Source organism: Chlorocebus sabaeus, chromosome 20, assembly GCF_047675955.1.
Source record: "Chlorocebus sabaeus isolate Y175 chromosome 20, mChlSab1.0.hap1, whole genome shotgun sequence".
Lineage (NCBI taxonomy): Eukaryota > Metazoa > Chordata > Mammalia > Primates > Cercopithecidae > Chlorocebus > Chlorocebus sabaeus.
This window is the reverse complement of record NC_132923.1, coordinates 29,867,345-29,939,433: the sequence shown is the minus strand read 5'-3', so window position 1 is coordinate 29,939,433 and position 72,089 is coordinate 29,867,345. Positions and strand designations below refer to the sequence as shown.

At 35.6% G+C, this 72,089-nt stretch overlaps 1 long non-coding RNA gene and 1 pseudogene across 1 annotated transcript; one reads left to right on the top strand and one right to left on the bottom strand.

The window, feature by feature from the left end:
- Nucleotides 1-15,872: 15,872 nt before the first annotated feature.
- Nucleotides 15,873-16,548, bottom strand: LOC119624230 (ATP synthase subunit a-like; annotated as a pseudogene).
- Nucleotides 16,549-30,989: 14,441 nt separating this feature from the next.
- On the top strand, nt 30,990-51,237 carry LOC119624231 (uncharacterized). Its single transcript, XR_005240242.2, has 3 exons — nt 30,990-31,110; nt 32,963-33,515; nt 51,164-51,237. It is a non-coding gene; the product is annotated as an uncharacterized lncRNA (long non-coding RNA).
- The last annotated feature ends 20,852 nt before the right edge of the window (nt 51,238-72,089 follow it).

Sequence of the window (72,089 nt, the reverse complement as noted above, 5' to 3'; positions counted from 1 at the left end):
TGGTTGGTCCTTTAAAATAATGTGTTTTATAAATATTAGCTTGCACAACACTAAGCTGAGAATTGATAGATCAAGCTATATTTACCGCAAACCTGAAACCTTATAGAATTTCCATGTTTTAATTAAAAAATATATTTTACAATAATCTTACCATGGTCTGCACTCAGATCACAACCTGTAATAGTCCCTGATTTTTATGGCTGGTTTTGTGTGGCATACCTAATGTACAATGAAGTCTTAAATGCTTGCTTAATAAGGAATTTTAAATACAGATTATGTGATTCTTCCTTTGCAACACTTTCTGCCTAATGCCCTTGTTCTGCAGGGAATTTCATTAGCATGTGCCCTGATCTTGTCCTCCAAGCCTTCATTGCTTCAGACAAGCATGAGTTTAATTGAGAGAAAACCAAGCTGTGACTGTGACTCAGGTTTAAAGGCTGTTTCTCTGAGCAAATTAAATCCTGTAGAATGACTGAGTGTTCTGTTCCATACCCTTCTGATTTAATGCTGCATATTAATTGTTGTTCTCCTATCTTCTACTCTTTGATTGTTTTCCCCAGGATCCTATGGAGGGTGATTGATGTTCAGACAAATTTGTCGGTTTCATATAGAGAAAGAAAGATTAACATGTGCTGGTAAGAACACTGGATTACAAGATTTTAGATTAACCTAAATATTAACACAATATTAGCACACGCTTTGGCAGATTTAAAAAGGAAGAGCATGGTAAATAAAATACAAAGCTGATAATCAAGAAAAAGAATCCTGTTTTCTTAAGGACAGTTTCTAATACCTCCCTTTATAACAGATAAGCAGTTGTGTCTTTTGGTTTATCAGTTAACCCTTGATCATGTTCATAGACACTTGCAAAGAACTGAGGAGAAAAACAGATTTTTAAGTGTTTGTTCCCACTACCGCCTCACCTTCATATAGAACTGTAAGGTTCTGCAGGGCAGGAGTAAGAGCCATACCTTGCATTGGTTACAGGCTCCAAATGTTTCTCAAACTTGAATTTTACTGTAACATCCAAGTTTACTCAGAACAAGTGCAAAGGTATCAATTATGAAACCACTCCTCATTTTCCTTTTTCCTCAATTTCTTTTTGTTTTCTTCTTATTATTGTTGTTGTTATTATTATTATCCTTATTGATCACTTACTTCTATAAATAACCTCAAAACTTTCTGGAATATGACAGAACATAAAAACAGTGGAAAATGATGAAAGAAAATTAATTTGACATTTTCACAGAGGGAGAAAAGAAAATTGGTAAACTTATTTTTGTAGTTACATTTCTAGTTTACCATTATTATCAGAGTTCCATTTAACTGAAGACTTCTGCCTTGTGCAGCTAATGGTTTCTGTTAAATGTATTTGCCAAACTGGACTCCATAGAATGAAGCAAGTTCACTTGTGAAATCCAACTACATCTTTACCAACTAAAAGTCATTATGAATACTAAATTTTTTGCTGAAAAAAAGTCATCTTGGGTATGATGCTAATGTACAAAGCTTACTTCATGAATTTGCTTATTTTTTTCTTTTCCCTTCAGACATTAGCCAGCTAAAGTTGTTACACATACATTAATTACACCAATTACTCCCAACTGTATATGTACATGCATTCAAGACTTGATTATCTGAGCTAAAAGAAGTGGTTATGCATGGCACAAATAATAAAAATAAGCAAAAAGTTCAAAATCCATGTACATGGAATTAATGAATGCATTATATATTTGTGACACAGTTAAGTTACCTTATTATGTTTTGCTTAATTTAATAATTCAATTACCTTGCATTTCCTTATTCCACCCAGGTAATGACAGGGAAAGCAGGTCCAGATTTATAACAAGCACTGGAAAAATCCAGCCTACAATTTAGGGATTTGGTGATAGTCTTCTATTTCTTCTCTATTTTCAAATTTGTCTTTTGTATTTTTGTAGCTAGACGTTTCCCATAATGTTGCTTTAATATTCTACAATGTCCAACACATATGAGAAAATTATCTTCACAGGTATCACAGTAAAGACTCATTCATTCATCTCCTGTGATTAACAGAAGCTGGAAGAAAGCCAACTCCTACCTAAGAGTAATTCCAAATTTAATTTCTTTGGAGTTTAGGGAGGTACTCAGTTCTTTGAGTTAATCTTTACAAAAGTTTCCTAGTTTAGATCAGCCTTTGTAAGGCAGCATGGTGTAATGCAGTGGTTCTCAAAATGTAGTGTGCAAAACAGAGTAACTTAGACGGTTTGTTGAAAGACAGATTGCAGGGCTTCCGCCCCCAAGTTTCTGATTCAGTAGGTCTAGGATGGGGTCCAATAATTTGCATTACTAACAAGTTCTCAGGGAATGCTGATACCGCTAGTTTAAGATCTCATTTTGAGAGTCACTAAAGTAAAGGTTAAGTTTAAACTCAAATTCAGCAGTACAAGCTATGTGACCTAGGGCAATATATTTAACCTCCCACGGCAGTTTTCTTATTTGAAACCTAGGGATAAAAATAGCAGCCTACATCATAGAGTTTTTTGATGATTAAATGAATTATATATTTAAAATGTTTATAAAAATGCCAGACACCTACTAAGTACTGAATTAGTGTTATTGTTGTTCTTGTTCTTTTTACTTACAAGCATAGGTTATCCAGCATAATCATAAATGAATTAACATCAGAGAAACAAACAAAAAAATTCTTTCTCTGAAACATTTGGCTGAGTGCTGGACACTGGGAGAAAAATAATGTGATAGGCTTATTCTCCAGAGTGATCTGGAAAGGAAGATTCCAGAGAAGAATGTGAGTCTTGAATAGATTATGATAGATCATCACAAGGCAAGAAAAGAATGCATGAAAGAGACAGAGGAAAGGGCACTAAGGTGAAAGCCTTTTATTTATCTTTGATATGCCAATGCTAGGCTCATATTAAGGGTTCAGTGAATATGTTTTACATGTCTAATATTTGTTTATTAAATCTCGAGCTAAAATTGAGCACACAAATGTGAGCCAAAACAGGCTGTTCTCTGTTCTCCTAGAGCTAAAAATTAAGTTTAAAAGTTATATAAGACCATGTAGAAGAGCCAATGTGGCAAATGCCAAAGAGGAATTTACTGTTTTTAAGAAATCAGGAGACACTTCTCTGAAAAAAAAACTAAGGATTGAGCTGAGGTATGGACAGTGTAGGCAGGAGTACAGTTGCAGCCTTAAACATGGTAAGGTAAATAAATAAAAATTTCTTAGTTTTTGAGGTAGACAGATAGATAGAAGATAGATAAATGGTAATCCCTCAATGCCCATTGAATGAATGCATTACTAATTAGCAATTATAAGTAATATAAAAATAAATAATTCAAATTCAGATATGATTACTATAAATAACTACATCTAAAAGAATGCTTTCATGGCAAGTTATAGAAAATTCACATTTTTAAATAAACAGGAATTAATTTTCCTCACACAGAAGAAATCTGGAAATAGGTGGCTTCTGGGGTTGTTGGTTCAGTGGCTCATCACCTGGAGACCTGTGGTTCTGTAATTCTCTGCTCTTTCCATCCTGATTGCCATCTCATGGTCATAAGATGGCTGCTATATGCAAGGAAGGAGAGGAATGCATTTAACGCATTTTTCACTTGCATTCCTGATAGTCTCCTAACTGTCCCCAAAACAGATTTCTCTTTAAGTATCATAGGCCATAATTAATTCACCAGATAACCCAAAGGGCAAGGTAGTCTATGTAGGTTGGAAATGTAACTGTAATGACTTCCTTAGGCTAACCGCGACCCCCTTCCCAAAGAAGAGTCTGGGTACAAAGTCAGGATCTTGTTAACTAGGAAGAAGGAGCATGGGTATTGAGTAGGCAATTGACAGTTCATGCCACAATAACATACATAGTTTTGGTTCACGGGTGCATTTATACTTCTGGATTGCAAATCATGAAGTTTGGTGAAGAGGACGATGAAAGCTGATACTCGCCTTCGGTAGTCTTTTATCCTAGGTCGGTGGAATTCTCAAAATCCACAGAGGCATGGCGCGGTGGCTCTCAACAGTAATCCCAGCACTTTGGGAGGCCAAGGCGGGCAGACCACGAAGTCAAGAGATGGAGACCATCCTGGCCAACTTGGTGAAACCCCGTCTCCACTAAAAATACAAAAATTAGCCGGGTGTGGTGGTGCGCGCCTGTAGTCCCAGCTACTCCGGAGGCTGAGGCAGGAGAATCTCTTGAACTCGGGAGGCGGAGGTTGCAGTGAGCCGAGATTGCGCCACTGCATTCTAGCCTGGCGACAGAGGAAGACTGCTGGGAAAAAAAAAAAAAAAAAAAAAAAGCCATGAAAATGTTTGTTAAGGCTTTATTTTAGAGTGGTGATTTTTTTTTTTTTTTAATATGAAATGGAATTTTCTTTGGTTCCTTAGAAGACAGGATGGAAATTAAGCATTTATTGATAACAAATTATGATTTTTATTTTGGAAAAATTTTTAAAAATTGTGAATTTATTATTCACTTGATTCATATGATTGTGGAAAATTTGGCCATTTCAAAGAATTGTTTTGAAGTGAAAAATCAACATTTTCAAGTGCCAGGTAATATAATGAGTTTTCCGTTTGTTTGTTTTATGTCTAATTCTCACAATCTCCTATTCCTGTTGAAAAAAAAAAAAAAGCAGAAGTTCAGATATGTCAAATAACTTACCTGAACACATATAAAGAGTCAGAAATTCAAACCCATGGTTGCCTGACATCATCTAGAATTTCTCTTTTTTCTACTTTTCTGTTACATAATTTAATTAAAGAATTTTTCCTGGAGGTAATGTTTTTATATCTCTTGGGGAAAAAAACACTTAAAAGGCAATTATTACTGACCATATCAGTAATGTTTTTATTTGAAAACTAATTGGAGGTATTGATGCTTAAATACACGTTTACTTTTCATTTTAAACATGGCAATGACTGCTTTAAGCAGATGGATATTTCGGTAAACTTTTCCTTTTGTATAAACAGTAGGTATTCAATGTATGTTCATATTTTAAAAGGTGTTCATTGTATTGATTTTTTACTATCCTTATTTCTCCTATTTATTTCTTCTTAAAAAAAAAAATCAAGCCCAAATTTCCCATTGCATAGAAGGTGATATTTCCAACATAAACCTGCAGCCTGGGGTCCTTCACCTCATATACCCAGAGTCCACGAGCAATTATGTAATCACTCCATTTTTCCACTTCCTTTTCTACATCTTCTTTGTCACAGGGATTCACATACTATGTTGGAATCACAAACTTTCTTCTTTTGTTCATTTTCAAACAGTAATTGTGTCAGACTTGTGACATGCCAGGCCATATATGCTGTCTTTCCCTACGTGAGCTCATTGAGGTCAAGGTCTGTTTCTCATTTATCTCCTGTAACCCTGTTCCCAGCACATATGGAGGAGGGGGTGTTGGTCAAGAAAGAGTTCGGCAAATAAAGCTGTAGAAGTCGGAGTCAGCTGAATGTAAAAAGTCAACTGGAAATGGGATAGATGATGATATTATCTGATGATAAAAACAAACTGCTAAAAGGATGTCCATTGCTGCTCTGTCTTTATGACCTGTGCAATCAAACCCAGAATAAAAAAATGTAGTGTATTCACTAGGGAATCATTAAATGCATCTATAGCAATACCAAAAAAGAAAGCCTCTAGACAGTGGATCTTTCAAAAGGGCAAATATGTAAACGGATCTCTGTGTCTATCAGTGGAAAGTAACTTGCTATTTTAATTAGGGGTAGAAAGTATTATGAGGTAGGAAAGACGAAAAAGGAAGAAATCTAGTTTAATAATTATAAGAAAAGAGGATGAGAAAATGCAATGAGAGAGAAAGATATTCATGGTTAGAATCCCCAGTGTGCACAGAATTGTGTATAGAAAGAAATTCCCTGTAAAGAAAACAATATTGTGAAATAACTCAAATGGCCACCAGTTCCAGAATAATTAAATAAATTATGGTATATCCATAAAAAGTAAGACCACTCAGTTACTAGAAATATGTGTGTGTGTATATATGTATATATAATATGTATACATAGAAATATATGTGTATATATATTTTTATATAAATATAAAAACTGCCTGAGGTTGCATCCCAGTTCTTCCACTTACTAGCTATGTAATGTAACCTTGAACAAGTTATTGCACGTTTCTGTGGCTTTGTGGAATCACCTATAATATAGGGATGATGATAGTAAATTACCCATAAGGTGGTTATGAGAATTAAAATCATATGAAGTCTGACACGAGGCACATGAATGTGTGTGTATGTGTATATATATATGCATACACATATACATATATACACACACAACTACATATATATGTATACATATACATGCATCGTATACATATATTTATATGTATACATATGTATATATACATATATGTGTGTATGTATTTATATGTATATATGCACGTATACACATATATGTATATGTGTTTATATATACACACAAACACAAACACATTCATGTTCCTCGTGTCAAATTTCACATGATTTTAATTCTCATAACCATCTTATGGGTAATTTACTATCATCATCCCCATTTAATAGGTGATTCAACAAAGCCACAGAAACATGCAATAACTTGTTCAAGGTTATATTACATAGCTCGTAAGTGGAAGAATTGGGATTTAAATCCAGGCAGTTGTATACTTATGCACTGAGCTACAGTAAGAGTGAGATGGCCAGAACTCACCATTATGTGAAATTGACAGGTCATTGAACAATATTTATGCTAATTGTCTTATTTTTGCAAAGGTAATGTAAAGCTACAACGAAAGAGTGAGTAGAACAAAATCAAGAGTTAAGAAAGAAAATGAGGCAATCTAAAACTCTCTGGCACATCCCCAACTAATTACAGAAATCATTAAATTGTGTTTGGAAGATGCAACATTCTGAAAGTTCACTAAAGCACTTGGCTCTCTCTGAAATGTCCCTTCAGCTGGTAAGAGAAGATCATTTCATATCCCCTCTACTGATCCGCTTGATTGCATGCCAGCTCTATTAAGAAGTTGCTTCTCACTAATCCAAGCTGACTTTTTATTAGCCACTTAGACCTCAAGCACCAAACACATGACAATTTTAAGGTTTAAAAGCTGCCCTCACTTAGATCTAAACAGAAGTTAGATCTTGGCTATGACCGAAATACATCATTAGAATCTGAAGTTTAACTTAACAGAGTGCACTATTGTTTCAGATTCTTTGCTTTTTACTACTGGATTTTAATTCTGTAAGGAGAAAACTATGGAGAATGAGACAAATCAAGTGACCACAAGCAAGTGAAGGGGAAATAAGAGACCAACACTTTGCAATATAAGATTTCTCTCCTTTGTGTGGGATGTTGGCATGAACTAAAAGATAAAAGTGCCAAGGTTAGTCAGCAGCTCCAGGGGTTCTTTCCCAGGTTGGCCAGCCTAGGATAATTACCCTTACACAGGAAAATTACCTATTTTGTCCCTCGGGCACAGAGACAAAATAAATCAAAGCAGTTGCAAGGCTTGGGTTTGTCATGCTGCCACTTTTTTTTTTTTTTTTTTTTTTTCAGTGTTTGATACTCTCTGAGTGATTTATTTATCTGTGTAAATTCTGAAAGTAATTCATTAATATTAGGGAAAGACTGGGACTTGATCTTTAGTGGGAGAGGGCTTTGGAATACAGAGGACTGCTCATTAATGTATTCAGTATTTCCTCTCCACCCTCCCAAAAGCTTCATTATATTCTGACCCGAATTTCTCAGATCTGGGGCGGTGGCGGGGGGTGTCACTGACATGTTATGAAATTTAATCTCCAATCCTCAGTGAAATTTGAGAGCTATGTATATGAGAAATTCTTATACAGGATATTAGACTTAATTTTTCATAAGTTATTTTGTATCTTGAGAAACTTCAAAGAACATAAAAATGAAGGCAGAGAAACTATCAGAAGAGGCTAGAGGGCTAAGGAACTGACTGGAAATACAATGTCCAGGTTTCCATCTCTGACCCTGACATGCAATTTACTCCAAGTCAAATTGTTTAATCCTTATTGTTCCAGATTTCTTTTTCTATATACTGAAAACAAAGTAAAACATTATTGAAATACAGAATTTTGGAACTAAAACAAAGGATGCAGTTAATCCCACAAGGTCATCATCTTATGAAAGAAACACTAGACACCCTGGGCTTTTGTAAAGTCATGTGACTAATTTTTGAATGATGGAGTGCAAGAGTCCAGGTATCTGGCATTCCTATGTGAGATGCTTTTCTATTACCTTGTATTGACCATCAGCCAAACAGCCCATGAGGAATTTATGATGACAAAAAATAAATGTAGGCCGGGCGCGGTGGCTCATGCCTATAATCCCAGCACTTTAGGAGGCTGAGGTGGGTGGATCACGAGGTCAAGAGATAGAGACCATCCTGGCCAACATGGTGAAGTCCTGTCTTTACTAAAAATACAAAAAATTAGCTGGGCATGGTGACACACGCCTGTAGTCCTAGCTACTCAGGAGACTGAGGCAGGAGAATTACTTGAACCTGGGAGGTGGAGATTGCAGTGAGCCAAGTTCACGCCACTGAACTCCAGCCTGGAGACAGAGTGAGAGTCCGTCTCTAAAAATAAAAATAAATAAATAAATGTAGCTTTTTATGAAAAATTGGGGGCTCTTTTCTTCATATTTCAGAGCTTCTATTTCTCTAACTAGAAAATCAGGAGGCTAGATTAGCAGTAATGATATAAAAACTAACACTTATATTAGTTTATAATATAAACTGTATATTAAGTTTATAATGTAAACTTAATATAAACTTTGACTCTGACTGTATATTAAGCCTATTGTTTTTGCCTTTTACATCTATTATCATATATTATTATTATGAGAAATCCAGTGACAGGCACACTCATTGCTCTCATTGGATAGATGAAGAACTGAAGCATAGAAATGTTGGATAATCTTCATTGACCTTTCTCAATTCCCAAGCTCCATAAGCACCCTCATTGGTGAAGCCCAGGCAATTCTGCTTGCTATGGATGAGCTCATTAAAATTGACAATGACTCAGCAGGATAAGTACTTTGTCATCCACATTCTACAGAAAGAAAACATACATGGCACCTATTGTGTGGCAGAAACTGCTCTCAGCACTGTCCACATATACTTAACCTTCTCTGCCACCCTATGAGGGGGAGTCCACTTTGCTATGCTTAATTTGTAGATTAAAAAAAAAAAACTGAGGCACAAAGAGGTTTTATAACTTGTCCAATGTCACATAGCCAGGGGGTGGTGGGGTTTGAACCCATGCAGTCTGGCTGCAGAGTCAGTGTTTTTTGCCACTCTACTATATTGCCTCTCTAATAGAAAGAGACAATTATGCTATGAATTCTTTATACAAATATTTTTCAAATCCAGTGACCATTCAGAAAAACCAGCAATGCAACAACAACAAAATATATGTGACAGCTGAGTGGGAAGCCCAGTTGGAAAGTCCAATGATTTAACTAAGGACACCCAGCAAATTATTAAAGAAAAGTTCATCTTCTCTAAAGGAAGCAACATACAGAGTTCAGGACCTAAAGCTGGGTTTTCTAAAATTAGTGCTTGTCTTATGAAATATTCTGTAAAAATGAAGGCTCCATAATTAAATATCTAAGGCTGGACACACAGCATAGTATATATAGCACTTTATAGAGGTTGCATGCATGATAGCTGAATACTTTAAAGGCCATAAGAAATCCAAGTAAAGAAGCCTGTTTATCCATGCTTAATACAGCATTTATTGAGCAGAAATAACCTCAAAATTCTTTTTATTCGTGAACTATTAATATGTTGTATAATGGTTCCTCATAACAAATGTTGGGAAACCCTGGCCAAAAGCCTAACCACAGAAGATCCAACATTGCCCATAGCCTCAGCCCTTTGCTCAGTTCAAGGTATCTCCTCAGCCCTAGACCGTACTTCACAACCAGTCTTCTTCAGGTCTCTGTCACTTCTTGCCTTAGGGTTTCAGGGTTGAGGGTTGTGTCCTGAACTCTTTTCCTCTTTGTGAGTTGGGGTAAAACTTAGAGCCAGACAGAAAGAGATGGGAGCACTCTTGGTACCAAGGGACAAAGGAGCTGTAGGTAACCAATTGTCCAGTCTGCACAATGAAAGGGGGCTGGATTAACAATTACACCAGTACAAAAGTTATAAACCAGAAGCATCCTCAGGCGAGACAGTATCTGTGACCGCCTTATGAGGAAGAGTTTCTTATTGCTCCAGTGGTGACTTTGAGACTGCCACAAGCCCACTGGTCACCACAGGGCACTTTAAACACCAACTACCTCATCACTTCAATAGGCTTCTCCTTTTCTTTGAGACAGAGTCTCACTCTGTCACCCAGGCTGGAGTGCATTGGTGCGATCTCGGCTCACTGCAACCTCTGCCTCCTGGGTTCAAGCTGTTCTCATGCATCATTCTCATGCCTCAGCCTCGCCAAGTAGCTGGGACTACAAGTGTGCTCCACCATGCTCGGCTATTATTTTAATTTATTTTATTTTTGGTAGAGATGGAGTTTCCCTATGTTGACCAGGCTGGTCGCAAACTCCTGACCTCAGGTGATCTGCCTGCCTTGGCCTCCCAAAGTGCTGGGATTACAGGCATGAGCCACCAGGCTCCCAGCTGCTTCTCTCTTTCTTTCTCCTGATATAAAGCTATCAGTGTTTCTAGTGAGAATTCATTGCTTCTTTTTCGAAGTTTCCTCAGATCTTTGTTTATATGTGTTTTATGTATATAAGTATCTATCTATCTATCTATCCCTGTTTTATAGCAGTAATTTGCTTATCTTCCTTTCCAGTGAGACTGAAAACTGCTGTAAGATAGTGTTTCTACCTTATTCATCACTGTTTCATCCTTAGAATTCTGCACATAGTAGGAGCTCACCAAGTGTTTATTGAATGAACAGATGAATAATAAATGAAAGAACGACTAAAGCACAGCTTCTAGATTAACCAGCAATTGTGACTCTCTGAATTTTTGGTTTTCACCATTTAGGTTTCAGGGCTATAAATTTGGCAACAATTATTTAATCTCCCCTTGCAGATCCTGTTTCTAACCTTCACTCTTCAAACCGCTTTATTCTAATCCACATCCAAACCTTTTCTTTGAGCTCTGTGATCCCTTGGTGCTCAAGAAAACCCTGAGATATCACTTTGAAATTTTTGAAAAATAGAATACTTGCACAAAAGGAAAGAAAAGTGCTTTAGTTCCAAGCACTTCAGTAACAGAAGTGATGAGAATTCACAGGAAAACTGACCCACAAATGATATACACAGCTGAGTTGTGTCGATCAGGAGGAGGAAAGAGACTCATCTCCCCTTCTGTGGACAAACACGCCTACCTCTTTAACATCAAGGACAAACAAGGTGGAGGAGAGCAAAAAGCAAAGGCCAAGATGGTTAAGTGACAAGATTAATGACATTCATAAAATTGATGGAGGCCTGTGGGCTTGAAGTGATTGTAATAGCTCACATGAAGCCCAAGGACGTAAATATTTAACAAATAATTACTTCTTGGTCTCATATCCACCACAGGGCCAGAAAGTGAAAGTAGAGATTATTTTCTCTTTGAGGACTCAGTTATTTAACAATGAGAGGAAGGGGGAAGAAAAGCCAAAAAGATTTTCACTTGACCTTATTTCTCTCCAAAACTACACTCGGTCCATTCAAGGTTTGGGAAATAAAGATTCTCATTACTTTGCTTTTCTGTATGCCATAGGCTTTAGGATATTTCTGGTAACTAGTTCCTCCTGTTTAAATTAGACTCTATACAATCTTCCCTCCCTTGATTGAGACACTTTGGTAAATTGGCTTGCAACCTCAGGCTCGCATCTCTCATTGGATTTAATTGCTCTTGTTAAAGCGATTTGGTTTTTCTTCCTGTTTTGGGACAAGTTTCAGTAAGGAGGGCATTTCCTCAGTGTCAACCTGGGTAATCTTCACAGATCTCACCCATCCATTGTCAATACTGCACTCTTGGCCAATTTGGTCAACTTTCCTTCATCCTCATTCTAGTCGCTCCACTTGTAATCACTTGACAATTTCTTTCTGTCCACTCCACAGACAAAACCAATTCACTGAGATCATGGTATTGCAGTAAAGATAGAGTTCAATTAACACAGAACTACCCAGGCGGTAGGACTGCAGTTATTACGCAAATCAGCCACCCTAAGAACTCAAAGGCTAGGCTTTTATGGATAATTTGGTGGGCAGGGTGCCAGGGAATGGTGCTGTTGAATGGTTGGGGATGAAATCATAGGGGTGTGGAAAACGATCCTCATGCACTGAGTTTACCTCTAGGTGGAGACTCCAATACTGGTTGAGTGAGTCATAAGTCCCGGGTCTGGAAGGAGTCAATTGGTTGCCAGACTGCAAAAGTCTGAAAAACATCTCAAAAGACCAATCTTAGTTTCTACAACAACGATGTTATCTGTAGGCCCAATTAGGGAAGTCACAAGTCTTGTAACCTCTGGCCACGTGACTTCCAAACCAGCAAGGGATTATAGAAAGGCAAGCCAGGGACAATGGCTGGTTTTGTTTACTCCTACATTTTAGCAGAATTTACACCTCTCCCATAATCCTAAGCTTGCGGCCTTTCATTAGTCTTACAAAGGCAGTTTTGGTCTCTGAGCAAGGAGGGGCTTCATTTTAGGGAGGAACTATTATCATTGTTGCTTCAAAGTTAAACTATACACTAAATACCTCCCATGGTTAGCTTGGCCTGTGCCTAGGAATGAGCGAGGACAGCCAGCCTGTGAGACTAAAGGCAAGACACAGTCAGCCATGTTAGACTTATTTTGCTGTTGTAATCTTTCAAAGGCTGTTCCACACTTAGGCCAAAGCAACAGTGGCACTGTTAGAAATATTGTTAAGTTTATTCCTGCCAGGAAGAAGAGAGAGTGACATTGCTCACTTTGGAGAGGTAAATCAACTTCACAAAATGTACCGTCAGTTTAATAAGAGTCTATATTTATTGAACACTAATTATGGGCCAGGCACTGCATTGAGTGATTTACAAACATTATTTCATTAAACTATCACTACAGCTTTATGAAGTAGGTACTTTTATTATTCCCCAGCTTACAAGTGGTGTAACTAAGATTTAGAGAGATTATGTAACTTGTTCAAGGTCACAAAGCTAGGAAGTGGATGACCAAAGATTATATTTCATATCTGTCTAGCTTCCAGAGTTTGTCCTTTAATTAATATATTACAATGCCTCACATATTAGTGCATGAAAAGAGACAAAGCACTAAATAAATGACAGTTAATGTTTAAAAGATAAACAAGGTACTTGCAAAACTGCATGATGATTGAATGTTTAAAAGAACTCTGAAATCTCTAGAGGAGAAACGTATTATTATAATAGTAATCTTGTTTTTGTGAGTTTTTCTTAAGGATCCCACTGTGTGGACATCTTCATGGGAATATGGAATGGGATCATAGCCAAAGTCAATAAAAGTCAGTTGAAGCAACTAACATTCAGGTTGGTTTTGAAGGGGCACTCTCCTACAGGATAGCTAATGCACTCAATATTTGTCCCTGTCTATATTTGCCTGGCTTCTCTGTTCCCATCTACCAAGTCTTTAATAAGATCTGAGCATGCAGGAACCCTCTCCCTCCAGTCTTTTTAGCACCGTATAGCATTCATTCCCTCTGCTGACTCTTCTGGCATCTAGGGTCTCTCAGGAATTCTCTATACTGTATCTCTTTTCCTTAATATCTCTTAACTCGGTGTCTCTTAACTCAGTGTCTCTTTTCTTCTGAACGTAAGCCCTTCCTCTCTTATATTCCTCCTCTAGACCCCATTTAAATATCTCTGCTTCTGTTAGAACTTGTTATTAAATGTGAGTCTCCAAATTTCATTGAAACAAGAAACTGTTTTATGAAAGATGTGTTAAAAACAAAATTAAATGTAATTTTCTGGATCAAAAGTCAATATTCAATACTTTAAAAATTCCACCCTAGGTACTTAATTATGATAGTAACTCTTAAATTAAATATCATTTATTCAGTTAATGAATAATTATTATCAATTAGGTAAATATTAACACATGCTGAGAGACACGATATCACGATGTTTAAGAATGTAGGCTCTCGAGACAGACTGGATCCAATGGCTGTCTCTGCCACTTGTAGCCATGTGAACTTGAGAAAACTGCTTCATTGTGTTATGTCTCAGTTTTCTTATCTGTAAAATGTGAATAATTATGTCAACTAATTCATAGGATTGTTGTGAATAGAAAATATATTGATGTATGAAAAACATTTAAAGAATAGTTGGTATATGGTAAACACTCAAAGATGTAATAATTATTACTATATATCTTCACAATATCGATAGAACTGCTCTAATAAGCCCCCCAAAAATGACTGATAGATTTGCTTAGGCTGATCCAGCAAACTTATGCCAAGAGCCATAAATAAATATCTGCCTGGATTTATACCCAGTCTATGCAGTATGTCTGGCCTTATCTAGGGAAAAAAAAAAAAAAAGGAAACATAGAAGCATATTTGCAAATACTTGCCCAAGAATAGAAGAGAAAAAAGAGAACCTATGTATTTTAAGATTTTTTTGTGGTAGGAGGAGCATGGGATTTGACATCAGAAGAATTATTTTCCACCCCTAAGGTTCTCATTTAAGAGTTGCAAGAACTTCTGAGCCTCTATATTTCTGATTTCAAAAATAATACTGCTAACCATAGTGACTTCCCAAAGTTGTTATGACAATAAATGAAATAAAATTATGAATATACTATTTTTATATTCTATTGGTTATATTTAGTCACGGGATCACAACTGCGGCAAGATGAGGTAGAAAGTGTAATGGCTAGATGATCACTCACCCTCAGGAACATTTCCACACTATAGTAGGCAGGGAAGCAAATATTAACCTTAGTTACCAGAGTATGCTACATATCGTAAGTGATAGGGATTTGTAATTCCCTAAAAAATACCTCTGGAGCCAACTGGGTTTTAGTATTCAAAAATTTTAGATTGTAGGAAGATAATATAGTCCCTGCACCATGTTACATATAACACCCACATTAAAGTCTAGAAAAGATCCCTATAATCAAAATTAGCGATATTTCTGCAGTGAAACAAATTAATTTTCACAATAATGTGACACATAAATAATTAATATATATAATAAATAAAAATATCATTAATCTCACATCAATTGAAGCTACAAAAGGGGCTTTCCAAAACCATACAGTGATGAACAAACTTTTAGGTTTAAACTGCTAATAAGAAATTGTGAACCTACATCAGGACACAAACGTGTTTCAACAAAATCATAAGAGAAGGACTTGGATGCTGCTAACAGCATGTGGAAGAGCTCTCGCTCAAGTGAAAGGAGGTCAAATGTGCCTGGTCAGTTACTATGTGCTTTAACTCCTTAACAACTTAAATGTTTTGATCTTTTTGTATTTCTAAATGCAAAGGTTTATTAGGCCAAGTGATACAATAAGTACTTAACCATTTGTTACTCACATAAGAACAGCTGTTTCATAGCATTTTCTATCCATTTACAAAACTAAATAGATGAACTGACACTTTGAAAATAATCATCAAAATGTCCTTCCCACTAAGCTTTAGTCATTGCCAACAGGCACTTTTAAATGAGCCGTAAACCTTTCAGCCCGGAAGCACAGCAGCTTAGCCTAGCTTTCTGATATAGCCATTCCATTTTTGTCTCTTTTTCACATTCAAAATAAGATAGAGTTAAAGGTGATAGAGTTAAATTGAAATCATATGACCAGGTCAGATGTTATTAGGATTGCTGAGAGAGCTCTTGTCAGTGGTCAGGGGGTGGGTTTAACTATATGATAGGCATGTGTTTGGTGGGTCATTACGTGTTGTCATATAGGTAAAGGCTTACTAGTAGTGTAAAGACATAGGCCTGAATAAGGGCTATGGCGAATTTGAGGATGGTCAGTAGGGTTAGAATAATGAGAGCAATTGAAGCTGTGGGAAAACTGTTAGTTGATAGTATTCGTGTAGCTCCTCCAATTAAATGCATTAGTAGGTGTCTGGCTGTAATGGTGACTGTTAATTGTACAGCTAATGCCATTGGTTGAGTGAATAGGCTGATAGTTTCAATGATCACTAGTATAGGGATAAGTGGCATAGGTATGCCTTGTGGTAAAAAATGAGCTAAGGAGGTTTTTGTCTCAAAGTGGAAGTGTATAATTACTGCTTCTGCTCATAAGGGGATTACTATACCTAGGTTTATTGACAATTGGGTAGTTGGTGTAAATGAATGGGGTAGAAGCCCAAGGAGATTGGTTGAGGCAATGAAGAAAATTAGGGAGATCAGTATAAGGGATCAAGTTCATCCTTTAATGTTATTGTTAACTATTGTTTTACTACAAGTTGAATTAGTCACTGTTGAATGGAAATCAGTCGGTTACTGATTAGATGACTGGAGGTTGGAAATAGTATCGTGGGAAATAAAATGACTAATACTACTGCAGGTAGAACTAGAATTGTTGGGGTATTAAAGAGGTAAATGGATTTTCATTCATTTTAATTCTCGGGGGTTTTATGATTTTGCGTTTTGATTATTTTTGGTGTAGGGGTATATAATAAATGAAATTTGATAATTTTAACTGGATGATGGAGAATAAAGTTATGATTATTAACAGAATGACAATGGATCATGCAGAAGTATCTAGTCGAGGCATTCACTGCAGAGAGATGCAGATCCCCTCAGTCTTTAACTTAAAAGGTTAATGCTGGATGACTTTGCAGTAATAATATAGATCAGACATGGATCAAATTATGAAGCATTTTAAAAGGATTAATTCTAGGACAATAGGTATAAAACTGTGGTTAGACCCACAAATGTCTGAGCATTATCAACAGTAAATGCCTGGTTGTGTAGCGGTTAAGGTAGTTTAAGTGTCCGGGGATTGCATCTGTTTTGAGGCCCAGTGAGGGGATAGTTCATGAGTTCAGGACATCTTCGGATAAGATTAATATATGGAGAATTGTTCGGTTATCAACTTTAAGAAATCAAAGTTCTCCTGCCTTTAAGTTTGAATCGAAGCCTAATTCTTCATAGTCTGTATATTTGTGGCTTCAATATCATTGGTGGCCAGTTGTTCTGACGGTAACAGGAGGGTTGTTAAGCTCATATGTTATTTACAGAATACGTAGGGATGGGAGGCAATTAAAATTAAGATAATGGCAGGTAAGATAGTTCAGACAGTCTTGATTTCTTGAGCATCTATGGTGCTAGTATGAGTTAATTTTGTTGTATTAGGGAAATAATGTATAGGACCAGGGAACTAATTAGGAAAGTAATTATAAGAGCATGGTCATGGAAAGTGAGTAGTCCTTCTTTAATAGGGATGTAGTGTGTTGAAGGCCTAATTGAACTAGATCAGCCATTAAGACATATAGTGTTTAACTTATAAATTTACTTTGACAAAGTTATGTAATAATTTTACTAATATCTTATCAAGAGAGAGTCATATAGGTTGTGGGATTGACTTGAAACTAGTTTCTGGAGATTCAATTCCTTCCTTTGTCATTTAGGTTTTTACGTAGGTTGGCTCTTTGAACGTGTGGTAAGGTGGTAGACAGCCATAAAGCCACTCTAAATTAATAGATGATTGTTCAATTGTTAGTGGTTTTCATTTTGAAGCAAAGGCTTCTCAGATTATAAAGACTGTTAGTATAACTGCTGTTAGTGAGATAAATGAACCTACAGATGAAATAACATTTCATCCGGCATACACATCAGGATAATCAGAGTAACACCAGGGCATACCGGATAGAACGAGGAAGTGTTGTGGAAAAAAATGCTAAATTAACACCTATGAATATCATGGTGAAGTGAATTTTAGCATAGGTCTGATTAAGTGTGTAACCTGAAAATAGGGGGAATGAGTGGACAAAGCCTCCTATAATGACAAATACTGCTCCTATTGATAGGATGTAGCAGTAATGGGCTACAACATAATATGTCGTGTAAGACAATGTCTAGTGATGAGTTAGCTAGTATGATGCCATTTAAACTTCCTACTTTGAAAAGGAAAAGGAATTCTAGGGCTCAGAATATTGTGAGAGGTCATTTGATATTACTACCATGCAGTGTAGCTAATTAGCTGAAGACCTTGACACCAGTAGGAATAGCAATAATTATGGTAGTGGAGGTGACGTATGCTCTTGTGTTTACACTTATTCCTACTGTAAATATATGGTGGGCTCATACTATAAATCCTAAGAAGCCTATTGATATTATGGTTCCTACTATACCCATGTACCCAAATGGTTTTTTTTTTTTTTTTTCCAGAATAGTACGATGTGATATGGGAGATTATCCCAAACCCTGGTAGGATAAGGATATAGACTTAATATCTATGAATTAGAATAAATGTTAGTACAAGATTGGTACAAGACAGGGTCACCCCCACCAGCAGTGTCAAAAAAAGGAGTGTTGAGGTTACTGTCAGCTAATAGTATAGTGATGCCGGTGGCTAGGACTGAGGGGAAAAGGAGTAGAAGGACTGCGGCAATGGAGATTTATCAGACAAAAAGGGATGCTTGATACTGGGATATGGCTGGGGGTTTTATCTTAATAATTGTGGCAATAAAATTAATGGCCCCTAAAATAGAAGAAGCACCTGCTAAGTGGAGCAAGAAGATGATCAGATCCACAGAGGCTCCTGCATGTGCTAGGTTTCCTGCTAAAGGGGGATAAACTGTTTAGCTGGTTCAAGCACCAGCTTCTACTATTGAGGATGCAAGTAGTAGTAGAAAAGATGGGGGAGAAGTCAGAAGCTCATATTATTTATCGGGGGATATGCCGTATCAGGTGCACCAATTATCAGAGGGACTAGCCAGTTGCCAAAACCCCCAATCATGATTGGTATTACTATAAAGAAGATTATAATGAATGCGTAGGCAGTAACAATAACATTGTAGATCTGATCATCTTCTAGCAGAGTCCCTGTTTGGCCCAATTCTGCTCGAATTAGAAGGCTTAAGGTGATGCCTACTATCCCTGCTCATGTGCCAAATATAGTGTTCTGATATCTTTGTGGTTAGTTGAAAACAATCAACAACTGATGAACCTAAGTGGGGAAAAAGGTTAAATGGCTGAGTAAGCATTAGACTGTAAATCTGTGTGTTTATGTGCTTTGCTTATTCTTTTTTTAAACTGCCTTTAAAGCTAAGCAATCCCAAACACTCTCTGTGACCCAGGACATTTCCAAAGCCAAATTTTTTTAGCCAGGTGCTAAATGAAGATGACCACACAGATACATTATATTGTGTCAAAATTATGAATTTTAATTTTAATCTTTAGTGACTGAAGTCTGATAATGGCTAAATCTGGTGACATGACCTTGATGTTAATATTTTTAAATTATATATATCTTTTCAAATATATGAGAGTTAACTGCCTCATGATTTAAGCTATGTTTTCCAACCTCCTGGGTTCTAACAAAGACACTAACCTCAGGCAATTTAGAAAAAGATTTGTTCCATGATAATGAGAATTGAACAGCACATACAAAAAACTGATACTGTTTAAATAGCCTCATGAATTTAAAAACCTGATAGACTGTAATATTTATCTCATGACAACAGACTACTTGAAAATGCTGTAAAATCTAAAAATAATGCATTTTAATTTTCCTAACAGTTTGAAGCAAAATTGGATGTTTTAAATTAAAGACATATAGGGCATTGACTGGTAAGTCTTAATTCAAATAATGAGGCCTTATGTGATGTAGTATTTCATATTAAATCCAATTCATAAGCCCAAATATTTTATGGAATTAAAAATGGATTATGACAGTTTATGTAGTCCTCCCTCAATGGTTACCAAACTCTTTGCCAGAGTAGTGATAATATCTTATATAGATGAGATGCATCTTTTTTGACTGGTAGCTGAAGATTCTTGACTGCATCTGCAAAAGATGTAAAACACAAGACTGCCCAAAATGGTCTGAGATGACTCTTGGAAGATAGGCCTTATAATACCAATGCTGACCATATCGGTGACTTTGGGCAAATTAACTCTTTTCTCACTGGTAACCCATAGGGATTGAAGTTACTGATATCAAGTACCCATTTCAAATCTAACATTCTCTAGTTTCAACGTATTTTACTAGAAGGGATATAAACAGAATTTTCTAGCTTCCAACTTAAGTCATGCACATGCTGTGAACCCTTTCTTTCTGAGTGTCTTCATCACGCTTGTCATGTCCTGGTTTTTCTGATTCCACCATACCTGTGGCATATGGACTAAAGTAAAATTGCACCAGATGGGTTAAACATTGAAGAATATTTTACTTAAGGCTATTGCAATAGATGAGAGAGATTAACCTCACTCTGCTAAAACAAAGAACGGAAGGATTTTTAATTACTGGGGTTAATGGAAAAGTACTAAAGGATGTTAGGAAGAAGTTTATCAAAGTGATTAGGCCATATGCATTTGCTAAGTGTAACTTATCAAAGTTAGGATTTTGCCCTTCCACAGAGACTGAAAGATGGGAACCCTATCTTTCTCGATGACTGTATTTCAAAGAGATGGCTCTAGGTCCTTAAGAAAGACATTCCTGAGTTATAGAAGATTCATGTCTCAAATAGGTAGAGAAAGAATTACAATTGCAAGTTTTCTAAAGCAAGTGCTTTAAGAAAGGTGAGGTCAGGAGACTATAGTCCTAAAGAAACCTGTTGAAAATTTAGTTAAGCTGAGGAAAATGTTAAGGCCATCTTGATGATTGTGTCTTTGTAAACCAAACATTTTGGTTTAGAGGAGGCCAAACAGTATCCTGAGAGGAAAATAAGAACTGAAATTGAAGTTTAACAATGTCCAAATGCTCACAGATACTATGGAGCACTTGACTTAAGCACCTTACAAGTAGATTATTTACCACCATTTCTCTAGTGCCCAGCAGGTGCCAGTCACATAGTCATAGTTCCATAAAAGCAGTATTTAACATGGAAAAACTGTTCCTTCGTCGTCTGGCCTTAACCAACAGATAATTCCTTACTGTACACAAATATGTCAGGCTGCCACAATGACATTCATCTCCAAACCACAATTGTCTCAAAAGCAACAATTTATTACCTTTTTCTCCAGAATCTATGGCTAAGATCATGAGCTATAGAGTCAGAGAGCTTAGTACAAGTTTTAGCTCTGTTGTACAGTGCCTGGTTGATCTTGAGTAAGTTTCATAACCTTCAGGAAGCTCAGCTTTCAAATCGTCACAAAAGAAATAATACCAGTACTTATCTCATGGGATTGAAAGAAAGAAAACACTTAGCAAAGTACCTCACACAGAGTAAGCCTCTAATAATTACTGATTTGCTTTACATTGTTAGTGTTTTCCATATAAGAAGCTTGCTAATAGTATGTTGAATTAATAAGTGAAAAAATGAATAGTTACCAAAACAGTTAGGTGATATTTTAGCTATATTATTTCTTCTATCCTGAATATTTAAACTATAGACAGAAAATTAAAAATTTCTGCTATATTAGTCTGATCTCCCACTGCTATGAAGAAATACCCAAGACTGCATCATTTATCAAGGAAAGAGGTTTAACTGACTCACATTTCCGAATGGTTGTGGAGGCCTCAGAAAACTTACAATCATGGCAGAAGACACCTCTTCATGGGGTGGCAAGAGAGAGAATGAAGGCCAAGCAAAGGGGAAAGCCCCTTATAAGACCACCAGATCATGTGAGAATTCATTCACTATCATAAGGGCAGAAACATGGGGGTAACTGCTCCCAAGATTCAGTTATCTCCACCTCATCTCACCCTTGACATGTGGGAATTATTACAATTCAAGGTGATATTTGGGTGGGGACACAGAGTTAAACCATATCATTCCACCCTAGCCCCTCTCAAATCTCATGTCGTCACATTTCAAAACACAATCATGCCCTTCTGACAGTCCCCCAAAGTCTTAACTCATTCCAGCATTAACCCAGAAGTACAAGTCCAAAGTCTCATCAGAGACAAGGCAAGTCTCTTTTGCCTATGAAACTGTAAAATCAAAAGAAAGTTAGTTACTTCCTAGATAAATTGGAGGTACAGATATTGGGTAAATACACCCATTCCAAATGGGAAAAATTGGCCAAAATAAAGGGGCTACAGGCCCCATGAAAGTCCAAAATTCAGTGGGGCAGTCATTAAACATTAAAATTCCAAAATGATCTCCTTTGACTCCATGTCTAACAACCAGGTCACACTGATGCAAGAGGTGGCTCCCATAGCCTTGGAAAGCTCCATCCCTGTAGCTTTGCAAGGTACAGCCCCCTTCCAAGCTTCCTTCATGGGCTAATATTGAGTGTCTGTGGCTTTTCCAGGGGCATGGTGCAAGCTGTCAGTGGATCTACCATTCTGGGGTCTGGAGGATAGTGACCCTCTTCTCACAACTCCACTAGGCAGTGCCCCAGTGGGGACCCTGGGGGTTCCAACCCCACATTTTCCTTCTGCACTACTCTAGCAGCAGCTCTCCATGAGGGCCCAGCCCCTGCAGCAAACTTCCACCTGGACATCCAGACATTTCCATACATCATCTGAAATCTAGGCAGAAGTTCTCAAACTTCAGTTCTTGACTTATGTGCACCTGTAGGCTCAACACCATGTGGAAGCTGCCAAGGCTTGGGGTTTGCATCCTCTGAAGCCATGGCCCCAACTGTACCTTGGCCCCTTTTAGCCATGGCTGGGACACAGGGGACCAAGTCCTGAGACTGCACAAAGCAGGAAAGTCCTGGGCCCAGTCCATGGAATCATTTTGCCCTCCTAGGCCTCCAAGCCTGTGATGGAAGGGGCTGCCATGAAGATCTCTGATATGCCCTGCAGACATTTTCCCCATTTTCTTGGCAATTATCATTTGGCTCCTGATATGGTTTGGCTCTGTGTCCCCACCCAAATCTCATCTTATAGCTCCCATAATTCCCATATGTTGTGGGAAGAACTGGGTGGAAGATGATTGAATCATGGGGGTGGTCTTTCCCATGCTGTCCTCATGATAGTAAATGGGTCTCAAAATATCTGATGGTTTTAAAATGGGAGTTTCTCTGCACAAGCTCTCTTTTTGCCTGCTGCCATCCACATGTGACTTGCTCTTCCTTGCCTTCCACCACAATTTTGAGGCCTCCCAGCCATGTGGAACTGTAAGTCCAACTAAACCTCTTTTTTTCTATAAATTGCCTAGTCCCAGGTATGTCTTTATCAGCAGCATGTAAACAGACTAATACAGCTCCTCGTTACTTATGCAAATTTCTGCATCAGGCTTGAATTTCTCCTCAGAAAATGGGTTTTTCTTTTCTAGCATATTGTCGAGCTGCAAATTTTCTAAACTTTTATGCTCTACTTCCTGTTAAATGCTTTGCCACTTATAAATATCTCCCACCAGAAACACTAAATTATCTCTCTCCAGTTTTAAAGCTCCACAGATCTCTACAGCAGGGGCAATACGCTGCCAGTCTCTTTGCTAAAGCAAAACAAGAGTCATCTTTTCTCCAGTTTCCAACAAGTTCCTCATCTTCATCTGAAACCACCTCAGCCTGGACTTCATTGTCCATATCACTATCAGCATTTTGGTCAAAGTCATTTGACAAGTCTCTAGGAAGTCCCAACTTTCCCACACCTTCCTGTCTTCTGAGTCCTTTAAGTCACCAGGAAGTTTCAAATTTTGGCACATCCTCCTGTTTTCTTCTGGGCCCTCCAAACTGTTCCAATCTCTGCCTGTTATCCAGTTCCAAAGTTGCTTTCACATTTTCATATATCCTTCCTTATAGCAGCACCCTATTCCTTTGGCACCAATTTGCTGTATTATTTCATTCTCATGCTAATATGAAAAAATACCCAAGACTGGGTAATTTATAAAGGAAAGAGGTTGAATTGACTAACAGTTCCACATGGTTTTGGAGGCCTTGGGAAACTTACAATCATGGCAGAAGGAACCTCTTCATAGGGTGGCAGGAGAGAGAATGAGTGTCAAGTGAAGGAGGAAGAACCCCTTATAAAACCATCAGCTCTCATGACAACTCACTCACTACCATGAGAACAGCGTGGCAGAAACCACCCCCATGATTCACTTATCTCCACTTGGTCTGCCTCTTGACATGTGGGGATTACTACAATTCAAGGTGAGATTTGGGTGGGAACACAGAGCCAAACCACATCATCTGCCTTCACTAAACAGACACAATATAGCCAAATATGTCAATGAGTTCATCTCTAATTAATTAATTGTTTCAATTAAAAACAAAGTACATGGAATAAATATTTATTTTCAAAGGAGAAACAAAAAAAGAAACAATAAATAATATTTCTCACAACTTTATGAAATAATTAAATGAACATAAAACAATGCTATTTAATTGAGAAATGTCTCACTTTTTTTTGCTTAGTTGTTTGAAATATTACTAAAATTTACATTACTTTTCTGTTTCCATCTACCAAATAAGAATCATGAAACTTGATAAGGTACATTGACACCCCCCTCAGCAGAAAGGCATTTGTTAGTAATAAACTAACAAATAAAAAGTCCAATGACCTTGTAAAGATGAGGTACCAGATCCTTTCCATCATCCAACGAGTCTTTGGCAAGATCTCCAAAAACACAACCATTCACTTAGATAACAATTTTGGGGTGGGGATATTACAGTAATTTATGGTAATTGCGCCATTCAAAAAAAGAATTTTAATGAAAAAATAGAAGGCATCTCTATTTGGGAGGCATTCTACCTCAACAATCCTATAAGCCTAACTAGGGATGTTAATGAATCAGAAAAGGAAAAAGAACAGTAATTGTTTGGGCAAGCATGACAACTGTACTTCTGTCTATATTTTATTCACAGAAACTGAATGTCCCACACCTTATGTTCAAAGTTTTTCTTACTTAATGATGTATGGCTTCTCAATAAGTTATAAATTATTCCCAAGAATAAGTTAGAAAAGATATATATTCTGATTAAGACTACAATTGACTAAAAAATGACATGATGGTTCGGAAGATCTATCCAAAAATAAGCAATCATGTCAACCTTGTGAGTAGGCAACATGTTCAAGTTTGTCTTAGATTGGAATCACTTGCATTTGCATCTTTCTCGATCTAAAGAATACTGGATTTCCTTCTGAAAAAAACATTTTCGTTTCTTCCTGAAGGTATAAAGGAGATTCATACACTGGAGAATATTTTTAACTAGGAATGTACACTTTTTTATGAATATATTTACATTAATAAGTGCTGTGAACATACCAAAAAAAAAAAAAACATATGGTGTCTGTTCTTGAGAAACTTACATTGCTGCCCATTTCTCTACTTCAGTCTATGGAAAAATATTAAAGAGTAGTCTATACCACTAGTCTCCAGTTCAGTGTATTTTTTCTGCCTATTCTTTCTCAAACCCAATTCAACGAGACTTTTACTCCAATAATCACAAAAACTGCTCTTATCAAAGTCACTAAAGGCATCTATGTTCTTAAATCCCATGATCAGTTCTCAAATAATTTGACCTATTTGCAACATCTGTCTCTCCACCTTAATATGCTTTCTTTGTGTGACTTCCAGGATGTCAACTTTACATTTTCCCCCTACCTCTCTGAACATTTTTTTTTTTCCTTTGTTTCCTTACCTGGTTCTCCTTTATTTCCTAAACCTCTCAATATTAGAGAAACAGTGGGCTAAGTTGTTGTGTGTCTTCTCTTTTCTAACTATATGCATTATTTTGACAATGAGAATTGCAAAAAAAAATCTTTGACTTTTATCTTGATAGTGGTATAGATGTATCAATTCGAAAACTATTTTGTGTGTATTCAATTTTGAGCCAACGAGTAAATATGTTGATCTTCATCAATAAGTGAATGAATAAAGACAATTTGTTATATATACATAATGGAATACTATTCAGTCTCAAGAAAGAAATTCTGTCATTTGTAATGACATGAATGAACCTTGAGAACATTGTGTTAAGTAAAACAAACCAGGGGCAGAAAAACAAATACTGTATGATCTCACTTATATGTTTAATCTAAAAATAGATGAGCTCATAGAAGTAGAGAGTAGAATGTTGGTTACCAGAGGCTGGGAAGATTTGGGGTTTGGAGGGATCAAGTCAAGGGATACAAAATTTCAGTTAGAACTTATTCTTAGGAGTAAGTTCAAGAGATCTATTGTACAACATGCTGGCAGTGGTTAATAACAGTGTACTGTATTTTGAAAATCACTAAGATAATAGATTTTGAGTGTTCTCACTGCAAATAAAAGATGTGAGGTAATGCATATGATAATTAGAATGATAGAGCCATTCCACAATATATGCATATTTGAAAACATCAAATGTACACAATAAATGCTAAATTTTTATTTGTCAATTAAATAAAAATTAGTAACCTATACTTTTATTTATCCTTTGACCCAGAAATCTTACTTCCAGGAATTTTTCTGAAGATATAGCTCCAATATGAGAAATATATATGCAGAAGGTTTTTCACTGTAGCATTTTTTTGTTACTACAAAATATTAAGAACAAAAAAAACTAAACATAAAACTTAATTGAGTAAGCTATGAGTCATACACCCAGTGGAGTACCTGCAGCTCTACAGAAGAATGGAGAGAAGCTCTATACAGGAATATAGAATGATTTTCAGTATGTATTATTAAGTTACAAAGCAATGTACAATGGTGTATGTATAATTTACTGTGTCTTGATAAGACAAAGTAGGAGGCATATACATGTGTTAGCTTATTTTTGCAAAAAGAAATATAGGGATAATACACTCAACATTAATTTAATAGGCTACCTCTAGGAAGTAAATGGGAATTGGATGGTAGGAAGCAGCACTTTAGTTTTGACCTTAAATACCGCATTATCAGTTTATATATTCAAAAAAAAAATCAAAATTAACTGACACAAATTAAATTTAAATACAAATAAAAATAAGTTATACTGTGTATCAAATGGATTATATAACCACATTAGAAAAAATATAATCCAAATGATATTTTGTAAACATTACTTTGATTATATACCTTTAGTCTAAAGGCAATGAGAATTGCAAAAAAATCTTCAACTTTTATCTTGATAGTGGTATAGATATATCAATTCTAAAACTATTTTTTGTGTATTTAATTTTGAGCCAATGAGTAAATATGTTGATCTTTTTGGGGGCCCTTACTTCTCACTACAGGAGAAGGAAACACAAACTGAGAATGTGAAAAGTCAAGAAAACCGCTATGGTTGGAATTTTTTAAAAAAGGTTCAGTAGGTAGTCATGACATTTTAAAAGAGATAATAGTAATCGATTTCCTGTTCATTGAAATAGTTCAGTAGCAATAAGTATGCCTAGTGTCCAGATCTTGATTTCTACGTCCACGTCTCCATTAACAGAAGCCAAGGATCCTGGTTCTAGGATCTGATCATTGATCCCAGGGCTCAGAAAAAGAAAGTACTAATGAATTAATATAGAATTTTACCTTCTAGGCTCAGACTCTCTCTTTCACTACTTTGATAATTAGAGTAGCTTTCTGACTTGTTACCCTGCTTTCTACACATGCCCCATACATTCCATTCTCAACAGAGCAGTCACAGTAATCCTATTAAAATGCAAGTTCAATCATGTCAATCATAAAGCCTTCATGTATTTTCAGATCTGTTAGAGTAAAAGCCAAACTCCTTTGAGGGCCTATAAATCTCTATAGAATCAGGTACCCCACTCTTTTTCTCTTGCTCGGTTTCTTCCAGGCACATTGGTAACCCTTTTGCTTCTTAAACACATGAAGAACACTCTAAACTCAAGTCCTTTACACATACTGCTTTAGTTAACTTAGAATGCTCTTCCTGCAGATATCCACATGGCTCTCCCCTCTTTTCCATCATTTCTTTGCTCAACCATCATTTTCTTAATGAAGTCCTTTTTGGTCATTCTATCTAAAACCCCTAACTCACTCCTTCCCAACCTTCTTCATCATTATATTTGTTCTCCTCTTTAGGTATCATTTTCTAAGGAATCATTTAACTTATATTTATTTTTAAATGACTACTTAATTAAGCAAATAACAGAGTAACCAAACACAAAGAAAATGTAAGCTAAACAAACTAAAAAAGCAAAATCAAATGCCATGTAAATGTACTATGTTATAAAATACACGTTACATAATACCATGTATAAATGGTATTAAAATAAAATGAATTCATGAGTTTATATAAAGAAAATATTATATAGATAAGATGACAATGGAAGTATAAAATTGAGCTGGTGCTTGACTAAGAGGAACTGGAAAAAAAAATAAAGAATGTTGATGGTAAGGGAATACTACATTGAAGATTCACTTTCGCATCTTCAAAAACTTTGATTATTTTCAAAATGTGATCCTTCAAGGATATTAATTTTCAAATAGATTGAAAATGATCATATCAATATCCTTCTTACCCTTGAATCATTCAAACCATCATTACTATATCTTATGAAAAATAAAATAAAATAAGGAAAAACAGAAAATAGTCACTTAGGCCAAAGACATTGAATGATCACTACTCTTTTGTAAGTATCCAACCTGGAAAATTAATTTAAATCAAAAATCTATAATTTCATAAGTATTCTCTACATGGCTGATAAATTTTGTCAAAGCAAAAGGCATTTTCTGAAGTCATGTCATATTTTTTTTTTCTCTTTGTAGGTCTGATCAATGCATTCTTTTTCTCACAACATTGATAAAAAATTAGGAATCATGTCACTACCTCCTCTGCACTCTTCTGTAGAATTTTAAACAACTGATCTGGGAGACCTTTGGTAAAACACCTTTTGAAGGATATGAGAGCACCTTATCACTCACTATGCAATTAATAATTTTTTCTCTTTCAAGAAAAAAATGAAATTAAGGAAGTATGATGATTATTATTATTAAGAGAGTTACTGTGTATGTCTGCAAAACAGATTATACATATTGCAGATAACATTTGAACAATTGTAAGAATTCTCTTTTATTAAACAGTGAAGGAACTCCTGGGTAAAGCTCACTCAGTTACTGTTATAAAGATGTGATGAGCTTGCATTACGGTGCACTATTTATGTTTCAGAAGTGAAAAAACAAGGGCATATTTCTACCTATCCAGAAGTCATCCAGTCATGCGCAGAGCTTGACTGTGATTGTGATAAAATACCTCTGTGTCACTTCTCTACCTTCAAGTAAACTCTGCCAGCAAGGAATCTGGAATTGCTCGGATATAACTCTGGCATGGGGCTGAAAATCAATGGCTGATATCTAAAGTTGTTAACATTGTCTTATAGATCGAGAATGAGCATACAATACACTAACCTTTTTAATTGGCTTCTTTCTCTTAGCCTAAAACTTCAAGTGTTTTTTTTCTACAAAGAATAAGAATGAGGTGTTGTTGTTGTTGTTGTTGTTGTTGTTGTTGTTGTTGTTGTTTGAGAAGTAGTCTCGCTCTGTCGCCCAGCCTGGAGTACATTGGAGCGATCTCGGCTCACTACAAGCTCCGCCTCCCGGGTGCACGCCATTCTCCTGCCTGTCTCCCGAGTAGCTGGGACTGAAGGCGCCCGCCACCACGCGCGGCTAACTTTTTTTTTTTTTTCTTTTCACTGGAGACGGGGTTTCACCGTGTTAGCCAGGATGGTCTTAATCTCCTGACCTTGTGATTCACACGTCTCAGCCTCCCAAAATGCTGGGATTACAGGTGTGAGCCACCACGTCCAGTCAAGGACGAGGTTTTGTCCAAAGAAGGGAGTCATCTCTAATTTCAGCAGTTCTAAAACAATGAAAACTTGCATCATCATTATGATATCACACAACATTACAATGATTTGGTTACTTAACCTAATTTCCACCAGCCTGTAATGAAGTCAAAGAGAAGAATTTTATCTTATAAGCCTTTGTACTGTGCTTGAGAAAGCATTTAGTTCATGCATGTAACACAATAAATATTTTTAAAAGAATACAAAAAATTAAGCTCATAAAATCTGTGAATGACATAAAGCTAGGGAGATGGGCAGCTCATACATTAAGTACAAAATCAAGACTCCAAGTTATCTCTAAAATCAAGCTAAAATCTAACAAGTGGCATTTTCAAATCTTTTATTCAGACTTTCTAATAAAATACCCAAATACAGATCTGAAAGGAAATTGACAAAACTGCAATTCATAAAAATACTCTCAGGAATTATAGTTCACAACAACATCAAAACGAACCAGTGTGAAACAGCCTCTTTGGAAAACTAATGCAGGTTTGTGACTGTGGCCCAAAGACCTGGGGCCTGGTAAACCCGGGAACCAGCCCACCGGCACCATCAGAACTCATATACCAGGACACAAGAAGTGTGAAGCTCTTCCTCCACTTTAAAAGGAAGATAATATTTTTAGTTCTACAGGAGGAAGAAACTTGCTATTGAAAAGATCTAGCTATGTCAAAGAAGCAAAGGTCAAAGAATATGCAGAGAAATTGCAAAAAGCTCCAGAGGGAAGCAAAAGAAAAAAAAAAAGAGGGAGGCACAGCTGCAACAAATTAAAAATAGGAACAGGGATTCTCTGGTCAGAAAATAACCACCTCCTGATGGAGTTAGAATCTCTCCAAAAAGCAACATTCTAGAATCATCCAGGAGATTTCTGCAATAGAGAATGACCTTGTAAAAACTAAAAGAATTACAGATGAATTACAAAAATATATCGGAGAGCTGGGCAAAAAAATGATTCCATGGAATAAGCAAAATGAGCCTCTGTTATGTCTCTGCAAGAATCTGAACTGTATCTGAATTAAACCAATGAAAGAACCACCTTCTTGGAAGGGAAAAAAAAAAAAAAAAAAAAAAAAAAACTTTACCATGAAAGAAAATCTCCTGAAATCTGTTCAGAAGATGCAAGATTAAGCTAGTGACTTGTGTGTGTGTGTGTGTGTGTGTGTGTGTGTGTGTGTGTGTGGTAGAAATCCACAGAATGGTAACTGCAAGAGAATTCCAGAACCCCCAAGCTCAGCTCAGAGGAAGCTAAGCAGTTGGACAAAGCCGTCTAAACCCAAAGCAATGGCTCAATGGAGTTCTCCAAGGAGGATCTTGCTCTGATCTAAATATACAGTGGAAATCTGATGTGATCTAGTGAATCACGCAACCCCTATCTTCAATGCCTGTGACTCCAATATCTTCACACAATCTTGGAATGAACTTACTGTGATCAATAGGGCATCCTTTCACACCCACATGTCTGACTGATTAGTCTCCAAACTGAACAAATGTTCTGACATTATGGAGGGGAAGCAGTGACGAGAGATAGCAGTGACCAATAGCCAGAGAGCACCCATGTGACTTTGAGCCACAAAAGTTTGGAAAATGCTTGAAATTTGGTGTGCTACTTTCAAAATTTTTCTCACCATCACTGCAGAATGTGGTCAAGATGTTGTTTTAATAAAATCAGAAAGCCTTTGATGGGTCATATAAAGGTTTATGTATGTCCTTGATATAACTTAAACCATAATCAACTGGATTTGCAGACTGTCATCTATGTCTACCAGAGCAAAAACCTCCAATGTTTTATGGCACATTAAGGATTCACATTTTAAACTATTTTTGGAATTTGAGTGTCAATTTACCTGATTTTTTTTCCCACAATAATACCTGCTACCACAATGCCTAGCTAAAGGCTGATTAATTTGCCCCTTATTGGGCTTTTGGAGATGTGCTTGTCTCCAACTTGAGGTTGAAGACAAATTTCATCTTGACCAGTGTCAGTTAAGTAATTTTTATTCTTCAGGTGCTTCCTGACCATTAGATTGTCTGACTCTCCAGTGTGGGATTGACCTCAGTTTCTGGTTCTAAGAGGGTCTTCCATCAGGGCGGGCTGGCCTTGGTAACATGGCCCCTGATAATGGGGCTTTATTCAAAACCTTATTGAATTAATAGAGGCATCCTTCAAAGGAAATTCACATATGAAGATTGTTGCTAGAAGCTTACTTATCAAAGAAGTAAAATAACACAGGATATCAAATAATCTACAGTGGGTTTACTCATCACTGATTATTATGATCTGATGTCTCACATTTTTTGGATTAAAGAACACAGTAATTTCAGGAGCACTATTCTCAGCTTAATAATTTTCTTTTTGTTATTATTTTCTAGGGAAAAAGCAAATGTATCTTTAAGTCAAGAATACAACTTTTTATACTACTGCAATTCAACAGAAGAAATAAGTGCCAGGCTTCCTAACCTAAATGTTTTCTTAATCTGCGTAAAAAAGATAGGCTTTTACTTTTTGACAATAACAAAAGAAGCGAAAGAAAGTAATGTTCAATTTGTTTCCAGCTGAGTGACAACCTCATGATGGTGTTTTATCCTGCCATATCTACTTATACTTCTCTATTGTCTCACATGGTGGTGAAAACTATTTTGGCTTCTGTTTATTTTTATTGAACTAAGTAAACATGAAAAATCAAATCCATCATGAAAACTTTTTAATTTTAATTTTTAGTAACATAATTTAGATAAGTGCATGTACTACTAAAACTATTTTAACATTTGATCATTTAATTGAATCTCCTACATTTCCATTATAAATGGTAACAGTCCATATTTCTGTTCTCTCAAATCTATTTTATTCCATGAATTGGTATGTGGAATGAAGTTTGTTTTGAATGGTAGAGGGGAAAAACAACAATTATTGGAAACTTAGGGGGCTATGGTAGATTCATGCCAACAGTGGAACTTGTCCTACCCTGTCTTGCACAGGACACTCTAATCAGTGATAATGGTGGTCCCCTCAGAACCAGGTACTATTTACTTAACTAACAAACAAAGGCACAGAAAATTTCTAAAGAGCATTGGCAAACTAGGGTAATTGAATGATGATCAACATAATGAGCAACGATTAAAGGTGCTGAGAACATTATGTAGAAAAAGAAGAAAGAAAGATTATGCTTAATGAGATGATCTTCAAAATCCCCCCCTTTTTCCCCAGGGCTGCTGCACCTCATTCACTAAAACCAAATCCTGGGAAAGATTCCTATGAGATGGTTTCTGTCATTCTTCCTAAACTGGGAGCTAAGTGATTAATACAGAGGAAAACCCACAAATAAACATATCTCTGCAAATGGGAATAAGTACTACACTGCTCATAACCAACATCCCCACCGTGGTTCCTCTTAGCACCTCAGTCAAAGGCACACTCCAAACAGAAGAATCTGAACCACAAATTTAGCCAAACAGTTTCTACTACCTTCAGAAAGGTTTTCAGAAGTTATTTTTCCTCCCAGACCTCCTAGATTTCTAATTTCTCTATTCCTGCTAGGAAGGATACTACTACCCTATTTAGGAGTATCTTGGAAGATTCAAGTGGGAAACCATTCAGATCTGTCTCTTCCCCTCAGAGCATCGACATTTTAATCTAACTCTACATACTGAAAATGATGAAGAATTCATAAGGAAAGTCTCAAACCCCAAAGTGTTGCTTACAAGCAGCGTGACGACAAGGATGAAGCCAGAGAGCCACCTATGGTACAAAATTTTAAAAGGTATTTAATCTCAAGGTCATACTATGAGGCTTTTCATGTTCTGATCCTTCCCAGTATCATCTCTTAGAATTCAGGCCTCACAAACTATATCCCAAGTTTACTGAACAACTTGGTGGTTCCTAAACGACTATCAGAAACATGCTCCTCCCGTTATCTAAATCCTTCTCTTCCTACAGCTGGCAAATTTGGGGAGAATTTCTGGAACACACTGCCTACACACAAAATTGAATTAGGAATCCTTACCCTCAGTATAACATTTATCACACACTATATATATGTATATTTTTTTAAGCAAATTTACTGAATCATAACTTACATTAAAATATGAGCCATGCATTTTAAGCAAACAGCATATCTCTTCATTAATTTAGATATGTAATTTCTTTCAACAATTTTATGTCATTTCTAGTATATAGTTCTTATTTATATTTAATTACATTTATTAATAGATGTTACATGTTTATGTCAATTTATAACACATTCACATAGTACTTTTTAATTTAATCTTTTGCTTTTTCTTATATACTTATTTCTCTTTTTTAATTGACAGAAATAATTGTACATACTCATGGTGTACATAGTGATATTTCAATACATATAATGTGTAGTGATTAGATCAAAATAATTATCATATTCATCATCTCAAATAATTATCATTTCTTTATTTTGGGAATGTTCACTATCCTCTTAGCTATTTGAAAGTATATATTATTGTTAACTATAGACATCCTACGGTGGTATAGAACATCAGAATGTATTCCTCCTACCTAGCTGTAATTTTGTATCTTTTAACAAATCTCTTTTTATCCCTCTCTTCCCCCACCCTTCCAAGCCTCTAGTATCTTCTGTTCTACTTTTTACTTCTATGAGATCAACCTTTTTTAGCTTCCACATATGAGTGAGAACATGCAGTGTTTAACTTTATGTTGCTGGCTTATTTTATTTAACATATGTCCTCCAGTTTCATCCACATTGCCATAAATGATAAGATTTTATTCTTTTTTTATGGCTGGATAGTATTCCATGTGTACATATACAAAATTTTCTTCACCCATTCATCTGTTTTTGGACACCCAGGTTAATTGCATATCTTGGCTATAGTGAAAAGTGCTGCAATAAACATGGGGGTGCAGATGTCTCTTCAATATTTCCTTTCCTTTGGATAAAGTTGCAGTGGTAGGATTTCTAGATCACATGGTAGTTACATTTGCAGTTTTTTTGAGGAACTTCCATGCTGTTCTTTGTAGTGGCAATACTGGTTTACATTCCAACCAACAGTGTGTAAGAGTTCCGTGTTCTCCACATCCTCCTGAACATTTTTTATTTTTGTCTCTTGATAATAGCCATCCTAACTGGGGTAAGACAATACCTCATTATAGGTTTGATTTGCATTTTGCTGATGGTTAGTAATGCTAAAAACTTTTTCTTGTGTTTATTGTTCATTTATATGTCTTCTTTTGAGAAATGTCTGTTCAGATTATATGGCCATTTTTAAGTTATGTTGTTTACTTTTTGCTGTTGAGTTGTGTCAGTTCCTTGTATATTCTGCATATTAATCCTTTGTTGGATGAGTAGTTTATAAATATTTTATCCTATTTTGCAGATTGTCTTGAACTGTTTATTGTTTTCTTTGCTGCACAGACCATTTCAGTTAGACATAATCATTTTTATTTATTTTTGGCTTTTGTTGCCTGAGTTTTTGAGGTCTTATTTATAAAATCTTTTCCCAGACCAATGTTCTGAACTATTTCCCTTTTTTAATTTTAGTATTTCTAGTGTTTCAAGTATTACATTTAGGTCTTTGATGCATTTTGAGTTGATTTCTGTATATGGTGAGAGGTGGGTGTCTAGTTTCATTCTTCTGCATATGAATATCCAGTTTTCCCAGCACCATTTATTGGAGAGATTGTTCTTCCCCAAGGAATGTTCTTATAACCTTCATAAAAAATAAGTTGATTGTAAATATGTGGATTCATTTCTGGATTCTCTATTTTGTTCCACTGTTCTACGCATCTGTTGTTATGACAATACCATGCTGTTTGGGTTATTACAGCGTTGTAGTATATTTTGAGGTCAGATAGTATGATACCTGCAGCTCTGTTCTTTTTGCTCAGGATTTCTTTGGTTATTTGGAGTATTTTGTTGTTCAGTATAAATTTTGGGATTCTTTTCTGTTTCCATAAAGAATGTTATTGGTATTTTGATAAGGATTGCATTGAATATGTAGATTGCTTTAAGTAGTATTGTTATTTTAACAATATTAATTATTTCAATTCATGAACATGGGATGTCTTTCCATTTGTTAGTTCCCTCTTCAATTTCTTTCTTTTTTTTTTTTTGAGACAGAGTCTCCATTTGTCACCCAGACTGGAGTGCAGTGGTGTGATTTCAGTTCACTGCAATCTCTGCCTCTCAAGTTCAAACAATTCTCCTGCCTTAGCCTCCGGAGTAGCTGGGATTACAGGCACCTGCCATCACGCCAGGCTAATTTTCTTTTTTTCTTTTTTTTTTTTTAATTTTAGTAGAGACAGGGTTTTACCATGTTGGTCAGGCTGGTCTTGAAGTCCTGACCTCAAGTGATCCACCTGCCTCAGCCTCCCAAAGTGCTGGGATTACAGATGTGAACCGCCACGCCCAGCCTCTTCAATTTCTTTCATCAGTGTTTTGTAGTTTTCCTCGTAAACTTTTTTTACCTCCTTGATTAAATGTATTACTAGGTACTATACTTTTATAGCTGCTATGAATGTGATTGCCTTCTTGATTCTTTTTCAGCTAGTTTGTTGTTAATGTATTAAAAACACTACTGATTTTGTATATTAATTTTGTGCACTACAACTTTACTGAATTCATGTATCAGTTCTAAGAGTTTTTTGGTAGAGTCTTCAGGTTTTCCTACACATACTATCATGTTGTCTTCAGGGAAAATATAATTTCCTCCTTCCGAATTCGGATGTGTTTTATTTTTTCTTTGCCTAATTTATCTAGCTAGGAATTCCAGTACTATGTTGAAAAGGATTGGTGAGAGTGGGGGTCCTTGTTTTTGTTTTTTGGGTTTTTTTTTTTTTTTTTTTTTTTTTTCCAGTTGGAGGAAAACCTGAAAACTTTCTGTTCAGTAGGATGTTAGCTGAACAGGAGGTGTTATATGTGGTCTTTATTATGTTAAGATATTTTCCTTCTATGCCTAATTCATTTAGAATTTTTATCATGAAGAGATGTTGAATTTTATCAAAAACTTTTTCTTCACATATTGAGAAAATTATATGATATTTGTCTCTCATTCTATTGATGTATGATGTAAATTGATCTATGGGTCTAATTGATCTATAGATCCCACTTGATCATAGTGTATAATTTTTTGATGTGTTGTTGGATTCCGTTTGTTAGTATTTTGTTGAGAATTTTTGTGTCTATATTCATCACTGATATTGGCCTGTAGTTTCTTTTTTAAAATTGTGTCCTTCTCTGGTTTTGGTGTCAGGGTTATGCTGGCCTTGTAGATGGCAATTGTATTTTTTAATCATTTATTGCTAATATAGAGAAATATAGCTTTTTCTATGTTGATTTAGTATCTTGTGATCTTGCTAAATTCACTTTTTAGTCCTACTTGCTTTTTTATAGCTTTTTAGGATCTTCTATATGCGTAATCATATCATTAACAAAGACACATTTACCTATTTATTTCCAATGTATATGTCTTTTATTTCTCTTACTTTTCTTATTACACTGGCTTGAACTTCCATTAAAATGTGGAAGAGGAACGTAAGAGAAATTTTAATCATTTTTCTCAACCTTAGAACTATTAAATACAATGTCAGATGAAGGTTTTGTATATACTCTTTTTTAGTTTGAATAAGTTTCTATTTGTTCCCATCCTCTTAATAGCTTTTTAAATTATTTAATGTTGAGTTTTGTTAAATTAGTTTTCTTCACATATTGAAATTATTGTATAGTTTAACTCTTTTGTTGTATGAATACAACAAAATACATTGATTGATACTCAAATGATAAACCAACTTTGCATTCCAGAGATAAATTTTATTTACTCATGATGTATTATATTTTGTGTTTATTGCTGGATCTAATTATGATAATATTTTGTTAAGGATTTTGCATTTGTATTCATAAAGTATATTCATGTGTAATTTTACATGCATTCTGTAATGCCAGTACCATAAAATGAGTTTGGAATTAATTCTCCTTTCAGTATTTGTTAATTTTCAAACAATAGCTAGTATTTCTTTTTTTAAAAGATTGTCTAGAGTTCACAAGCAAAGCTATTCTGTATTGCATTTTTCTTCATGGAAAAGTTTTTAATTATAGATTTAATTTCTTTCACAGATATATGGCTATTAAAATTTTCCTTCTTATTGATTCAGTTTTTCTAATTTGTACCCTTTTAGAAATGTATCTATCCTATCTAAAGTAATCAATCTCTTGTCATTTATCCATATCATATTATAACATTCCTCCTTTTAATGCCTGCAGAATATGCAGCAATACTTCTGTCATTTTTGAAATTGGTAACTTGTGTCTTTTTTTCCTGTTTAATGTAGCTTGATTGCAATTTTTTGATAATTTCAAGGAAAAATATTTTTATTTAAGTTTTTCTACTGCATTTTGATTTCTCCTTTTATTGCTTTCTGCCTTATTAATACCTTGTACTTATCATCATCTAATTATTTTATTGTACTTATTTATCTTTATTGTTTTTATTATTATTTTCTACTTTCCTTGAGCATAATTTTTTGGTAGCATTCAAGAAAGAAGCTTAGAATTTATTTCAGACACTTTTTTTTCTAAAATATGCATGTAAGAGTATAAATTTCTCTTCATGTACACCTAAATTTTAATATGTTATGTTTTCCATTGTCACTCAATTAGAAACATTTTCTAAATCTTCACATAATTTCTACTTGACCTGTGGGCACTTTGACCTACCTAGTCTAGTTGGTTGATGTTTGTTGACATTTGTTTTTCTTTACCAGTTACTGAGAGAAGATTCTAGAAATTTATAGGCATAATTGTCAATTTGTCTATATATCTTTCAGTTTTGCTAGTTTTTCCTCCATGTATATTAGACTACCTGATATTCATCCCACATATCAATGAGACCTTTTATGACAGTTTGGTTTCTTTTTCTATGTGTTTCAATTCAAGTAATTTCTATTAATATATCTTTAAGATTTGTGTTAGTCTGTTCTCACTGTGCTATAAAGAAATACCTGAAACTAAATAATTTATATTTTAAAAGGGGGTTTTAATTTGCTCACAGTTCTACCAGCTATACAGGAATAATGCCTGGGGAGGCCTCAGGAAACTGTCAGTCATAACAGAAGGGAAATTAGGCATATTTTACATGGCCAGAGCAGAAGAAAAAGAGAGAAGGGGGAGGTGCTACACACTTTAAACAACCAGATCTCATAAGAACTCACTCACTATCATGAGAAAAGCAAGGGGGAAATTCATCCCCATGATCCAATCACCTCCCATCAGGCCCCTCCTCCGACACTGAGGATTACAATTTGACGTGAGATTTGGGCGAAGACACATATCCAAGCCATATCAAGATTATTAATTATTTCCTCCACAGTTTCTAATCTACTATTAACATAATTCATTAAAATTTTCACTTCATTTGCATTTACAACTCTTAATCATTTCACTATGCTTCAGATTTTCACTTTGTAGCTTAATTATGTTTATGTTTTCCTTTAAACCTTTTCATAAATTTTTAATCACTATCTTAAAGTCATTGTCTGATAACTCTGTCATTTGCCATTTCTGGATCTGTTTTCATTGACAGATTTTTCTCCTTATAATGGGACACATTTTTCTGCTTTTTCTCTTGTTTTTAAATCAAATTCTGGATAATGTAAATTTTGTTTTTAAATTGTTTAATTTTTTTTTTAATATAAAGAATGTTGGACTTCCAAGGTTGGGTACATTTACATTTATAATTATTGTGTTCTTTAATTAACATCATATCACCTAAATATGTAAAGCAAATATTAAAAGAATTAACAGGAGAACTAGACAGTAATACAATAACAGTAAATGACTTTAATACTCCAATTTCAACACCAGAGATATCACCCAGACAGAAAATCAATAAATAGTGGACTTGAATAACAGTATAGGCCAAATGGATCTAACTGATATGTGTATATATATAGAGAGAGAGAACATCGCATCCAATAGCAGTGAAATACACATTCTTTTAAAGCATACAAAAAACATTCTTCAGGATAGATCATATGTTAGACCACAAAACAAGTCTTCACAAATTTAACAGTCATCTCAAATATCTTTACTAATCATGTTGGTAAAATCTAGAAATCAGTAACAGGAGAAATTTTGGAAAATACACTAGTATGTGAAAATTAAAAACAACACCCTCCTGAAAGATCATTGGATCAAAGAAAAAAGCATATATTTTATTATTATTATTATTTTTAGATGGATTGTCCCTCTGTCGCCCAGGCTGGAGTGCAGTGGCTTGATCTCTGCTCACTGCAACTTACACCTCTCGGGTTCAAGCAATTCTGCTGCCTCAGCTTCCTGAGCAGCTGGGATTACAGATGTGTGCCACTATGCCTGGTTATTGGTTTTTGTTTGTTTGTTTGTTTTTGTTTGTTTGTTTTTTTGTATTTTTAGTAGAGACAGGGTTTCAGCATATTGGTCAGCCTGGTCTCAAACTTCTGACTTTGTGATCTGCCCACCTCGGCTTCCCAAAGTGCTGGAATTACAGGTGTGAGCCACCACACCTGGCTGAAAAAAAATTTAGAAAGAAATTAAAAGAATTATCTTGAGAAACAAGGGGAAATTACAACATACCAAAACGTAGGGAATGCAACTAAAGGAGTTCTGACATGGAAGTTTCTAGCCATAAAAGCCTACATTAAGAAAAGAACTACTTCAAATAACTCAACTTCACACCTCAAGGAACTAGAAAAAGAAAAGTAAATATTGCAAGGGCAGCAGAAGGGAGGAAATAATAAAAATAAGAGTAAACATAGATAAAATAATAGACTAGAAAAACAATAGAAAAAGTCAATGAACCTAAAAATCTGGTTGAAAATATAAACAAAATTGGCAAGCATTCAGCTATGCTAGCCAAGAAAAAAGAGGGAACTCAAATAAAATTATAAATGTAAGGTAAACCATTACAATTAATATCACAGAAATACAAAGGATCACAAGAGATTATTATGAACAATTATAATAATTATACATCAACAAATTGGATAACCTAGAGAAAAATAATAAATTCCTGGAGACATACAGTCTACCAAGATTGGATCATAAAGAAAATAAAAATCTGAACAGACCAATAACAAATAGAATTATTGAATCAGTAATCAAAAGCCTCCCAACAACAACAACAAAGCTCAGGACTAGATGACTTCATTGGTGAATTCTACCAAGCATTTAAAGAATTAATGCCAATCCTTCAAACCTTTCCAAAAAGTTGAAGAGAATAGAACACTGCCAAACTAATTTTAGGAGTCTAGAATTACCCTCATATTGAATTCATATAAGGACACTAAGAAAAAGAAAATTACAGGTCAATATATCTGATGAACATAGATGCAAAAATCCTCAACAAAAATTACTAGCAAACCAAATACAATTCACATTAAAAGGATCATACATCATGATAAAGATTCATCCTCAGGAGGCAAAAATAATTCAACATGTGCAAATTAATAACTGTGATACACCACATTAACAAAATGGATAATATAACTTATTATGTTAATAGACACAGAAAAAGCATTTGACAAAATTCAACATTCTTTCATAATAAAACCTCAGAACAAATTAAATGTAGAAGAAATATACCTCAACACAATAAAGGCCATATTTAACAAACCTATAGCTAACTTACACTCAATGTTGAAAAGTTAAAAACTTTTACTATAACATCAGAAAGTAGAAAAGGATTCTTACTTTTGCCACTTCTATTTAAAATAGTACTAGAAGTCTTGGCCAGAGCAATTAGGCAAGAAAAATAAATGAGAGGTATTCAAATTGGAAGAGAACAAGTAAAATTGTCTCTACAGATGACATAACCTTATATATAGAAAACCCTAAAAACTTCACCAGAAATATTTTAGAATGAATGAAGTAGTTTGGAAATTTTTCAGGATACAAAATCAACACACAAAAATTACCTGGGTTTCTATACACCAAAAAATATGTATTCAAAAAAGAAATTAAGAAAGCTATTCTGGCTGGGTGCGGTGGCTTACACCTGTAATCCCAGCACTCTGGGAGGCTGAGGCGGGCAGATCACGAGGTCAGAGGTGATCAAGACCATCCTGGCTTACACAGTGAAACCCCATCTCTACTAAATATACAAAAAAATATCCGGGTGTGGTGGCGGGCACCTGTAGTCTCAGCTACTCCTACTCGGGAGGCTGAGGCAGGAGAATGGCGTGAATCCAGGAGGTGGAGCTTTCAGTGAGCCAAGATCACAACACTGCACTCCAACCTGGGTGACAGAGAGAGACTCTGTCTCAAAAAAAAAAAAAGAAAGAAAAAAGAAAAAGAAAACAATTCAATAATATCAAAAAGAATAAAATACTTAGAAATAAATTTAAACAAAGAGATGAAAGATCCATACACTGAAAAGACATTGAGGAAAGAAATTAAAGACAAATAAATGAAAATATATCTTCCATTCATGGATTGGAAGAATAATTTTGTTAAAATGTATATATTACCCAAAGAGATCTACAGATTCAATGAAATCTCTATAAAAATTCCAATGACATTTTTCATAAAAATAGAAAAAAATCTTAAAATTTATATGGAACCACAAAATACTGCGAATAGCCAAAGCAAACATGAGCAAGAACAAAGCTCAAGGCATCACACTCCCTGATTTCAAACTATATTACAAAGCTATAGTAATCAAAACAACATGGTACTGACATAAAAACAGATACATAAATCAATGGAGCAGAGCAAAGAATCCAAACATATACCCACACATACATGTTCAACTAATCTTTGACATGAGTGACAAGATTACAATGGGAAGATAGTCTCTTTAATAAATGTCGTTGGGAAAACTGGATATTAACATGAAAAAGAATGAAATTGGAGCCTTGTCTTACACCATATATAAAAATTAGCTCCAAATGGATTAAGGACTTAAATGTAAGAATCAAAATCATAAAACTTCTAGAAGAAAACAGAAATAGAAAGCTCCTTGAATTTTTAATGCATTGATTTTTTTTATATATGATAACAAAAGTAAAAATAAACAAATGGAAATATATCAAACTAAAATGAGCCTGTATAGCAAAGAATAAAATTCAAAAAAAGAAAAGGCAACCTATGAAATGAACTAAAATATTTCAAAATTGTATATTCGATAGGGGTTAAATGAGGAATTCACACAAATGAAAAAAAAAAAAAACTATTCTTAAAAATAGGCAAAGAACCTGAACAAACTTCTTTTTCAAGGAAGACATAAAAATGTTGAGCATGTACATGAAAAAGTGCTCAGTATCACTAACTGTTAGGAAAATGCAAATCAAAACCCCAATGAGCTATCACCTCACATCCGTTAGGAAGATTATTATCAAAAAGATAAGAGATAACAAGTGTTAATGAAAATGTAGAGTAAAGGTAAATCTTGTACACTGTTGGTGGAAATGTAAACTAGTGGAATAATTATAGAAAACAGTGTGAAGTTTCCACAAAACTTTAAAAACAGAACTACTGTATGATCTAGCAATTCTATTTATAGGTATACATCCAAAGGAAATGAAATCAGTATCTTGAAAAGATAAATTCACGTTCAAGTTCATAGTAGTAGTATTCACAGAAGCCAAGATATTGAAACAATCTAAGTTTCCATTAATGGATGAATAGATAAAGAAAATATAGTATGTATTTATATATGTATAAATAAATAAATATACACATATACAAACAATGGAATATTATCCAGCCATAAAAAAGAAGGAAATCCTTACATTTGTGACCTGGAGGATATTATGCTAAATGAAATAAGCCAGACACAGAAAGAGAAATACTGCACAATCTCACTTATATGTGGAATCAAACAAACTCAGAATCACAGAAGCAGAGAGTAGAATGGTGGTTGCCAAAGGCTGGTGCGGGGGAAGGGAGTTGGGAGAAATGGGGAGATATTGGTCAAGGTGTTTATATATTGTAAGATAAATACATTCTGAAGATGTAAGATACAGAATGAGTGATAATGAAGGTGTTCATTAATTTTTTTAAAATAATGTTGGGCTTTGTTCTAACAGACACTTTTATAACTTGCAGGTTGGCTTATTTAGAGACCCCTTCATAAGCTTTTTTAGGATAAGACTAGAGTAGATTTTTCTCTAAGTCTGCTTTAGCCCTACCACCATTCTGGTGTGTCTACTAAGTGCTCTGTGGTTCACCCTCCGCTTTGCATGATTGGGACTCAAATGTCTCACAGAAATACATGAGCTCTGCGAATTGCTCAGCTTACAACTTCAAGTTTGTCTTTGTTCTACATCATTGAGTTTTACTCTATACATACGTAGTTTAGTAGTCAGCTAAAAACTTAAAGGCCTATACACATATTTCTAGGACTCTTTTTCTATGTAGATTCCAGATTTCAACCACCTCAGATTACTCAAACTCTAATCTCTGTCTCTTCAAGTCAGAGAGTCTACTATACTTTGCTTAGATTCCCCTTTCTCTACCACAGTACAGAAAATGCCTACAAAAGAAAGCTGGAACAAACATAAGACTCACCTCATTTGTTTCCCTTCTCCAAAGGATCACATTGCTGAGATGCCAGCTGTCCAATGCCTGAAAAGAGCTGTTTAATATATCTGGTCCATTTTCCAGTTATTTATGGCAGGAAGGCAAGTCTGGTACCAGTTGGCTAGAAGTGGGAGTCTATCACACTGTATTTTAATTGCTCATTTTTGTGTAGTAGGAATCTCAGTTTGAGCACAGGCTACATGCAGGGCTGAACTTCAGGCATGTTTGATGTATTAGTTTTTTTTGTTGTACTGTAACAAATTAACACAAATTTAGTAACTCTAAACAACACAAATTTATTCTCTTAGAATTCTGGTAGTCAAAGTCTGAAATGAGTCTTGCAGGGCTAAAATCAAAGTGTTGACAGCACAGTTCCTTCTGGAGGCTCTAGACAGAATCTTTTCCTTGTCTCTCCCAGCTTCTCAAGGCTGCCCACATTCCTTGGCTCACAGCCATGTCACTCCAATCTCTGCTTCTGTTGTCGCATCACATTCTTCATACTTTCAAACTCCTACCTCCCTTTTATAAGGACACTGTGTTTACATTGGAACCACCTAGATAATCCAGGATAATTTACCCATTTCAAGAACCTAACTGCACATGCAAAGTCCTTTTTGCCATGTAAAATAATATATTCACCTGACAGTCGGGGCTTGAACATCTTTGAGGAACAATTTTTCAGTCTATTACATTTGGCAATCTGTGTAAAAATCACATAAGAATGTATTTATGTGAATATTTTGGATTTTAAATTAAGCAGGAAGGGAGAAATTGTATGAATTGACCATGGGAGTGAGTTAACAGAGAAGACTGTGTATTTATCAGGTTCTCCACAGAAACAGGAATAGGATGGAGACAGAAGAATATGAGAGAAGAAAGTGAGCAAGAGAAAAAGATTTATTTAAAAAAATAGTGCACATAATTTTAGAGGCTGGTAAGTTCAAAATATGCAGGGAAGCCTGGCAGGCTGGGAATTCCAGCAGGAGTCAATGCTGCAGGCTTAAGTTGAAGGCAGTTTGGAGGCAGAATGCTTTCCTCTTCTGAGGACCTCAGTCCTCAATCTTTTATCTTAAGGTCTTCATCTGATTGGATGAGGCCAACCCACATTATGGAGAGTAATATGATTTATTCAGTCTACTGATTTAAATCTAAAATATACATTCAAATACATTGACAGTAACTTCTAGATTGCTGCTTGAACAGCAGCTGAGCACCATACACTGAATTGTCTGTGATTGTCAGTTTTGTGCATCAACTAGTCTATGAGTCTACGGTACTGTCTGTACATCCACCCAATTACCTAAGGAGAGGAGTTGCTTTAGACAGAAAGTAGAGTTATCTACATAAGAAATTTAAGACATATTTTCATAGAATAAAGTATGACACCGACATGAGGAGTCTGAAGTGAATATAAAAACATTTTGGCACCTTAAGCTTTTGGAGGCCTTGAGAACATTGAGACATAAATTTTGGTGTGGACTTTCCCATTCTTTTAGTAAGATGAATCTCTTTTAAATAGCTTATCTAACAAAGAATATCAATGAGAAGGAGCCCAGGCCTAAGATAAAGATAAAGCCAGTGCTGAGAGGCTGATTCCTGAACACATGTGAAGCAGCCCCTGAAAACTCTCAATTACTTGAGGGAGATTATGAAAGTTCCCAGGTGTCCTTTGCAGATTGCAGGAAGTTACAAAAAATTATTAATATATTATAAATATTAAAGTGATCCAATCTATATCCATATGGGGACAATGCCTAAGAAAATTCTAGTTACTATTTTTTGTCCCACCATTAAGCAGGGAGCTATTTGATTATTGTCTGTTCTTACTCATGATTGTATCTTAGTGGCAATTCATAAATATGCATCGAATGAATGAGTCAGTCAGTGAATTAGTAAGAAGAGATTAAGGTAAGAGAGAAGAAAATGAAAACAACTAAAGTCATTATGAATGGTGAGAAGTTTGATGGTAAGTTATATTCAGCTTTTGGTATACTCATATTTCCCAACCTCCCAATTATTGTCATGCAAGGTGCCAAGGAATACACGGAAAATGGCACCACACACAAAGTGATATGCAATCAGAATTCTTGCATTTAAATATAAAACTATAGAAAATCACTGTCAAATTCTAGCATGTCAATGTGTCTGGTTGCAAGGGATAGCAATCGGAATCTTGTCATTATCTCCTGTTGTGCATCAGAAGCTATACACCCATTGCAGAGTCCGGTGACCTCTCAAGCATGTGGTTCTGCAAGCTTTCTTTAACATAATAGCAGGTGTTTTGTCTTTAAGCACAGGGAAAAAAGACAATTTTAAATAGTTAAGTTGATGACACTTTTAAGAAAGAAACTGCATAGAAGGAAGTAAAGTGGTCCAATATCTTTGTGGGGATTATATATATTCAGGGGATTGAAAAATACAAGAAGACACAAAATGCATGTGACAGATAGGAGAGGAACCAGGAGAGTTCGTATAATAAAAACTAGGAAGAGAGAGGGTTTTAAGAAGAAGGAGGAAGAAATGAGAAGGGTTGAATGCTGCAGAAAGTTTAGGGAGGATGATAAATTAGAAAGGTGTTTACTATTTGGCAATTAAGAAAATGTACTAAAAGATAGAGTAATGTCCCTGAGGAGATGAGAGGAGAATGACGTAAAGCAGGTAGAAAGGTTATCTTTGGACAAATCATAGGAAGGAGGAAGTGATGGAAGTCTGGGAACTCAATGTATGAAATCCCATTGAAGCAGGAAATTGATAGAGAAGGTAAAAGAACTTCACACTGGTAACTTGAAATAAAAGAAAGAATGAGAGAATATATTGAAAGTGAAGAAGTTGCAAAGAAATCTATTGAATCAGCTGCCATAATATGAAATGCTGTTGTTAGAGTGTGTCTTCTCAGATTCCTAGTCTGCTGGTGAGAGTAGGCTGTGACATAGTTTTGACTATGGAGTAGAGGTAAAGGAATACAGATTTCTAAAATATATCAGTAGGAGAAATTAATCGTAGGAGGTTTCACAGTGACATTTCAGGTTTTGGGCCTGCCATCAAATGTATTCATTCATCCATCAATTCAACTCACTAGGTATTCATTGACTAGTTGAGTAGTTACTTCAAACCTAATGATTTGTTAGAATGATGAGCAAAAGTAGACATAAACTCTAACCTTATAAGCCTTTTTTATGTGAAAAGGGAATGGGGCAACAGGATATTGATATTAATAATAATGGCATAAATGGATGTAAAACATTAACATTCATAAGTTCTTTAAGGAAATATGAGAGTGATGTATGGGAAGATAAAGCCATGGGTTTTGAAGAGTCAAGGAAACCATTTAACAAAAAGATTATATCAATTCTCTGCCATTTCTTTCAGAAGATCGAAGCAGAGGAAATACTTTCTAATGAATTTTTTGAGACTAGTATTTCCATAATATCAAAACCAGACTAAGACAATGCAAGAAATAAAACTAGATACCAGTATCTCTCATGATAGACAGATAGATAGATAGATCAAAAATCTTCATAAATTATTAGCAAATCATAATCAATAATATGTAAACAGAATTATATATCATAACCAAGTGAAACTGATCCCAGGTATGCAAACCCAGTTCAACATTCAAAAATTAGTTAATCTTATCACCTCAACAGGCTGAAGAAGTAAAACACAGGATCATATCAATAGATACAGAAAAAAAGCAGTTGCCAAAATCCAACATCCATTCACAGTAAAAAGTATCAGTAAATTAGGAAGAGAGAAAAACTTCCTCAAATTGGTTGAGAATATCTATTAAAAAAAAAAACTACAGCTAACATCATGCTTAATGGTGGTAAACTCAAAGCTTTCCCACTAAAATCAGGAACAAGGAAAGGATGTTCCATTTCACTCTGTTCTTCAATATGGTATTGGAAGTTCAAGATAATGCAAAGAGTCAACAAGAAAAGAAAAGTGAAACAAGAAATAAAATTGTTCACAAATGACATGGTTATCCATGTAGAAAATCTGAAGGAATTTAAAAGAAAAGTAAATAAACCTAGAATCAATACATGATTATAGTAAGGTTGCAGGATATAAAGTTAGTATGCAAAAGTCAACCAAGTCCCTGTATATCAGCAATAAAAAAGTAGAATTTATAATTAGGAAACAATGCTATTTATATTAATAGTATCTTAAAAATAACATATAAGAAGCACATGAAAAAACTCTAAATCCCTTAATTAAAAAACTAAATAAATGGAGAGAGCTCATATTTATAGATAGAAGACAATATTATTAACATGCCAGTTATTTCCAGCTTATTTCTAGATTAAATGCAATCCCAATCAAAATTCACAGTAAGTTATTTTGTGGATATTGACAAATGCCTCTTAAGTTTAGATGAAGATGCAAAAGACCCTCCATAGCTAACAAAATATTGAAGGAGAACAAATTTAGAGGACGAATACAACCGGATTTCAAGACTTACTACAGAGCTACAAGGTAGTGTGATATTGGAGAATCAATTAATTGATCTATGGCATAAAAAAAAGAGCCCAGACAGGACTCAAATAAATATAATCAGCTAATCTTTGACAAAGGGTTAAAGGCAATACAATGAAGAAAAAAGTATTTTTTTATTTTTTACAATGGAGAAAAAAGTATTTTTCAATACAATGGAGAAAAAAATATTTTCAACAAATGGAAATGGAACAATTAAGCATCCACATGCAAAAAAAAGGGGGGAGAATTTAGACACAGATCTTACCACTTTCTCAAAAACTCAAAATGGATTGCAGATCTTAATATAATATGCAGAACTATAAACTCCAAGAAGATAACGGAGGAGAAAATGTAGATGTCACTGATTTTGATGATGACTTTGTAGATACAATGCCAAAGGCACAATCTATGTAAGAATGGTAAATTGGACTTCATTAAAATTAAAATTTTCTGCTCCGTGAGAGGCAATCAAAATAATAAAAAAATTCAAAAAATGAGCTACAGACTAGGAGAAAATCTGCAGAAGACACATCAATTGGACAAAGGACTTGTCAAAAATATTCAAAGAATGCTTAAAACTCAAAAAGAAGGAAAAAAACAAACAAACAAACCCTGATTAAAAAAAAATAAAAAGACTTAACAGCCTGGGTGCAGTAGCTCATGTTTGTAATCCCAAGACTTTGAGAGACCAAGGAAGGAGAATCTCTTGAGCTCAGGAGTTTTAGACCCACCTGAGCAAAATAGTGCGTCCTTGTCTCTACTAAAAATCAAAAAAATTAGCCGGGTGTGGTGGCGTGTGCCTGTAGTCCCAGCTACTGAGGAGGCTGTGGTGGGAGGATCATCTGAGCCCAGGAAGATCGCTTGATACCAGGAGGTCAAGGCTGTGGTAAGCTGTGATTACACCACTGCACTCCAGCCTGGGCAATAGAGCAAAATTCTGTCTCAAAAAAATTTTATATATATATATATAAAACATATATATAAACAATATATATTTTATATATAGTGTATATATAATATATATATAATTCTGCTCAGATATCACCTTAACAAATATCACCAGAGCAGATATGCAGATGGCAAATAAGCATATGAAAAGATGTTCCACATCATTTGTCATCAGGAAAATGCAAATTAAAACAAGAATAAGATACCACCATACATCTATTAGAATGACCAAAACCCAAAAACACTGACAACACCAAATACTAGTGAGGATATGGAGCAACAGGAACTGTCATTCATTGCTAGTGAGAATGCAAATGGTACAGCCACTTGGGAAGGCAGCTTGGCAGTCTCTTATAAAACTAAACATATTCTTACTACATAATCCAGCAATCACACTACTTGATATGTACTTGAAGGAGTTGAAAAAGTATGCCGACACAAAAACCTGCACTTTATAGCAGATTTATTTAAAATTGTCAAAGGTTAAAAGCAACCCCAAATATCCTTCATTAATCCAACCAACGTATATAGTTAGGACTAAAAATTTATCTATCTAGCTGTGGAAAGACAAGAAGGAAACTTTAAATATATATTACTACATAAAAGAAGCCAATCTGAAAATGCTACATATGTATGATTCCAACCATACAACATGCTGAAAAAGGCAAAACTATGAAGGTAGCAAAAAGATCAGTGGTTGATAGGATTTTAGGGGATGTAGAGAGGTTACTTCAGGCAGTGAGACTATTCTGTATGATACATTTGTACGAACCCATAGGATATACAACACCAAGAACGAATCCTAATGGAAAATATCTGTGCTAGATGATAATGATGTGTCAACGTGGGTCATCAGTTGTAACAAATGCACCACTCTGGTTGGAAATGTTGATAATAGGGTAGGCCATGTATGTGCAGGGACAGAGGATATATGGAAAATGTCTCAATTTTGTTATGAACCTGAAACTACTCTAAAAAATTAAAATATATCAAATAAATTTTCTAAAAATGTTATTGGAGACTTCATCCATGATAAGGCTATAGAGGTAGATAGGAGTCAAATCAGTCCAAGTCATAGGGAAACTTTGTCATAAATCAGAAGATAATAAATAGAAACTAGCTTGATCAGGTTTACATTTTTTTAAAGATATTCTGGCTGCAATGTGAAGATTAATGTGGATGGGGTGCCACAATAAATGGAATTTAGACCAATAGAAAAGCTATTGCAGGGTAGAGGTGATTGTAAATTAGAAAAGGTAGTGGTGACTAGAAGAGAAAGTACATAAGAGATATTTCTAATCAAAGTCAAAAATCTTGTTGGTACATTGAACATTTCATATGTGACACTCACATGATTAGTAAACAAGTTGATGATTATTGCATCTGTGTGTATGGATGCTACAGTCATATTTACATGCTAACAAACTACTACCAACAAATTACAGCATGAATTTCCCTCAACGTGAAGAAGAGATGGAATATTCCTAATTAGGAAGAAGTCTTCTGATTTTCTAAATAGGTAGGTATCAGGGTATTATTTGAATTTGACAACAAAATTCACAGATTATGTAACTTGCTTTGCATTGTCATTGAGTCTGCAAGCTAGTGAACAATGTGACCATTTATTCTAAAAGGAATAAGCACCCAACCAAATCAGAGAGCTGAGTAACGGCTCCAGTAATATTCCCATCAGAACTCATTCTGGCATCAAACTAAGTTCCCCAGACAAATTACTAAGTTTTACACATAAATTTTTTCTTCTCCATATTTCTCTCAGCCAAAGCTTTATTCCAACTTACTTTAAATTTCTTTCCTGTTTTTCTTTTCTTCCACAAAATAAATGCGAGTACTTTCACCTCGAAGTGACTTCTCCATTTTATTGTCTTTTAAGAAATTCTCCTGTCTCCAGTGGTCTATTTTGGTACTGAGAATGAAGTTAGGAAAAAAATATCATTTCAGATTTTAAGCTCTTTGAGAGAATTTTGCCTACCTTTTTTCTCCACAATATCCCTAAAACGTATTCTAATGCTGGGGATATTATCAGTATTTAATAAATTATTGTCGAATAAACAATAAATACAATACTGAATGAAGTTAACGTAAGTATCATTTTCTCATATCAACCTTCCCCAATCCCTTATAATAGGTCATGTCCCCTATTAATCACCTTTAAGTCCCCATTCTTCTCCTTCATGGCACCACTCATCATTGTAATTAAGTTATAAACTGGGTAATTGGTTGTTTAATTTATATTTTCTAGCATACTTTGAGCTCCATGAAAGCAGGTACCACTCTGCCCCTATTCACTGATATCTTCCCTGTGCTTAATACTGACTGAAACACAGAAATCATGAAATGAATATTTGTTGTACATTTATACACAGTCAGCAGTGTAATTAAGGGAGATGAAAAATCTTAGATGGGAGAAGAAATTTGCAGCTTCAGATTCATGTCAATTTTTCAGTTGAGGAAATGGAAACTCAGAAAAGTTAAGTGACTTGCTCAGTGTTTCATAGATAATAAGTTGTCAGAGCTGTATTTTAATCTCAGTTCCCTCCAACTCCATAGCCTGTGCTTTGAAATGGAAACACTGTGCCACGCTGCACCATTTAAGCAATGATATATTCATTTAAAGCACCAGAGATCACATTTTAGGGAGAGAAAAAGTTTGTAGTATGAGATGAATCAATCAGCCATATGGAAGGAAGAAAAAAAGAACAGGCTGAAAAGCTTCCTTTCACTTTGTACAATATGAATTGTCACAGGAATCAAATTCGGCACATACTGTAAAGCAAAGAAAAAAAAATTATCCCACATTGGATGTAAAATGTGACTTGCATTTTATCTATGTTTTTGAAATTCGGAAGAGAATACCAGAAGACTTGTGGAGTTGAGGGCATGATGTTTTGATGATAGGCTTTTTATGCACTTATCCCCAGGCAGCTAGAGGAGGACCTGAAAAATTGAAGCCGACCTCAGACATAATGAATACATTAAATGATGAAGCGTCTGGTCAGGGTCAGGCAGCCTCCTTGAAGAGAGTAGATGTGTCTCAGGACACTGAGTCTCCAGACAGAGGCAGGGGCAAAGAAATGGTCTATCAGGGCATAAAACATTTACATCTGTTCTTCTTCTGTCACTTCTCTTTGAGGTTGTTTCCCTTGCCTTCAGCAACATCACAGGCTCACAACCAGATTCTTATGCCTGCTAATTAGAAGAGAGGTCTAACAGCAGCGATCAAGTCTCCACCTGCAACTGGCACCTAATTCTAACAATATCAAATAGATAATGGAAATTATGGATCATTAATTATTAACTCCATCTAACCTGCCACATTCAAGTTCCACAGATTGTCATTTCCCATATGGCTGTGCAGTCAAGGCTTTGCACCATGGAATCCTAAGTACCCAACCTTCTAACAGGTCCTTATCACAGAATTTCACATATCAAAGGCATTTTCGATTTCCAAGTAAAACACACAGCCCACGCACTAATCCTCTTTAAAAAAAAATCGGTCTCAAAATCTCATCTAGCCTGTGTTATAATCCCATGATTGGGAGTCACCACCTCATCAGGCAACCTCATTCTGTTTTTAGGACAGGTAAAATTGCTAGAAAAATCTTCCATGGTTAAACCAAAATTGAGTTCTTTGTGGCTTCTGCTGCTGTGGCTTCCTCTGCTCTACAGAATGTCATCCATTCTTCATCTACAGTGTATCTCATGTTGTAAAACACATGGCATCCTAAAAAGAGTTCTGGAATTTTACAAGCATGAGCTCAAATGTTAATTCTGGATGTAGAAAACATTTATTATTTCTCAAACTCCATTTCCTCACCTATACAATGAGGATAACACCTCATGGAATTCCTGCTATACTTAAATGAGTTAAATGCTATCTAGTGCCAATGGGTAGACTTCAATGGTAAAGAGCATGAACTCTGGAACCAGGTTGCTTGGTTTGAACCTTGGTCCCTAACACTTACTAGCTGTGTGACCTTGGGAAAGCTACTTAAACTCTCTGGTCTCCTTTTTTATCATATTTACAATAGCTATAAGGAAAGTAACATTTCTTATATCAGAGGGTTGTTTGGAAGATTCATAAGTTAATATGTTAGGTCCAGTTTTAATCAGGGTAAGCTAACTGCTGTATCAAAGGAAAAGCCCCAAATCCTAGAGCCTTATGACAAAAAAGACTTATTTCTTGCTGTCATCACTATAAAATTGGAAAATTCAAGGATACAGTCTCCTTCTATCTGGGAGCATCATTGTCCCACAGGACCTTGGCATCTTCCACTGGATCCCCTGTTTTCAGTACAGGTAATCACAACACAGAATAGTGAAGAGGGACACAGGCTTTTAGCCACCATGGCCTAAAACTGTCCCCCATCTCTTCAATTCACATCCTACTGTCCAGAACCAGTCATCAGTCATGGGCAACGCTCACACAAAAAAGCCCTGGGAAATGAAGGCCAGTGATTTGCCTAGGAAAAATAGTAAGTAGGTTTGGTGCCAGTTACAGGTGGAGACTTGATTGCTGCTATAAGGCCTCTGTTCTAAATAGCAGGCATAAGGAACAGTAAGTGGGTTTGGTTTGATGGTTCCACATACATCATGGTTGAGGGTCTTTCATCAATTCTTAGACTTCATAATGTCACCAACATTTTGGATCCTAACCAGTGCAAAGCATATTGCTTTTAGTTTTCGGTATGCACACAACATAAACACATATCAGTTGGTTCATTTTTCAATATCTTTATTGTTGTTTATCTTATGATTTCAAAATGGAGAAAGCCTTATAAAGGAAGGAAATTCTGACATATGCTACAACATGTATGAATCTAAAAGATATTACATTAAGTGAAATATATGTATGTCTCTGCCACAAGGACTGAGAAGAGTGCCTGACACTTCAACACACACTGTTAAGTGTGCGTTATTATTATTACCATGCCATGTGATGATAGCAACTAGAGCAATTGTAATTAAAATAGTCCTTGATACTTAAAAAGCCATCATATTTCCTGGACTAAGCATCCTTTTTGTTATTTTTTCATCCATCATGGTTCAGAGTCTTTCATCAGTTCTTAGACTTCATAATGTCACCATCATCTTGGATCCTAACCAATGCAAATTGTATTTCTTTTAGTTTTTAGTAGGCACACAATATAGACTCATATCAATTGGTTGCTTTTTTAATATCTTTATTTTTCTTCGTCTTATGTTCTCTCTGAATCCATGTCTTGCATTTAACTAAGACTTAGCTTCAGGACATGCCATTGATCAGAGATTTCAAACTATGGGCTTTGACTCCTGGGTGAGACAAGGATATTTCAGTGGATCTAAAGTATGTTTCTATAATGGAATAGAAAAAATATATATATACGTATATATATATGTATAGTTTGTTGTTAGATTTAAATGAGTTTCTATATGCAAATCATTAGAACAGTAAATTTTCAAAATGAAGAAAACCTTATAAAGGAATGAAATTTTGACATATGTTACAACATGTATGAATCTAGAAGACATTATACTAAGTGAAATAAGCCAACCACAAGAGAATAAATATTATATGATTCCTCTTCGATGATGTCAAGAGCTGTCATGTTCATAGAGACAGCAAGTAAAATGGTAGTTGCCAGGGAATGGAGTAATGAGGAATTGTTGTTGAATGGGTACAAAGTTTCAATTTAGGAAAATTCAAAATGTTCTAGAGATGGATGAGATGGTAGTTGTTCAGTCTATGAATATACTTAATGCTACTGAACTGTGTGCTTAAACATGGTTAAATGGTCAATTTTATATTGTTATTTTAACAAAAGAAGAAAAAAATGGAAAAAAATAAATCAGAATAGGTTAAAAACATGAGAGTCTCACACTAGAATGAGCTAGGTATTATTTTATGAAACATTTATTTCCTACATGTGTGTACTTACCAATGAAGTAAATGTATTTCTTAGTATGGGTCAAGGTTAAATAAAAGCTACTATTCCAGAGAACAAGTATCACAACAACACGATTATGCATATGCATTATTTTTTGAGCACAGTTGTCCTTGCTGAATCTAAAACTCATAACAATTGTTGCTTTTGGAATTCCAGAAATTGTTGTAGCAGTGCACACACACACAACCCCCACCGCCGCTACCACCACTTTCCACTTACAACAATAACTCCATGCTCTCACATTTTTAAAGACATGACTATGCTATCCGTCCCTCCATTCCCTCCTGATCATTCTTCCCTTCCTTTATGGATCAACTTAAATGTTGTTCATCTGCAAGCTTTTTTTGACTTGACCTCTGTCTGTAATAAGAGAAAAACATACTCCTCTAAGACAGCATTTATTATTTCATTTGTAAATTTTTTAAAATTTTTTCCCCACTGAGTCATAATCTCAGAAGAAAGTGTTTGTCTTGCTCACCAGAAAATCTCCAGGATTTATCAGAGTGTCCAGAAGACACTATAATATGTTTGAAAATTGCTAATGGATAAATGAATGATGACTGAATAAAGACACAGAGCTACCTCAGCCACAACTTCAAATTAAAAGATATATAGCATATACTGTTAGATAGCCTAGAATAAATACTAATTTAATATTTATCCTGTGTCTTTTTACTTCTCTGTGGTTTTTCCTTAATCATGTAGATACTTATTTCATAGTTATTGATGACCCCTTTTTTCAATATGAGAGTAAGGAACTTAGAGTAAATAAATGCATGCAACGAAACTGTTAAAGTCTTTTTTAGAGAAATGAAACACAAACATAATAATGACAGCTCATACAAAGAGTGAAATTGAGCTTCTCTTTTACCTCTGTGTTTTATGGCAGCCACAGATGTCTGAAATTACAGATGTGCCTATAAACACCCTGAAACCTTTAGTTGCTCCTTTGAAGGTGTCATTTGCACAGATACCTCTTTAAAAGGTGACAATTTTTCCCATATCCTGAAACCACTCACCCATTAAGCCCTGTTGCATTGCTCTTACCTTCTTGCTATTATCATATTACTCTTTATTCTTGACATCCAATCTATCGAAAGGGAGAGACTTGCTGTGCTATGCTTCCATTCACGTGCTGCCAGGTTGCTGGGGACGAGGCTAATCTGTCACTTTGGGTCAGGAGAGAGACTGGAAGCAGTTAGGTGAATAGTGAGTCATGGCCTTTGCTTTTATGATTTTTCCCATTTTGAACTAACTTTCAGACTTTTTATTGTCATTGTTAGTCCACTGTTAATTCTACAGGAGATTCTACAAAGAACAAAAAAAGAATAAACTTTGGATTATTCATTTTCACTATCAAATAAACCTATCGTGGTTATTTAAAGGGCAATTTAGTTCTCTGATGACATTTTCCACATCACATTTAGAAACTTCTGCTAACACAGGTAGTTAATTTGCCTTTCCTTCACTCAAGGTATTGACAAATATTAATGAAAACTATCTCTTGGACCACCTCTGCAGCATATCATCAATAAACAGCTAACTATTTCAAGTCTGCCATTCAAACAAAATTCAGAATATATGTCCCCTCACCCTGGAAGTTCCAGCTTTGAGGATTTAGAGTAGGAACCAGGAACTACTAGTAGCTTTTATAATTAGCAAGTCACTATCACATACTCTAATGAAATCTCATGATCCCCAGGACCTTTAGAATCAAACAATTTACTCCAAAATTAAAGGCTTTTTTCTATCCAGAATTGTATATCTATATTCCAGCCTTGAAAAGACACCACGATTAGATGTGAAAATTACTTACTGTGTACATTGTTAGATAAACTGCTTATGGAAATAAAAGATACACATTCCTATGAATCCGTGGAAGTATTATTTGGCTAGAATAATGAGAACATAGTTCAAACAAGAAGAATTTAGTTTTGAATAGGAAAAGAACAAAGTCCAAATAAGAATGTCATACCCGGCCGGGCATGGTGGCTCACGCCTGTAATCCCAGCACTTTGGGAGGCCAAGGTGGGTGGATCATGAGGTCAGGAGTTCGAGACCAGCTTGGCCAACATGGTAAAACCCCGTCTCTACTAAAAATACAAAAATTAGCCGGATGTGGTGGTGTGTACCTGTAATCGCAACTACTCGGGAGGCTGAGGCAGGAGAATCACTTGAACCTGGGAGGCGGAGATTGTGGTGAGCCAAGATCACGCCATTGCACTCTAGCCTGGGCAATAGAGTGAGATTCCATCTCAAAAAAAAAAAAAAAGAATGTCATACCCATTGATATAAGTGGACAGTGATATTCTGGTACCAAAGATGCAATAAGTGAGCAAGAGGTCAAGTCCAGAAGAACCTAGGACTAGGTAACCAGAACTGTGCACTTCAGGAGAGCTGAGGCAAGACTGGAGCTAAGCCAGGAAGGATAAGGAGCTTTAGCACTTCTCTGCATGGAATGTTCTTCCTTACACCATTGCATGAATCTCCTTTATAGTCTTCAGTTCTCAGTTCAAATACTTCCTCAGAAAGACCTTTTCTGACAACCCTGTTACTATACTATCAGCATACAAGACTTGCTTTATATCATTGCCAGTTCCTTTTTTCATAGCTACAACACATCTTCAGTTATCTTATTTTGAATTCTACTTGCTTTTATTTACCTCTTTTTGAAAGGTATGTAAGTTTTATAAGATCAAGGACCTTCTCTATCATCCCCACAGACCAGAATATAATATGACAATGCACGAAGGAGGTGCCCAGTAAATATTGTGGCATGAAAGAAGGAAGGAAGGAAGATATTCATAGGCCCCTTGTAGAGACACTGTCATGCACACTACATATATCATAGAATTCTTCTCAAATTTGTTTTGATTAGACACATTTCCTCTCAATAGAAGATAATTCAATGCATCAATTTCATCCTCAACTATCTGGAATCCCTTGCCATATAAAGGATGCTCTATTGCTGCAAAAAGCCTCATTTAGTCTTCATGATATTCTGTGGCAGTGGTGTTATTACTTATCCTGGAGATGAGGAAAGATACAAACAGGATATGAACTGAAATTTTCTATATCTAAATCTCTTGCTCTTTCCTCCAAACGAAATTCTTAGCTTCTCAGTATCTGTGGTACTGAAATAAAAGAAACATAAATGTTGGTTGTACACTAATCTCCTTTTGCCTTTGTTTTTCTTTTTCTTTTTCTTTTTATGTATCTAAGAGTATATCAGAGAGATAAAGAGGGAGAAAAAAAGTAACAGCGTGTGCATGTATGTGAGAGAGAGCGACGGGGAGAGACAAACACAGACAGAAAGACGCACACACATAGAGTAAGAGAAAGAGACAGAGAGCAGACAGGAAGAGAGAAAAAGTCGTTTCTGTGGCAGTTTCCAACATTTGCTACATTTTCTGGAGTTAATCAGCTGAAACTTTCTGCAATGCCTAATGTGTTACCTGGGGTCAGGGCAGTTTATTATGATGAACATTGATTTGAACGTAGAAAATGTGAATTCCAATACTTACATCAACATGCATCAGCTTTGCATCTTTGGGCAAGTTACTTCCTCTTTCTAGACCTCAGTTTTCCCATCTCTAAAATGAGAATAATATCATTTACCTTATATAGGTGTTGGAAAACCTAAATAAGAGTTTGTACTTTGAAATTCTAATGTGTTGGGCACCTTTAAAATCTCCATAAAAATGTGGTGCCCTCTCGCTTAGGTTATATTTTTCCTTCTCATTATTCTAAATATAGTGCATATATATATATATAGATTGTGCATACAAAAATATTGTGTATATATAAAGATTGTGTATTGCTTAGGCATTTGTATATTTACCCAAGCAATCCTTTTTTGTGTGTGTATTTCATAAACCTAGTTTAGGCTACTGCAATGTTAGGTATTTATTTAGTTGTTTTTAGTCGTTTTTATACTTTTATTAGTCTTCCTGATAATCCACAAGTATGGAGTTAGATACTATCTGTGACTGCGAATATTTTTTCTTGATATAACTCTAACTAAATTTAAAAAGAATTACAAAAACAAAATTTGGAAAGATCCTTAGAGGACATTACTTTCAAAGCCAGCTGAATAAAACTTGCCTGGGGAGCTTGGTAAAAATACAGACATTACAATCCAATTCCATTGATTTGGATTTAGTAGGTATGGAAAAGTACCCAGAAATTAGTGCTTTTATGAATCTCTCCAGGGGATTCTGATGCACAGCCAAGTTTGAGAAGCAATGTAATACAGATGAGCAGTTTTCAAAAGTTGTTCAATCAGTGGAACATTCCTTTAACTTCTTTACTTGAAACCCCAACATACAAAACTAATAAAAGCACAACTGTTCTAATTGAAGGGGATGTTAAACACCTCATCAGCTCCCCCTCTCTCAAAACCTGAGAACTGCTGAGGAACTATCCAGTAAGGAGCAGAGGTTGGAAATGATTGATCTAGACCAAGTCTTTCATAACGTTACTCATAGTCATTCGGCTCCAGTTTAAATGCCACCAGTGACATGAGATCTCTCATTTATAAATAGCCTTTGCTACTGAGATGTAGTTATTTATTTACTAGTAATATGTTGCTCCCTTACAGTTTTGCAGGCTTGTGTATTGACATAATTAAATAATTGTCGGATTAAGTATAAAACTAACAAACCCACACACGTACAGTGAACTCATTTTTGACAAAGGTGCTAAGAACATACATTAAGGAAAAGACAGTATTTTCAATAAGTGGAAAACTGGATATCCATATGAAGAAGAAAAAAATTAGACTCCTATTTCTTGCTATATACAAAAATCAAATCAAAATGGATTAAAGGCTTAAATCTAAGACTTCAAACTATGAAACCACTACAAGAAAACATTGGGGAAAAATCTCTAGGACATTGGTTTGAGCAAAAATGTCTTGAGCAATACCCCACAAGCACAAGTAACCAAAGCAAAAATGGACAAATGAGATCACATCAAGTCAAAAAGCTTCTGTCTGCAAAAGATACAATCAAAAAAGTGAAGAAACAACCAACGGAATGGAAGAAAATATTTGTAAACTACCCATCTGACAAGGGATAGAATGTATAAGGAGTTCAAACAACTTAACAGGAAAAAAAATCTAATAATCTGATCAAAAAATAGGCAAAAGATTCAAATAGACATTTCTTTAAAAAAGACATACAAATGGCAAATAAGATATGAAAATGTACTCAACATCATCACTGATAATCAGAGAAATGCAGATCAAAACTACAATGAGATATTGTCTCACCCCAGTTAAAATGGCTTATATCTGAAACAGAGGCAATAACAAATGCTGGTGAGGATGTGGAGAAAAGGGAACAACTGTACACTGTTGGTGGGTATGTAAATTAGTACAACCACTATGGAGAACAGTTTGGAGGTTCCTCAAAAGAATAAATACTGAGCTACCATATGATCCAGCAATCCCACTTCTGGGCATATACTCAAAAGAAAGGAAATTAATATATTAAAGAGATATTTGCACTCCTATATTTGTTACAGCTCTGTTTACAATAGCTAAAATCTGTAAGCAACCTAACTGTCCATCAACAGATGAATTAATGAAGAAAATATGGTACATACACACAACAGTGTAGTATTCAGCCATAAGAAAGAATGAGGCCGGGTGCAGTGGCTCATATCTGTAATCTCAGCACTTTGGGAGGCCAAGGCAGGCAGCTGAAGAGGTCAGGAGTTCGAGACCAGCCTGACCAACATGGTGAAACCCCGTCTCTACTAAAACTACAAAAATCAGCCGGGTGTGGTGGCGGTCACCTGTAATCCCAGCTACTTAGGAGGCTGAGGCAGGAGAATCGGTTGAACCCAGGAGGCAGAGGTTGCAGTGAGCCAAGATCGTACCACTGTACTCCAGCCTCGGTGACAGAATGAGACTATGTCAAAAAAAAAAAAAAAAAAAAAAAAAGAGAGAGAGAGAGAGAGAGAAAGATTGAGATTCAGTCATTTGCAACAATGTGGATGGAATTGGAGATCATTATGTTAAGGAAAATAAGCCAGGCGCAAAAAGACAAACATCACATATTCTCACTCATTTGTGGGATCTGAAAATCAAAACAATTGAACTCATGGACATAGACAGTAGAAGGATGGTTACCAGAAGCTGGGAAGGGTAGTAGAAGGGTATGGGGGAGGTGGGAATGGTTAACGGGAACGAAAATTATATATAGTTAGAAAGAATGGATAAGACCTACCCATCTGACAAGCGATAGAATGTATAAGTTCAAACAACTCTATAGAAAAAATTATAATAAACTGATCAAAAAATGGGCAAAAGATTCAAATAGACTTTTCTTTCCCAATAGCCATGTAACTAAACAGCATACAGAGGTAGAAAACGTTTTGTCATTGTTTAAAATAAAGAAAAAAGTAAACTGGCTTACTTGTGTCATCTCCTGATATAGTTTGCAAATATCACAAGTTTTCTTTCTTTATTTCTGCTTATTCTACAGCACTTACATACAAAATTGTCTTTGAGCACTTTTTCTGTGCTCAGCCGTGTATTAGTGTTGTATGTACAAAAGTCAGCCGATTCAACTTCTGTCCTTCATGAATTCACAAAGTAGAAGAGGAGACAAGTACATAAACAGTTGTAATATAATGAAGTAAGTGCCAAATGAGACCATAAAAGGAAGGTGACTAGCTTCAGGAGAAGGTGCTATGTGAATTTCAACAAGAAGAGTTAATAGAAGAAACAGAAAAGGAAACGAGAGAAAGAATAGGCCAGTAAAATTCAAGAAAGCAGTTTCTTTTAGAAACAAAACAAAAAACAAACAAATCAACAATAACAACAACAAAAAAAGAAAAACAGAAAAAGTAAAGGAATATTTGGAATGTTTACCAAAAGAATAATGAGGAACACAACATCCCTAAGAAATTCCTAAGATTTCCATTTGTGAATTCTAAATAAATCTAAGCTTTGAAAGAAAAACAATGATTTCAACTGTATCATTATTCAAAAAAATCATTAAATTAATACTGGCAATATGGACTTTACTTTGTTAAAGAATCTATGGATGAAGGGTGCGTTGGGATGAGGCAGGAATCATTATTTTCATTATTAACCTTATAGAACTATTTGACTTTTTAAACTATGTATGCAAAACTTAAAAGTTAAAGTTAAATCAGAAAAAAGTACACAAGATGTTATGTCATCGTTTATTAAAAATTTGGAGAATGAGTAAAAGAGGGCTTTGTGATAATTACAGGAAAAGCATTATAGCAACAAAATAGATAAATTTATTTTAAATTAAAGGAAAAAAATTACTATGAATCAGCAGGTTCGGTTGTACATTGTCAACTCAGCATTACTGACAACTCCCTCTAACTCAGTTTAACAAAGAATTCTGCTAAGCCAACTTAGCAAGAATCCCCTGCCCTTGATATTCAATCAAACTTCTCTTCCTCCATCATTGATACCTAACCAAGTTCCTCTTAGTAATTTTCCATCCACTCCCTCATCCTGCAGTTGGCGTTAAATCCCTATACATTCTTTTGTATTAGGAGCTGAGTTCAATCTCTCTTTATTACAGTAGTTTTGACCCTTACTGCAAGTCTTGAATAAAATGTTCCTTGCAAGTTTTGCTAAGTGTCCAGGGCAAAAAGTTTTTTCTTTAACGGTGGCAAGAAAAAAAAAGTCCAATTTTAATCAAATTATTTTATACGAATTATAACGTAACAATTTAAATATTCTCTTTAGTGAATCTTTTTGTTTATTCCCTTCTTCCCATGTTCCCTTAGAATGGTGCCTGACTGTGTGCAGGAGGGCCTTACTTGACCTTGTGCTAATCTCTGCACGTGTGCCAACTTGATTCCACCAGTGTTTGGCAGGCTTTATCTTATCTTTGACTGTTAGGAACCTCTCTTTGACTGATAAAATTGTGGTCTATTAATTTTCAGCTTGATTCAGACCTGGTGGCCCCTCTCTGCTGGGTAAGCCTTTGCTAGGCTCTCAGTAGTTCTGAAGACATTTTGAGATTTTGAGTTTCTTTGAAATGCTTCATCTGGCATCTGGTTTATCTCTGCCTCTGGGGGGGAAAAAAAAAACCCTGCATTACCAAGATCTATTTTATAATGACACCTGGCTTCCACCATGGTTCCACAGGATTCTTACTGGTTCTCATATCTGTGTCTATGCCATACAACACCAAAGGGACCCCCTGAACTACAAAATAGACCCTCCTTGTGGTTGACCATGACTCCCATGTTAGCATGGATTTGTTCTGTATGGTGACCTCTTCAGATCACTAATGGGGACTACAGCTAGAGTCCTCTCCATCTACAATTTTTCAAGTTGACAAGTTTTCATGAATCTGTATATTCAATCCAATATCTCACTAACTTTGCTCTCATCTTCAGTTGCCTCTACTCATAATTATCCCAGGATGAAAAAGAAGTACAGTTCCCTTTTACTGCTTCTATGTTATATCCTGAGGTAGCTTCCTTTCATTATGGAATAAACTCTACTCTGTGATCCAAAAGCCCAGTGCTTTATATTTCAAATGGGAGGTAAAGGATTAAAAAACAAACAGAAAAATAAAACAAACCAACTTTTTACTTTTAAAATGCTATTTAACCTTATAAAATATTAAATTTTTATTTATCTAGGAATTTCTTTTATAGCAATCTTAATGCCTATCTCAAGCCCCTTGAACATACAATAAAAAGGAACAAAAAGTAGAAACAAAATTCTTCAGTAAGAGAACTAGTAAGATTAAGAAGAAAGATTGGTAAAGAGGACAAATGCAAGATATAATACAGAAATCAGTAGCTTTTTTATACTAGAATGTGGCTTGAAATTGAAATGGTACAAAATAATACATTTACAATAACAACAAAAACTATCAAATACTAAGGTTTTAATTTAACAAGAAAATTCAAGATCTATGTGAAGAACAACATGAAAAGCTTGTTACTAAAGAACACAAAATCAAAACAAGCAAATGAAGATCTATACTATATTCTTAGATGGGAAAACTTAGTATCATTAAAATATAAATTTCCCAAAAAATTTATATATATTTTTTAGTTCCAACACCAAAGATTTTTTAAAGGGATATGGATAAAGTATCTTAAAGTTAGTATAGCAGAATTATAGGAACTTGTAAAGAAACAGGTAATGGAAGAATATTCATTCCACCTAATATTAAAAATTATTATAAATTTTCTGCAATTCAATTGTATTGTCATAGGAAGAAAAAATAGATCAATAGAGCAAAACTAGTAGTTTAGAAACATAACACAGCATAAGTGGAGATACACTATATGACAAAGGTGGTTTTAATTAATTAGCAAATACATAATTTATTTAATAAAGAATGTTGGAACCACTGGCCATCCATCTGGCAACACATAAAACTGAACTGGTACCTCATACATGAAGAGATACAAAAGTAAATCCAGATGTGTTAAGAAACTAAATATAAAATGAAATACATAAAAAAAGATAGATACGCAAATATAACTTTGGATAGGGAAAACTTCTTAAACAAAATGAAAAATCCAGAAGTTCTAAAAGATAAGATAGCTACATTTGACTATGTAGAAATTAAACATTCTTTTGTGTAGAAAATAATACCATGAAAGAGTAAAAAACAGATTAAAAAATACTTTCAACATATTTAACACAAAAAAAAATTGCTAACCATAGTACAAAAAGAACTTTTTCCAAATTGATAAGAAAAAGGCAAACCACTTAATAGGGAAAAATCAAATAATACAAACACATAAATAACTGGAGAACAAATCTAAATGTAATTAATACAGTCAGTAGACATATAACCTCATCAGTAGGCAAGGAAATATAAGCTAATATCACTGAAATAATTCTGGTAATTATCAGACTCACAAAATTAAACCAAAGGAGAGCTAAAGACCTTTCTGGTGAGAATGGACACAGAATAGAATAAAAGAAAAATAATTTTTGCCTATGGTAAACAATGTCAATATATATTAAAAATATAAATAACCTTTGTATCAGTCAGCATTCTGGGCTGTAATAAAAGAAATGGGTCCTGAAATTTAAGTAGGAAAGCTACTTATTGACAGAATATCAATCATTTACAGAATTTACAAAAAGACTAAAGAATGAAACAATGAAAATGGGCAAGGAGGGGACCTGGGCAAGATGGCCGAATAAGATCTGCTCTGGTCTGCAGCTCCCAGCGAGATCAATGCAGAAGGCAGGTGATTTCTGCATTTCCAACTGAGGTACTTAGCTTATCTCATTGGGACTGGTTAGACAGTGGGTGCAGCCAACAGAGGGTGAGCAGAAGCAGGGTAAGGCATTGCCTCACCCAGGAAGTGCAAAGACTTGGGGAACTCCCTTCCCTAACCAAAGGAAGCTGTGAGGTGCTATGCCCCAAGGAATGGTGTATTCCAGCCCAGATACTATGCTTTTCCCACGGTCTTCACAACCCACAGACCAGAAGATTCCCCCCTGGTGCCTAAATCACTAGTGATTTAGGCCCTGGGCTTTAAGCACAAAACTGGGCGGCCATTTGGGCAGACACCGAGCTAGCTGCAGGAGTTTTTTTTCATACCTCAGTGGCACCTGGAATGCCAGCAAGACAAAACCGATCACTCCCCTGGAAAGGGGGCTGAAGTCAGGGAGTCAAGTAATCTAGCTCAGCAGATCCCACCCCCATGGAGCCCGGCAAGCTAAGATCCACTGGCTTGAAATTCTCGCTGCCAGCACAGCAGTCTGAAGTCCATCTGGGATGCTCGAGCTAGATGTGGGGAGGGGTATCTGCCATTACTGAGGCTTGAGTAGGCAGTTTTCCCCTCACAGTGTAAACAAAGCCACTGGGAAGTTCAGACTGGGCAGAGCCCACTGCAACACCTCAAAGCCCCTGTGGCCAGACTGCCTCTCTAGATTCCTCCTCTTTGAGAAGGGCATCTCTGGAAGAAAGGCAGAAGCTTCAGTCAGGCGATAATAGATAAAACTCCCATTTCTCTGGACAGAAACCTGGGAGAAGGGGTGGCTGTGGACGCAGCTTCAGCAGACTTAAACGTTTCTGCCTGCCAGCTCTGAAGAGAGCAGCAGATCTCCAAGCACAGTGCTCCAGCTCTGCTAAGGGACAGATTGCCTCCTCAAGTGGGTCCCTGACTCCCCTGCTTCCTGACTGGGAGACACCTCCCAGCAGGAGTCAACAGATACCTCATGCAGGAGAGCTCTGGCTGTCATCTGGCAGATTCCCCTCTGGGACGAAGCTTCCTGAGAAAGGAACAGTAATCAATCTTTGCTGTTCTGCAGCTTCTGCTGGTGACACCCAGGCAAACAGGGTCTGGAGTGGAACTCCAACAAACTCCAGCAGACCTGCAGCAGAGGGGCCTGACTGTTAGAAAGAAAACTAACAAACAGAAAGGAATAACATCAACATCAACAAAAAGGATGTCCATATAAAAACCTCATCTGAAGGTCACCAATATCAAAGACCAAAGGTAGATAAATCTACAAAGATGAGAAAAATAAACAGTGCGAAAAGGCTGAAAATTCCAAAAACCAGAACACCTCTTCTCCTCCAAAGGATCACAACCCCTTGCCAGTAAGTGAGCAAAACTGGATGGAGAATGAGTTTGAAGAATTGACAGAAGTAGGCTTAAGAAAGTGTGTAAAAACAAACTACTCCAAGCTAAAAAAGTATGTTCTAACCCAATGCAAGGAAGCAAAGAACCTTGAAAAAAGGTTAAAGAAATTGCTAACTAGAATAACCAGTTTAGAGAAGAACATAAATGACCTGATGGTGCTGAAAAACACAGCATGAAAACTTAGTGAAGCATACACAAGTATCAATAGCTGAATCAATCAAGAAGAAAAAAGGATACTGGAGATAAAAGATAACTTAATGAAATAAAGCGTGAAGGCAAGAATAGAGAAAAAAGAAAGAAAAGGAGTGAACGAAACTTCCAAGATATGAGGGACTATTTGAAAAGACCAAACCGACATTTGATTAGTGTACCTGAAAGCAACAGGGAGAATGGAACCAAGTTGGAAAAAACTCTTCAGGATATTATGCAGGAGAAGTTCCCCAACCTAGCAAGACAGGCCAACATTCAAATTCAAGAAACACAGAGAACACCACAAAGATACTCCTTGAGAAGAGCAATCCTAAGACACATGATCATCAGATTCACCAAAGTTGAAATGAAGGAAAATATTTTAAGGGCAACGAGAGAGAAAGGTCGGGTTACCCACAAAGGGAAGCCCATCAGACTAACAGAGGATCTCTCTGCAGAAACCCTAAAAGCCAGAGGAGAGTGGGGGTCAATATTCAACACTCTTAAAGAAAGAAAAGAATTTTCAACCCGGAATTTCATATCCAGAATTTCATATCTAAACTTCATAAATGAAGCAGAAATCAATCATTTACAGAGGAGCAAATACTGAGAGATTTTCTTACCACCAGGCCTGCCTTACAAGAGCTCCTGAAGGAAGCACTATATATGAAAAGGAAAAACCAGTACCAGTCACTGCAAAAATATACCAAATTGTAAAGATATCAACACTGTGAAGAAACTGCATCAACTAACAGGCAAAATAACCAGCTAGCATTTGATCCATGACAGGATCAAATTCACACGTAACAATACTAATTTTAAAGGTAAATGGGTTAAATGCCCTAATTAAGAGACACAGACTGGCAAATGGGATAGAGTCAAGACTCATCATCATCAGTGTGCTGTATTCAGGAGACCTATCTCACGTGCAAAGACACGTATAGGCTCAAATAAAGGGATGGAGGTATATTTACCAAGCAAGGGGAAAGCAAAAAAAAGCAGAGGTTGCAATCCTAGTCTCTGATAAAACCGACTTTAAACCAACAAAGATCAAAAAAGACAAAGAAAAACATTACATAATGGTAAAGGGATCAATAAAACAAGAAGAGCTAACTAACCTATATATATCTGTACCCAATGCAGGAGCACCCAGATTCATAAAGCAAGTCCTTAGAGATCTACAAAGAGACTTAGACTCCCACACAATAATAGTGGGAGGCTTTAAAACCCCACTGTTAATATTAGATTAGTGAGACAAAACTAACAAGGATATTCAGGACCTGAACACAGCTCTGGACCATGTGGACCTAATAGACATCTACAGAACTCTCCACCCAAATCAACAGAACATGCATTCTTCTCAGCACCACATCACACTTATTCTAAAATTGGCAACATAATTGGAAGTAAAACACTCCCCAGGAAATGCAAAAGAACATAATTCATAACAATCAGTCTCTCAGGCCACAGTGCAATCAAATTAGAGCTCAGGATTAAGAAACTCACTCAAAATTGCACACCTATATAAAAACTGAACAACCTGCTCCTGAATGACTACTGGGTAAATAACGAAATTAAGGCAGAAATAAGTAAGTTTTTTGAAATGAATGAGAACAAAGACACGATGTACCAGAATCTCTGAGACATAGCTAAACCAGTGTTCACAGGAAAATTTGTAGCACTAAATGCCCACAGGAGAAAATGACAAAGATCTAAAATCAACCCTTTAACATCACAATTAAAAGAACCAGAAAATCAAAAGCCAACAAATTCAAAAGGTAGCAGAAGACAAGAAATAACTAAGATCAGAGCAGAAGTGAATGAGATAGAGACACGAAAAACCCTTAAAAAAATCAATGAATCCAGGAGCTGGTTTTTTGGAAAGATTAACATAATAGATAGACCATTAGCAAAACTAATAAAGAAGAAAAGAGACAAGAATCAAATAGACATAATAAAAAATGATAAAGGGGATATCACCACTGATCCCACAGAAATACGGACGACCATCAGAGAATACTATAAACACCTATACGCAATTAAACTAGAAAATCTAGAAGAAATTGATAAATTCCTGGACAAATATACCTTCCCAAGACTAAACCAGAAGAAGTCGAATCCCCGAATAGACCAATAGCGAGTTCTGAAATTGAGGCAGTAATTAACAGCCTACCAACCAAAAAATGCCCAGGACCAGACCAATTCACACCCACATTCTACCAGAGGTACAAAGAGGAGCTGATACCATTCCTTCTGAAAATATTCCAAATAATAGAAAAAGAGGGACTCCTCTCTAACTCATTTTATGAGGCCAGCATCATCCTGATACCAAAATCTGGCAGAGACACAACAAAAAAAGAAAATTTCAGGCCATTATCTGTGATGAATATCGATGCGAAAATTCTCAGTAAAATACTGGTAAACTGAATCCAGCAGCACATCAAAAATCGTATCCACCATGACCAAGTCGGCTTCATCCCTAGGATACAAGATTGGTTCAACACATGCAAATCAATAAGCATAATCTATCACATAAACAGAACCAATGATAAAAACCACATGATTATCTCAACACATGCAGAAAAGGCCTTTGATAAAATTCAACACTCCTTCATGCTAAAAACTCTCAATAAACTAGGTATTGATGGAATGTATCAAAAAATAATAAGAGCTATTTATGACAAACCCACAGCCAATATCATATTGAATGGGCAAAAGCTGAAAGCATTCCCTTTGAAAACCAGCACAAGACACGGATACCCTCTCTCACCACTCCCATTCAATAAAGTATTGGAAGTTCTGGCCAGGGCAATCAGGCAAGAGAAAAAATAAAGCGTATTCAAATAGGAAGAGAGGAAGTCAAATTGTCACTCTTTGCAGATGACATGATTGTATATTTAGAATACCCCATCGTCTCAACCCCAAATCTCCTTAAGCTGATAAGCAACTTCAGCAAAATCTCAGGATACAAAATCAATGTGCAAAAATCACAAGCATTCCTATACACCAATAATAGACAAAGATCCAAATAATGAGTGAACTCCCATTCACAATTGCTATGAAGAGAATAAAATACCTAGGAATATAACTTACAAGGAATGTGAAGGACCTCTTCAAAGATAACTACAAACCACTGCTCAACGAAATAAAAGAGGACACAAACAAATGGAAAAAACATTCCATGTTCATGGATAAGAGGAATCAATATCAAAATGGCCATACTGCCCAAAGTAATTTATAGATTCAATGCTATACCAATTAAGCTACCATTGACTTTCTTCACAGGAATAGAAAGAACTGCTTTAAATTTCATATGGAACCAAAAAGGAGCCCATATAGCCAAGACAATCCTAAACAAAAAGAATAAAGCTGGAGGCATCACACTACCTGACTTCAAACTAAACTACAAGGCTACAGTAACTAAAACAGCATGGTACTGGTACCAAAACAGATATGTGAGCCAATGGAAAACAACAGAGGCCTCAGAAATAACCTCACACATCTACAACCATCTGATCTTTGACAAACCTGACAAAAACAAGCAATGGGGAAAGTATTCCCTATTTAATAAATGGGGTTGGGAAAACTGGCTAGCCATATGCAGAAAACTGAAACTGGACCCCTTCCTTATACCTTATATGAACATTAACTCGAGATGGATTAAAGAGTTAAATGTAAGATCTAAAACCATAAAAACCCTAGAAGAAAACCTAGGCAATACTATTCAGGACATAAGCATGGACAAAGAATTCATGGCTAAGACACCAAAAGCAATGGCAACAAAAGCCAAAATTGACAAATGGGATCTAATTAAACTAAAGAGCTTCTGCAGAGCAAAAATAAACTATCATCAGTGTGAACAGGTAACCTATTAGAATGGGAGAAAATGTTTGCAATCTATCTGACAAAGGGCTAATATCGAGAATCTACAAGAAACTTATACAAATTTACAAGAAAAAAACAAAAAACAGCATTAAAAAGTGGGCAAAGGATATGAATAGATACTTCTCAACAGAAGACATTTATGTAGCCAATAAACATATGAGAAAAAGCTCATCATCACTGGTCATTAGAGAAATCCAAATCAAAACCAAAAAGGGATACCATCTCATGGCAGTTAGAATGGAAATCATTAAAACATCAGGAAACAGATGCTGGAGAGGATGTGGAGAAATAGGAACGCCTTTACAATGTTGGTGGGAGTGTAAATTAGTTCAACCATTGTGGAAGGCAGTGTGGCGATTACTCAAGGATCTAGAACCAGAAATACCATTTGACCCAGCAATTCCATTACTGGGTATATTCCAAAGGGTTATAAATCATTCTACTATAAAGCCCCATGCACACGTATGTTTATTGCAGCACTGTTCACAATAGGAAAGACTTGGAACCAACCCAAATGCTCATCAATGATAGACTGGATAAAGAAAATGTGGCACATATACACCATGGAATACTATGCAGCCATAAAAAAGGATGAGTTCATGTCCTTTGCAGGGACATGGATGAAGCTGGAAACCATCATTCTCAGTAAACTAACACAGGAACAGAAAACCAAACACTGCATGTTCTCACTTATAAGTGGGAGTTGAACAATGAGAACACATGG